Source organism: Gymnoscopelus microlampas (assembly GCF_963454915.1).
Source record: "Gymnoscopelus microlampas genome assembly, chromosome: 10".
Lineage (NCBI taxonomy): Eukaryota > Metazoa > Chordata > Actinopteri > Myctophiformes > Myctophidae > Gymnoscopelus > Gymnoscopelus microlampas.
The window spans coordinates 53,620,811-53,692,899 of record NC_139947.1 but is presented as its reverse complement, the minus strand read 5'-3'; the positions used below and the strand labels follow the sequence as shown (position 1 = coordinate 53,692,899).

Here is a 72,089-nt window from a genome sequence, read left to right as displayed (position 1 = left end):
GTGTGTGTGTGTGTGTGTGTATGTGTGTGTGTGTGTGTGTGTGTGTGTGTGTGTGTGTGTGTGTGTGTGTGTGTGTGTGTGTGTGTGTGTGTGTGTGTGTGTGTGTGTGTGTGTGTGTGTGTGTGTGTGTGTGTGCGCATAAGGACTTATGGTGTTTTATAAACCCATGAGGGTTGGCCACTTTGTGTGCAGGACATGGAAATAAAATGATCTATCTACACACAGGTCCATGATCTTTTTTTCTAATTACTCTGAGAGTGTACAAAAGGGAACTTTTTGTTAAAAAGGTTAAAGTACTATATTGTGATAGTAATCATTGCTACAGAGTGTTTGTTGGGTCACATGGTCTCTCCAGCTCTTTAGTAAACACAATATAGTACATTTTCAGGTAGGTGACAACATTTAAGCCAGTGCATTGATCCATGTGGTTCTATTGATCAGTCAACACATGTATCAGTGCATTGATCCATGTGGTTCTATTGATCAGTCAACACATGTATCAGTGCATTGATCCATGTGGTTCTACTGATCACCAACACATGTATCAGTGCATTGATCCATGTGGTTCTATTGATCAGTCAACACATGTATCAGTGCATTGATCCATGTGGTTCTATTGATCAGTCAACACATGTATCAGTGCATTGATCCATGTGGTTCTATTGATCAGTCAACACATGTATCAGTGCATTGATCCATGTGGTTCTATTGATCAGTCAACACATGTATCAGTGCATTGATCCATGTGGTTCTACTGATCACCAACACATGTATCAGTGCATTGATCCATGTGGTTCTATTGATCAGTCAACACATGTATCAGTGCATTGATCCATGTGGTTCTATTGATCAGTCAACACATGTATCAGTGCATTGATCCATGTGGTTCTATTGATCAGTCAACACATGTATCAGTGCATTGATCCATGTGGTTCTATTGATCAGTCAACACATGTATCAGTGCATTGATCCATGTGGTTCTATTGATCAGTCAACACATGTATCAGTGCATTGATCCATGTGGTTCTACTGATCACCAACACATGTATCAGTGCATTGATCCATGTGGTTCTATTGATCAGTCAACACATGTATCAGTGCATTGATCCATGTGGTTCTATTGATCAGTCAACACATGTATCAGTGCATTGATCCATGTGGTTCTATTGATCAGTCAACACATGTATCAGTGCATTGATCCATGTGGTTCTACTGATCACCAACACATGTATCAGTGCATTGATCCATGTGGTTCTATTGATCAGTCAACACATGTATCAGTGCATTGATCCATGTGGTTCTATTGATCAGTCAACACATGTATCAGTGCATTGATCCATGTGGTTCTATTGATCAGTCAACACATGTATCAGTGCATTGATCCATGTGGTTCTATTGATCAGTCAACACATGTATCAGTGCATTGATCCATGTGGTTCTATTGATCAGTCAACACGTGTATCAGTGCATTGATCCATGTGGTTCTATCGTGTGAATTGACTTGCAGACACAAGGAGGCGTACACATGGACAAACCCAATGTGCTGTGTTCACATCCTGGGGAAAATGTGGATCGAGCAGTATGGCACTGTGGACCTGGTCAACCACAGGTAGGTACTACTTCTACTGTGTTGATTTCGTCGACTAAAACTATGATGACATTTTTTTTCACTGACGAAAACTAAATACAAACTAAGCTACAATGACTAAAACTAAGACTAAATATATTGACAATTTCGTCAACAGATAAAAACTAGACTAAAATGTCAGGGAGGGATGAGTGGAGAAGAGATCCAGTAGAACTAAAAGATAATTATTAATGTTATGCTTGGTTGCGTTCGGGTGTTGTGCTCTGTAAATAGCATATCTACAAGCTCACAACGCGTCGCAGCGCGACGCGTTGTGAGCTTGTAGATCGGCTATTTTCAGCATGCAACCAAGTGTGAAATCAGCCTTTACGACGCCATCAAGGCACCGCCAACATACATTTTAGTCGACTAAATCAACTGTAGATTTAGTCGACTATAATCTTATGATATTTAGTCGACTAAAACTAGACTAACAGTAAAACATTTCAGATGACTAAAATATGACTAAAACTAAATCAAGAGAGGTTTGTGTTGTGTTGTTAACTTGATGATGTAACTCAAAAGGTGGGCAAGGAATACAAAATACTTGACTAAAAGTTGATCATTCAAAGTTATGCTCCTCATTGACGTACAGTACATTGTACAGTGAAGCAAACAAAGATGGTTCTGACCATGTAGTAGAACATCACCAAACCCAGAACCCTTCAATGATGTCATTGTGTTGTTGGCATTGATCGGAACATATCAATAAAAACATATATTTCTGTTGAACCTTTAGGCTTTGTAAAGAAAGATTGCACAAGCTCGACACGTCGTGAGCTTGTAGATCAACTATTTACACCATTTTTCAACAGATTGATTTATACCGATGCATGGAAACGATTCTGACGTTTATGCAAAGGTGTTTACGATCATCTGAAATAATTGCGATCATGCGATGATGTAATAGAGACAGACCTAACCAGGTGTGTGTGAGTGACAGGAGTGCTGCTGTGTTTCAGTACAGGAGAACGGTGTGTGCTGAACTTCAAGTCCTGTGGGATGTTTGGAAAAGAACTGCACAGAGTGGAGGGTTACATCCAAGACAAGAGGTAATGTTACATTATTTACATTTACATTTTCATTTGGGGGGGGGGCTTTGGATTTTATTTATTTTTACCCATTTTTAACAGTAAACAAACAGCTCTCCCAATTTATGAAAATAATTTGAAAGCTGTTCTGCCCTGAATTTATTCCTTAAAGTGCTGTTGAAGGTATAGGGTAAGTGATATTTTTTGGTAAACCTTTTTTGTTTTGTTAAAAAGGTTAAAGTACTATATTGTGATAGTAATCATTGCTACAAAGCGTTTGTTAGGTCACAGGAGTCTCTCCAGCTCTGTAGTAAACACAATATAGTACATTTTCAGGTAGGTGACAACATTTAAGCCAATCAGGAGAGAGCACTGAAAATACATTTTCTGTTTAATAAAGAGCTGGAGAGACATGGAGACTCCTTTTACTGAACAAACACTTTATAGTAATGAGTACTATCACAATATAGAGCTATTTAACACTGTTATTGAACAAACACTCTATAGCAATGATTACTATCACAATATAGAGCTATTTAACACTTATTTTAACCAAAGTAAATCCCTTACCCTACCTTTAAGTGATATTTAAAACAAAACCAAATCATCACAGCACTTTTCACGTTGGAAGTTTGTCCCTCTGTTGTTGCCGTAGCAAGAAGAAGCGCTGTGTGGTGTATGGGAAGTGGACAGAGTGTCTGTACTGTGTGGACCCCAAGACTTATGAAACACATAAGAAGACAGACAAGAAGACCGGGGACTCTAAAAAGCAGAGACAGGTGAGTAATGCTTCATTTAATGTATGATTCATACTCTGTCCTATTACCATGTCGCTCGTTCAAAATAGAAAATGGCCAATCTACAAGCTCACAAAGCGTTGCTTCTCAACGCGTTGTGAACTTGTAGATTCGCTATTTTTGGCGAGCGGCGCGGTCATAAGACCAAATGTAAATCAGCTGTAAGTGATATTCTTGGGTACTTAAAACAAAACAAAAATGGTTAAAAAGTTGAAGCTTCTATATTGTGATATTAATCATTGCTGTAGAGTGTTTATTTAGTAGCAGGGCTCTCTCCAGGTCTTTAATAAACACAAAAATACATTTTCAGTTTCAGTTTCATCCAATCATCACTTCCAATTTGACTTGTTTATCCTGTATGGGTTCTCTCTCCTGACTGGATAAAATTGGTATCCTGACCTGAAAATGTACTTTCTGTTTATTAAAGAGCTGGAGAGACAGGGAGACTCCTGTTACTGAACAAACACTCTATAGAGCACAGAAGTCCTGACGTCACTCGTTCATCCCCTGGATCGTAAAGTAATGTCTCTATGGAGAATAACATTGGGTCATCATAGAATCGTCTCATATAAGAATTGTGGTCCAAAAATAAACAAACTGTCTCAGCGATATTGTCAGGGAGGAGGTTCTGTATCGTTTATGATAGTCAGTCACTTATATTTGATACAGTCTGTTTCTGGCGAAAATGTAACTAATTCGGCGGAAGTAACATTATCGTTTTCTGATGCTTCATATCCATAAGAGTCAAACCACCAGGTCATTTGTTTATTTTTGGAACACAGTTCTTATTTGACGTGATATTAAACACGTCTATGGGGATTCAGAACGGGGTGGAAAACCGCGAACCAGGTAGGATGTGTAAATTACGTCAGACTTCTGTACTCTATAGCAATGATGACTATGAGAGTAGAGCTATTTAACACATATTTGAACCAAAAGGAAAAAAAAGAAATCACGTACAGCACCTTTCTAAGACTCAGATGTGTGTTGTGATACTAACTCACTAACAGTGTTCTTCCCAGGGTTCTGCTCTCCTCTTTCAAAGCTCTGTAAACTGTGTGTTTGTCACTGATGGTTGTGTTTTCTCAAACATGTGTGCACTTATGTTTTTCTTTCACGTTAACATGCATTAACAGGCATTAGATGAAGGTAAGGTCCAGTGTGTTTCATATGGTATGCCTTTATGTAGTGCACTCCTGTTGTTAGGGATGGGAAATGATAGCAATAATGCCATTAGCCATTCTACGTATTGATCCGATTTTTTTTATCGATTCACAGATTGATTTCTTATGGATTTTTCAGTGTGGAAAACGTATAGACCTGCAGAGGTTGTTTCCTATCCTGGGGAGGACATAAAAAATGACGGCAGCTAATTTTTTGCTGCTTTAACCCATTAAGACCTGGAACTGTGTCATTTTTAGATTTGAGCTAAAAAGCATTATTTTACACTTTGGGCTATTCAAAAATAGCAGATCTACAAGCTCATAGCGCGGCACCGAGTGCCGCGCTACGAGCTTGTAGATCTGCTATTTTTGAAAAATCGTGAAAATGTGTGCAAATCTTTGAATATATATTTTTTTAAAGCGAACATTTTTAGCTCAAATTTTTGCTTCTGGGGGTCCCTGGAACAAAATATTTTGATGGGGGTCCGCGGCCAAATACATATCATTTTAGGGGTCCTTGACATGATAAAGTTTGAGCACCACTGATATAGAAACATACGTTTTTCAGAATACTGTTGGGATTTAGGAGACACGTAGAATCGGCTTCAGGTCTCAATGGGTTAAAATGAATCCCAATGCATCTTATCTGTCTCTCCTCAGCAGCGTAGAGACGGCTAGACGCATGACATTGCAAACGTTCTACTGTCAGTATAAAACACGCCAGCGTTGATCAAAGAAATCGATACGTTTGTAAGCTTTGGAATCTTACGATTCCGGTTGTGGATTCCCATCCCTAATGCTGCGTTCACGCTGGCACAGCTACAGAGCTACAGGCTACCATTGGTTTTCAATGGGAGCCAGTGACATGAAGATACAAAGCTACGGGCTACTATTGGTTTTCAATGGGAGCCAGCCACACAAACAAAACTACCTTTTTGAAGCTCCTACCAAATCTACAAAGCTACATACAGTCCAAGTTGAGCTGGCTTCAACTGCAGCTACGAAAGCTGTTGTTCAACCATTTTCTCACCTTCTCTCTTCACACAATTCCTGCCTGTAATGGAAGGAAACGTCATTATTTCATGTCAGCCAGTTCTGTGTTTTTTTTTAATCCCTTAACCCTTTAAGACCGGGAACGCATCTGTGTCATTTTAGATTTTAGCTGCAGTATAACCATTATTTTATACTTTGGCTATTAAAAAAATAGCAGATCTACAAGCTCATAGCGCGGCACAGAGTGCCGCGCTATGAGCTTGTAGATCTGCTATTTTTGAAAAGTCGTGAGAATTTGTGCAAATCAAAATTATCCCCAAAATGATATGTATTTGGCCGCGGACCCCCATCTGAAAATACGTTGTTCCAGGGACCCCCCAGAAGCAAAGATTTGAGTGCAAAATGTTCGCTTAACACATTGAGTGCCAAAAACGGTCCGGACCGTTTTTCATAATCCAAACGAGGTGTGCCAAAAACGGTTATGACCATTTTTGGGCAAAAATATGAAAAAGAAAAAAAAAAATCAATTTTTTTTTTTCCTTCACAGCACCAGGAGATATGATTTTTCGAAGATTTAGACTCCAATCCACTTCCTGGTTAACTTATGACTTCAAAAACATATATCTCGGCTCCTGTGTACTTTTCTTTTTTAGTATGTATTTTCGACTATTTTCAACTGGCTGCAACTATGGAACGGATTACCGAATGTTTTTAATGTTTTTCCCCAGATTGTACGAGACCCCTGTGTGTGTAATGAGGGGATCACCGTGAGGACGGTGATCACTGAAAATATTTTGTGACTACTTGAAAAAGGTCCAAAAATGGTTAAAAATCCAGGCACTGGAGGTACCCTGTTTTGAAAAACCCCTGGCACTCAATGTGTTAAAAAAAATATATATATAATATATATTCAAAGATTTGCACACATTTTCACGATCTTTCTAAAATGCGATGGCACCTAGTGCCGCGCTATAAGCTTGTAGATCTGCTAGTCAAATTAGTCAAATTATAAGATAATGGTTAAAGTGGTCACACAGATGCGTTCCCGGTCTTAATGGGTTCATATTATTGTGGCTCGTCGGACGCCTGCTTGGCATCAAGCGGGCAGCATGGTGATCATCAACACTTCAGCAGCCACTCGCCCAGAGATTTGCTACGTAGCTTTGTATCTTCGTGTAGCTGCCACCGTGAACGCAGCTCCTGTAACTAGTGTCTATAGGTCAGTGGTTCTCAAACTTTTTCATGTCAAGGACCCCCAAATTGACACTTATTACCCCGCGGACCCCCATTTCAAAAGATAAGCCAGGGACCCCCATAAGAGAAGATTTTTTCACGGCTCTAGCAGTGATTCTCAACCATTTTAATTTCAAGGACCCCCAGTTTGACTTGCATTAGGGCTACGGACCCCCATTTAATGGCATTTCTATCACTTGGTCCGCAATTTATATTGTAAAATCTATGCTAATGTAACTCTGAGAGTGTACAAATGGAACCAAATGGACCGTTAGGGTCCATTTGGTTCCATTTGTACACTCTCAGAGTTACAGCAACATAAGGTTCCATTTGGTTCCTAACTATCCAACATTTATCTGGGTACCCCCTGGAACCCACTCAAGGACCCCTGGGGGTCCCCGGACCCCACTTTGAGAACCAATGGTCTATATTTCCAGTGTATGACTGTTCATAATGCATTGTGCCTTCAGAGAGACAGCATCCTTCCCTCCTGTGTGTTGTACCGTATTTAAAGGACCATGATGCATCATAATCACACCATAAACCATGAGGTGGCTTTTTGTCCACTTGTTTGATCATGATGATGCATGTTTGTATGGATGTGTTTGTGTGTATCTGCGTGCGTGCGTGCGTGCGTGCGTGTGCGTGCGTGCGTGCGCGTGCGTGCGTGCGTGCGTGTGTGTGTGTGTGTGTGTGTGTGTGTGTGTGTGTGTGTGCGTGCGTGTGTGTGTGTGTGTGTGTGTGTGCGTGTAGGAACACAGTGCAGAAGGTGAGGACGGGTGTGAGCCTCCAGAGCTACAGGAAACGGTGACGGTGATACCAGGAAGTGCCTTACTGTGGAGGGTAACGCCACGCCCCGCCCACTCAGCAGAGGTACCAAACCTCAATCAAGCCAATCACATTTCTGTCTCTGTCATATGACAGGTCATTTTGACCGTGGCTGTGACCTTGACAGACACACACACACACACACACACACACACACACACACACACACACACACACACACACACACACACACACACACACACGCACACGCACAAAATAGGGCCACCAGGTTGAAAGGGATTAAGACCAAGGGGCCAGCTTGAGATTTTTACATTGACTCCAATAGGGAAGAGACAGTTCATATGAATGGCCTGTAGTTAAACTGTTTTACCCCTGCTGGTGTCAGAAATACTTTATTTTAACGCAAGCTGATGGGTTTTTGACAAACTTTAGACTAGATTTTCTTACCTTAATAAACATTGTCATAAACACTATATGCTTCCAGTCGCTAGTTTAAAGTCTCCTTTCAATCACCATGATATGCGTTTGGTAAATTATGGTCCCATTTATTCTAAAATTGACGATAAAGTAGGCTATTATCCATGAGGGGCGGGATGATTTGATTGACAAGCTACCCAACCAATAGCATTCTTTGGGGGTTGTTTTCCGGTTCCTGTTCCCGACGTGCTTTTGGGCTTATATTAGAGATGGAGGATTTCAAATTCCTGAACAATCGGCTTCATTTTCGCTCTGTAGAAACCAGAGGTCTGGCTTTGTCCATCTCTTTTATACAGTCTCTATGATTAAGACCAATTTCACCCTCTGGAAAAATGTCATTTTGTACTTTGGGATGATGTACAAGCCTAGCCTCATGTGGCCAGGTTGTTCTTTTGCCCCCCTGGTAGATTGGTCTGGTCCCAGGCTAGTACAAGCCTACATCCACTCCCTTGTTTACATTTTTTGGCAACTTAAGTAAAAGTATCAATACTGCAAGGCAGTGGCGTGCACAGACATTTTGAGGAGCAGGTGCTCAAGTAAATTATACTTTTTTTCGTTTACTTGGTCTGCTCTTTTTTCCCTCTACACCTATACCTCTTTGCCAAAAATAGCCGATCTACAAGCTCACAACGCCTCGCAGCGCGAGGCGTTGTGGGCTTGTAGATCTGCTATTTTTGGCTAAAGTTCTCCTCAGAAAAGGGATGCTAGGTTTCGAGTGGTTATGGTAAAAAGAAAAATCATATCACATAAAGATTTGGCGGACCCCCTGTAGTAACTCTGAGGACCCCCTGTTGAAGACCCCTGCTTTAAACTGGGAAAAAGAGGGCACTTCTGGTCAAGAGGGCAAAGGGCAGGTGCTCTAGCACCACCTAGAGTCTATCTGTGCACATCCCTGCTGTAAGGTAGAAATACTCCGTTACAAGTAAAAGTCCGGAATGCTAAATGTACTTTCTTTGTACTTACTTACTAGTTACTTTACACCCACTGGTTGTCAGACACGTAGTGTGCGACACGTGTCGCGTCAAAGCCTAAATTGGCCTTTAACCCGTTGTTGACCTTTGCTCCCGTCTTAGATGTATAACTTCAGCAGCTTTGCCTTGACGCTGAACGAGTTGGAGCCGGGCATGGAGAGACTGCTGCCCCCCACCGACTGCAGGCTGAGGCCTGACATCAGAGCCATGGAGGACGGAGACATAGGTGATGATGACCTCATCCTGACACAGCATGACCTCATCACCAGTGTTGATTTTGACAGCAGATTTAGTTTTAGTTTTAGTCATAGTCTTTTGAATAAAGTTCCATTTAGTTTTTGTCATATTTTAGTCATCTGAAATGTTTTACTGTTAGTCTAGTTTTTTGTTGCCACTGTCGCAAAATTGCTTGCTCCGGGTGGGATTGTGGGGTCTCTGCTCTACAGGTTAAGTGTCTTGAGACAACTTGTTGTGATTTGACACTTTAATAGAATTGAATTGAATTGAATTGAATTACCTTTGACACAGTAATACTCTTATTGTTTTTTTTTGCAGTATTAAAAAGGTCTTAAAAGTCCTTAAATTGTCACTATAAATACCCTGTATACACTTATACTCTATGTTGGTTTGTTTACTGTTGAGTGAGAAAACTTTTTTTGCACATTAAGCTCCATGTGTGATGTCATAGCTTATCATGTGTGATGTCATTACCTTATCATGTGTGATGTCATAGCTTATCATGTGTGATGTCATAGCTTATCATGTGTGATGTCATTGTCTTGTAGACACAGCCAGTGTGGAGAAGGAGAGGTTGGAGGAGAAACAGCGCTTTGCGCGTAAAGAACGCTCCAAGGATGAAGAGGAATGGTCCACCAGGTGGGTTTAATCAACTCCTATAAACCAGTCACTGAGAGTCTTCTATCACTAGAAACCACAGTCACTGAGAGTCTTCTATCACTAGAAACCACAGTCACTGAGAGTCTTCTATCACTAGAAACCACAGTCACTGAGAGTCTTCTATCACTAGAAACCACATCACTGAGAGTCTTCTATCACTAGAAACCACAGTCACTGAGAGTCCTCTATCACTAGAAACCACATCACTGAGAGTCTTCTATCACTAGAAACCACATCACTGAGAGTCTTCTATCACTAGAAACCACAGTCACTGAGAGTCTTCTATCACTAGAAACCACAGTCACTGAGAGTCTTTTATCACTAGAAACCACAGTCACTGAGAGTCTTCTATCACTAGAAACCACATCACTGAGAGTCTTCTATCACTAGAAACCACATCACTGAGAGTCTTCTATCACTAGAAACCACATCATTGAGAGTCTTCTATCACTAGAAACCACAGTCGCATCACAGAGATTTTAAATTGATCAGTGGTGTAAAGTCGCTAAGTACATTTACTCATTAGAACAGTCAGACATTAAGGCTAAAAGGGATAACACAAAAAAGTACTAATAAAGTATTCAATCAATAATATTATGATGATAATAATAACTAGAAAAAGTGCTCCTCGGAGCACAACTCTCCGCCAGAAGACTTGTGTTGGGACTGTTGGGAATGTTCTATCTGTATAAGTGTCCGATCCGTCCTGTCTGTATAAGTGTCCTATCCGTCTTGTCTGTATAAGTGTCCTATCCGTCCTGTCTATGTAAGTGTCCTATCCCTCCGGTCTGTGTAAGTGTCCTATCTGTCCATTTCTCAGCCATGTCAACTCAAAATCATGCTTGCTGGCTTGGGTGCTTAGCTGTTAACTAAGCATTTGTAGGATCGAGGCCTTCCCATCTAGAGAGGCTTTAGCTTAATTAAAGTATCTGCTTTGCATGCAGGATTGTTGGAACTGTCTTACCTCACTTTGAAAGAGGCACAGACTCTTTCAAAGTGACAGATGTATTTTATAGGCCGTTATACGTCACTAGCCAATCGGATCACACTATTTCACCGTATTGTCACGTGTCACGTGAGGCTTGACCAATGTTAGTCCCAGTTTCAGAAAGTGAAAACAAACTCTCCTGGCGGAGAGAAATAACATTAAATCAACATTACATACTCACCAGGAGACCCGTGTTAGATCCTGGATAGTGCATCATAAATGTTACAGATTTCATCTCAATGCTGTTCCTTCTCCTTCAGGTGGTTTCATCAGGGAACAAACCCTCACACAGGGTCTGAGGACTGGCTCTACACTGGAGGCTACTTTGAGAGGAGTAACGCCCAGTCCCACTGTCCCGACATCTATTGATCACCCCCCAGTACCCCCCCCCCCCCCCCACCGGACATACTGTATGTCACCTCACCATTTCTACACAACCTGTGAAAAAGCTTATGATTATATAGTATATATTAGAAATGGTTTATTTTGCAATTTTACAGTGCATTGATGATGACTAGTTTTTTACAGAGTTGAAACAATAATCTCTTTAGTTTTTAGAGTTGACTTTTAATTCAGACGACACACACACACACACACACACGCACACACACACACACACACACACACACACGCACACACACACACACACACATGCGCGCGCGCATAAGTGGCGTATTCTCGCACGTGGTCCGCTGTCCTCCTTCCCATTAGCCCAGGTCAGGGATGTCGTCTCGTTGTCGTCGCTGGGTTTTTGTAGAACGTTAAAGATGGTGGCCTCCAGAAGTCCAGAGTCGTACTGTGACTGTCTGTCACTGCTGTCAAATACTAAGTCGTCTCTCAAGCTATAAGACAACGATTCCACAATATTCTAATGCTGTACGGGGGGGGGGGGGGGGTCTTCAACGTTACAACGTGCGCTTTCTCAGCCACGTTATGACGGAAGCATGTGTACATTGTGAGAGGGAACTTGTCTGGAGAGACTAAATACTAAGCACTGTGGTTTTAGTTCAATATTTGAGCCACACTAGAAACATTAGGGTTTAAGATACTAGATCTACATGTACTGTGCACGTTAGGGCTGAGTGATATGACTTCCATTCAATATCAAGATTTTTTTTGAGATTTGCCTTTTCTTCACAAATGAGTTGTTAACCCATTAAGACCTGAGGCAATTCTTAAAAAATGTTTTCTAAATCCTAACAGTTTTTTGAAAAAAATCGGAGAAATATTTTTTCAAGATTTTTCAAAAATAGCAGATCTACAAGCTCATAGCGCGGCACTCGGTGCCGCGCTATGAGCTTGTAGATCTGCTATTTTTGAATAACCAAAGAAATCTAAAGTGACACAGATGCGTTCCAAGCCAAATTGATCCCTCCCCACACATTTCTGTGTGGTGTATGTATCCTACTGGCTCATCTACCAGTGAGGAGCCCCCACCAGGAGGACATAGAGCCTTCGTCCTACTCCTCCCGCCCAACACTCCCCGCTGACAGACTCCGCCCCCAGCTCCCTAGGGGCACGTGCAGTGCCAATTATCCCCCCCCCCCGAACACGGGCTAATTGTGTTCGTGTAGACGCTCCACAAAGCCGGATGCACCGCGGTGGATTCGAACCCTACACTCTGCGGTTTATGGGCAGGCACTTTACCACTGCGCCACCCGAGCTATAATCTTTTTTTAAATAAGTTGTGAGAATCGCTGATCCACGAGATCACAAGCTTGTGAGCTTGTAGATCTGCTATTTTCACTATTTTTGCTCACCGCCATTGTACAACGAAGTAATGTTTAATACAGGGCTGAAGTGGTTCATCAGACTGATCCATTTATTCGATTATAAAAACAAATCATGTTGATTCGTTCACATAAGAAATTAAAATATTGCTTGTTGATTAATCGATTATTCTACATGAGGTTAGAGGTTCTAAATTTGTGTTTGGATATATTTTCAGTGAATGGCCCGGCCCTAGTGTTTCAGTCCAGCCCAGACCTAGTGTTTCAGTGAATGGCCCAGCCCTAGTGTTTCAGCCCAGCCCAGCCCTAGTGTTTCAGCCCAGCCCAGCCCTAGTGTTTCAGTGAATGGCCCAGCCCTAGTGTTTCAGTGAATGGCCCAGCCCTAGTGCACATACTGTATATCAAGCTACATCAGGGGTTATATTTACAAGTATCTGTTACTTTTCTATAATCTTTTTGAATACTAGATATTTATTTTATTCAGTACTAAACCATCCCTCAGTGGGGTTTATTTTCTGTGACTAGATAAACTAGGAATGAAAAGCTGCTCTTATGACATTGTTTACTCACTTAGTAAACAGAGGAATACTGTCTAAATTATTGTAATTGTAATTATTAACTGTAATATTATACTGTAGATTTGCATAATACAATTGGTGCAAGCATGGTCACCAGAATGTCGTCTTTATACAACCTAAAGCCAGCAAAGCTTTAAGGTTTTTCTGCACAGAATAAGTTACTGTAACTGTATCCATTTCAACAAGTTACTGTAACTGTATCATTTGAACAAGTTACTGTAACTGTATCATTTGAACAAGTTACTGTAACTGTATCATTTGAACAAGTTACTGTAACTGTATCCATTTGAACAACAAGTTACTGTAACTGTATCCATTTGAACAACAAGTTACTGTAACTGTATCCATTTGAACAACAAGTTACTGTAACTGTATCCATTTGAACAACAAGTTACTGTAACTGTATCATTTGAACAAGTTACTGTAACTGTATCATTTGAACAAGTTACTGTAACTGTATCCATTTGAACAACAAGTTACTGTAACTGTATCCATTTAAACAAGTTACTGTAACTGTATCCATTTGAACAACAAGTTACTGTAACTGTATCCATTTAAACAAGTTACTGTAACTGTATCCATTTAAACAAGTTACTGTAACTGTATCCATTTGAACAACAAGTTACTGTAACTGTATCCATTTAAACAAGTTACTGTAACTGTATCATTTGAACAAGTTACTGTAACTGTATCCATTTGAACAACAAGTTACTGTAACTGTATCCATTTAAACAAGTTACTGTAACTGTATCCATTTGAACAACAAGTTACTGTAACTGTATCCATTTAAACAAGTTACTGTAACTGTATCCATTTAAACAACAAGTTACTGTAACTGTATCCATTTGAACAACAAGTTACTGTAACTGTATCCATTTAAACAAGTTACTGTAACTGTATCATTTGAAATGATTGAACAGATGTTGATGTGGAAGCATCGTCGCTGTCAGGTGGTCAAACACCAAAAACTAAAAAAACTGCTACTTTTCAGGAAATGGAGAAAAGAACCTGTGTTCGTCACAAGCTTTTGTTCATACTTTTCATTGGTTCAATATTTATAAAATGTATAATTTAACCACTTTGAAAAGAATTCTAACGTAGTGAAAGCTACCTTTGAGCGTCACTCTGTTATGAAGAAGTAAGACATTCATAAGAAGTTGAAATATGGAGATACAAGGTTTCTACCTGACAGCAAGGTTATTTGTTTGACTCATCAAATTGGATACAAAGTGAAAGAAAGAGTCATAATGCTATATCTAGTGATTTGGTCAATGTGTCTTTGTATCAAATACAGTCTTCATGACCCGTCACCACAGAATCAAGCACAACTAATTGATAAAGAATGTCATAGAATTGATATTTAATTTTAATACCATTTACACATTTTAATTAGAAAGGTGTGATCAGTGAATTATTTAACCACTTAAACCCTCAGGGCTCTATACAAGTTTCTTTTCAGTTTTTGCTCTACATTAAGTATCTTGGCTGAACGTTGCTGATCTCCAAGCTCACAACGCGATGCTTGTAGATCTGCTATTTTCTGCGAGGGGTTTCCTCATAATTCAGATGCTGGGGTTTAAGTGATAAACCTCTATGGTAGTGGATTAAAAAGTACAATATTTTCCTCTGAGATGTAGTGGAGTAAAAGAGTAAAGTATTGAAAAAATGTAAAAACTCAAAAGTAAAAGTAGCTCAAAATTGTACTTAAACAGGCACAATGTAACTTTTTTAACGAATAAAATGTAATTTTGTCCAATCTGTATGGTAGAGTATGTTAATACAATATAACTTATATAATTGGGGTGGTTGTAGGTGTCAAAGGTCATGTCTCACCTAGACACAGGATCTGACACGAATTTTGACCTGATGGTCAAGATTCAGTTTATCCCCTGAGCAAGCAGGCCGGCTCTATTAGCTCAATGGTGAAATTCTGCAAAATTCTGCACTTGCGCAGGAAACCGGGTTCAAATCCGGGGTAGAAGAGGAAAGTTACATAGTGCAGCTTAAAGTACAGTACTTGAGTAAAATGAACTAATGTTACTTTGAACCACTGGACACTTCAACCTATGCAAACAACCTAGTTCCCTCTTGAAATGTGAAAGTAAAGCAGATATCAGATTTATGGATTTACATTTATTTCTAACCAGAATCCTATCGTTCTGTTTTTGAGGAGGACTTGATAAATGTGACATAATAATAACACTTACTGTAGCAATGTGTTGTGTCTCAATGTGTTGTGTGTCAAGAGCTTGCTGACATTGCTAAATGACACATTTCATTTCAGTCAGTTTAGCTGTTGGAGAAGAGCAGACCTCTGCACACACAACACATTATGAACTGATATGTCATGTTTATGTCGCATTAAAAAGGGATAAGTCATGTCTGTCACATTAAAAAGTGATATGTCATGTTTATGTCACATTAAAAAGTGATATGTCTTGTTTATGTCACATTAAAATGATAGGATTCAGGAACCCCTTAAAAGACAGAAATTTTAATAATGTGAAAAAGAGTACCCACTGTATGTAATGATTTGGCATTCTCATAAACAATGAATATGTTTGTGTATTTAATAAATAATATTTTGTGAATCTGTGTTTGAAGAGCTAAATCTGACCTGCTTCAACATTGTGACGCTGTCGGGTGGATACCTTGTATGTCCAAAAAACATTATATCGATATATGAATTCTCCTCAAGCTGCAGTTTATAGTGAATGTGGTTTAGTTGGTTCAGAGCTAAAGCGGTTAGGTGGTGCACTGCACGGCACGCACATCCAAAGATTGCAACGGGTTCTGGACAAGTTTCCAGTTCTGGAGGTATTCATGCTCCAGCTTGGAATGGAACTTGACTTTTTTCAGTGGAATACATCCAGGGAAGAGCTGGCAATATGCTGCACCTGTCCTCAACACACAAATATGTCTTTTAGTCATCAACATATCCCACATTTAAAAAGGATGACTGCATGATAAGGGGTTTCACCAACTAGTCCACTTCTACAACCACACTAGCCCTGTGATTCTCAACCGTTGGAATGTCAAGAACCCCCATTTTGATATGCATTAGATTTAGGCCACAGACCCACATTTGATTAAAAAATAGATTGTTTCTGGGATCCTAGCAAAAACACTTTTTTAAATAATTACAAACACAATCTCTGTTAATATTATGTATAACCTCAACGTGCCCGTGGCAGTGTGCGGGTCTATCTTTTATTGTTGATGTCGTCTACTGTTTGTTGCCTACGCACCGGCTTCTAAACGTCATCTGTGTTCTTTTTCACTAGTGTTTACTATTATTACTAGAACCTAAATGACCATTTCTGTTCATAAACAGAGTTGCCACAGTAGAATGCATCAGCTTCCTGCTTTACGAAACTATTGCCTTTGTTGCGTTAAAACTTCCTCTCTCTGAGTCTTTATTACATTAACAGCTAAAAGAGCTCTAGTGGACAAATCGGCAAATATATGATGAAAAACTAACTGATCCTGCTACTAGTACTGCACATACTGTACACAGCAAAATCCTTCATTAATCCTTAATTCAAACAATAGTGTGCAAATGTAACCAAATGGACTCGGGTAAATTCGTACACTCTTTGGAAAGAGCAAATAGCAGATCTACAAGCTCACAACGCGTCGCCAACACAAGTCACGACGCGTTGTGAGCTTGTAGATTGCAATTTTTTGGCAAAGAGATTTGGTGAAGACAGGGGAAAAAACGGTCCAAGTACAAAGACAACTCAGGTCCAGTTTACTAAGACAAGAGGGTTTAAGAGTTAAGAAGGAAAGTGCAAAGTAGTTAACGGGATCTTAGGATGAGATTAGTGAGATTTGCCCCCCCCCCCCTCTACTCTTCATACTGTTACTGTCACTACAAAATAAACAGCATCTACGTGTATACCACCACACTGTCCCAAATATACATGATAATAAAGAAGTGTGTATGATTGATAGATAGATAGATACTGTAGGTTGGTATAGAGGTAGGTATAGATACAGACAGACAGACAGACAGACAGACAGACAGAAGTAATATTATAAGAAACCACGCTTCATATAATGTGTTCCTCTTGTCTTCCATTGCAATACTATAAACGTCCACGTGGGGCGCTAACGTCTTGGACCGTGAACCTTTTTTCAGTCTCTACACACCCTCTTGTTTAGAGTTGTTGATCGTAAACAATCCACAGTCAGCTTCCCTCAAATCAAACTCAAAGGTTAATAACGTTCCTCTCTGTTCTGAGAACGTCATGGTTCCACAGTTCAGTACTAGTTAGTGAACAGGATCATTAGAGACACACAGTGATGTCTGAGGGTCATGATGGTAGAGAGATGGAAGGTGTTTTTACAAGGTTTGAGTCGTTAGAACTACAAGTGGACAACAATAACGTGTTCCAGAGGTTTGAGTCGTTTGACTTCGAGGGCAGCAGCATGTTTCAGGATGGACTGGTGTCTCTACAGAACCAGAGCTCCAACATTCATGACGATAAGCTGTTGCAGATGAAGATATTCTTCTATAGCAGGTACAGTATGTGTACTCACCAAAACAAAGACGGTTATAATGTGTTGAAAGCCTACTCTCCTTGGTGGGAACACTATGAGCCCCCCACCTTCTGTGGAAAATACACCTTTTGGCCAGAAAAGAAAATATTCCACCCAACGTGGAAATGTTTGTTGCCCCACTGCGCCCCCTACAGGTCTGGTCAATGGAACAATTCCATGGACCAGATCTGTAGGCGGCGCAGTGGAGCAACTAAAACAATTTTGTCTTTGCCCTTTTCTGGGCAAAAGGTATTTTAGAGAGAGTTGGGGGCTCACAGTGTTCCCACTAAGGAGAGGAGGCTTTCAACATTAGTGTGACACTGTGGCGAATGGGATCTATTACATTCCCATTTGTCATCTAGTCCAGTGACTCACTCTTTTTACATTTCTAGGACCCACAGTTTGTAGCCTTATTAGTTTAGTTTATTTTATTTTGGGTTGTGTCCCAGATGATTATCTTAATGTGCAACATTGTTTTCTCACTCAACAGTAAACAAACCAACATACTGTAGGCTATAAGTGTATACCTGCATGTTTCTAAAGTTACAATGTAATGGACTTTTAAGACCTTTTTAATACCAAATTGGCCAAATTGTCAAATATTACATAAGAAAGAGGCAAACATTGTGCTCTGTGAGCTTGTACATCTGTTCATTTTCACTGTATTTATATATGGAACCGAGTCAAACTAAATGTAATGGCTACAATTCCAAGTGCTTGTCAGGGGGGTTCCCAGTTAAAATTTGATTATTTTAGGGGGTCACGGCCTGAAAAGTGTGGGAACCCTTGCATTAGAGATTAGACCGCTGGACCCCGATATTCTTTTATTTTTTTGGGACTCCAATCTACACGGTTTCATCCTCTGTGCTAATTTAATTTAGAGGTTGCTCATTTCTCAGAGTTACAGACCTGTAAGGGTCCATTTGGTTCCATTTATTTGGTAACTGTCAGAGTTACAGACTCATAGACTCAATTCCTTTGATTGACTGAAATCATTATTATTAATCGTTAATTATTCATCATTTAGCTCATTAAGCAGCTTTATCCAATTAATTTGTTTTAATGGTCTTCATCACAGTGAGTGAGTGATCTGGAAATAGGATTACCAAATATGATTTTAAACGTGTTTGGGGTCATTTAAACGTCTAATCAGGCTTTTGTGACAGTTTTTCAAGTTCAAGTTGCTTGATTCAGTATTTAGATATTTGATATTCATTTTAGCAGACACACCCATTTCCTATACAAACCCATTGTAACTTCAAACTCCATTTTAACCATGAATGGAAGATATTTGAAAAAAAAAGAAAAGGCTTCGGGCGTCTGGGTGTTTTGGCTTCCGGTTTTGCGGAGCCGCTTTGTTTTAGTTCCCCCTGTTTGTTTCCCCAATCCCTATTTAAATGGAATAGAATTTCCCCGTGGGATAACAAAGGTAGACAGACGCTAAATAGTACGCTCACATTTATACTTATTTTGTATTTTAAAAATAAGCTAAACTACTCCACATCAAGGATTTTATTAGGTAGGCCCTATTACAATGGCCTTGATCGTGGGGGGAGTTATTTTGGGGTGAGGCTTGCGGGTTTCCGGTCGCCTGATGACATAGGGTTGCTTCAGCTCCCAACCGGATCATAAACCCGTAAAAGGTATTGATCCCAGGCTAAGTTAGACCAGAGAGTATAGACCACCGAAGTCTGACGTAATTTACACATCCTTGGTTTGTCTACCTGGTTCGCGGTTTTCCACCCCCGTTCTGAATCCCATAGACGTCTTTAATATCGCGTCAAATAAGAACTGTGTTCCAAAAATAGACAAGTGACCGCGGCGGTTTGACTCTTATGGATATGAAGCATCAACTGACGGTGAGAAAACGATAATGTTACTTCCGCCGAATTAGTTACATTTTCGCCAGAAACAGACTGTATGAAATATGAGTGACTGACTATCATAAACGATACAGAGCCTCCTCCCTGACAATTATGCCGAGACAGTTTGTTTATTTTTGGACCAATTCTTATATGAGACGATTCTATGATGACCCAATGTTATTCTCCATAGAGACATGACTTTACGAACCTGGGGATGAACGAGTGACGTCAGGACTTCGGTGGTCTATTGTCTAATACTAATGGTTTACCATCATTCTGTTTTCACCCAGGTTCATAGAACCCATAGACCTGACTGGGTACAGACGCTGGTGCTCAGGGGCCTCTGCAACCACCCAGCATTCATTACAGTCCTCTGCAACCACCCAGCATTCATTAGAGTCCTCTGCAACCACCCAGCATTCATTAGAGTCCTCTGCTGTGGACCATACTGGTGGAGCACTGGGGACAACAGACAGCCACCTGTCAGCTTCACAACCACACTGTGCCCAGAGACACGTGGAACAGTGCCCTGCAGACAGCACTGTCACCCAGCATTCATTAGAGTCCTCTACAACCACCCAGCATTCATTAGAGTCCCCTACAACCACCCAGCACTCATTAGAGTCCTCTACAACCACCCAGCATTCATTAGAGTCCTCTACAACCACCCAGCATTCATTAGAGTCCTCTACAACCACCCAGCATTCATTAGAGTCCTCTGCAACCACCCAGCATTCATTAGAGTCCTCTGCAACCACCCAGCATTCATTAGAGTCCTCTGCAACCACCCAGCATTCATTAGAGACCCCTGTCCTGTCCTTTGCAGAGGTGATGCGTCTGGTTCAGGCGGGACAGGACGTCCCTGGGGTCTCCCACATGGACATAGAACCCAGCAACCTGAACCCAACACCTGCTCAACTGACCAGGAGACTGAAACCATGGGAAATGTAGTCTTTCTGAAACCATGGGAAATGTAGTCTTTCTGAAACCATGGGAAACGTAGTCTTTCTGAAACCATGGGAAATGTAGTCTTTCTGAAACCATGGGAAACGTAGTCTTTCTGAAACCATGGGAAATGTAGTCTTTCTGAAACCATGGGAAATGTAGTCTTTCTGAAACCATGGGAAACGTAGTCTTTCTGAAACCATGGGAAACGTAGTCTTTCTGAAACCATGGGAAATGTCTTTCTCCACAATGACAGTCAGTTTATGAATACAATGGCTCCATACTGTACAGTATTGTACATACGTGTATATGTTCTAACGATTCTCTATTTTTCTCTTAAATAAACAATGTGTGAAGATAATTGTGAGCATAACATGGTGACGGCACAGCGTGGATCACATTGTGACTAGCGTTGAGATGCTTTGGGATTTTAAACGATTCCTTAAACGTTCCCTTAACTATTCCTACATTTAAAGATAGGGTAAGTGATTTTCTTTGGTTAAAGTAAGTATTAAATAGCTCTATATTCTGATATATATATGTTTGTTCAGTAACGGGAGGCTCCATGTCTCTCCAGCTCTTTATTAAACAGAAAATGCATTTTCAGGTCAGGATACCAATTTTATCCAATCAGGATAGAGAACTCAGACAGCAGGATACACATTAAACAAGTGAAATTGGAAGTGATGACTCAAAGAAATGATCAAATACAAAATTGTACCTGGAACACTGTCAAAACTAAGCTGATAAATGGGTACTCTCTCCTGATTGGCTGAAATGTCAATGTCACCCACCTGAAGATGTATTTTCTGTTTATTAAAGAGCTGTAGAGACGGGGAGACTCCTGTTACTGAACAAACACTCTATAGCAATAAGTACTCTCAGAATATAGTGCTTTAACCTTTTAACAAAAAGCTTTTTGTTTTAACACTTTTTTTCCCACTTACCCTACCTTTAAAGCTGCACTATATAACACTCCTCTCCTACCCCGGATTTGAACCCGCTTTCCTGCTGTGCTGACATTTTTTTTACCATTTAGCTATTTGTCTATGGGAGCTATACCAGGGTACAGTCAGGAAAGGCAAGACGTGACCACCTACATACTCTAGACACACCAGTGTTGTTTTTGATATCTCATTTGTATTTAGTTTTAGTCATACTCTTTTGAATAAAATTCCATTTAGTTTTAGTCATCGGAAATGTTTTCATTTCAGTCGACTAAATATCATAAGATTATAGTGGACTAAATCTACAGTTGATTTAGTCCACTAAAATGTTTTTTTGAGCATTTTGGCGGTGCCTTGATGGCGTCATAATGGCTGATTTTACACTTGGTTGCATGCTGAAAATAGCAGATCTACAAGCTCACAACACGTCACGCATTGTGAGCTTGTAGATCGGCTATTTTCAGAGCGCAACACCCAAGCGCGACCAAACATAAAATATATTTTTTAAGGGAAAAAAGGTATTCAATAAACATTTTTCGTCATAGTTTTAGTCGAAATCAACACTGAGACACACTGCGGCGCGACAGCTTAGCTAAAGACCCTGATGTTACATAGGAGAGTGTGTGGAGGGCAACGATTCAGGAGTCCCGAGTTGGTGTTGTCTAGATCAGTGGTTCTCAAACCTTTTCATGTCAAGGACCCCCAACTTAACACTTATTGGCCCACGGACCCCCATTTGTAAAGATATGCCAGACAGGGACCCCCATAACAGAATTTTTACGGCTCTAGCAGTGATTCTCAACCATTTTAATTTCAAGGACCCCCAGTTTGACATGCATTAGGCTGCGGACCCCCATTGAATGGCATTTATATCTCTGAGACCCCAATTTATATTGTAAAATCAATGTTGATGAACTCTGAGAGTAAATGGAACCAAACGGTTCCATTTGTACACTCCCAGAGTTACAGACCCATAAGGGTCCATTTGGCTCAAGGACCCCTGGGGATCCCCGGACCCCACTTTGAGAACCAATGGTCCAGAGAGTAGATCACACTCTCGCATCGCATCGGTGACCCCTTGTGGTAGAAGGCTGATACTGCTGTATTTTTCTGTTGTAGATTCTGTGTAAACTTGTCCCATATTGCAGTGGTTTTCAACCTTCTTTTCCATCAAGGACCCCCAAATTGACACATATTAGCCCAGGGACCCCCATTTGAAAAGATACGCCAGGGACTCAACCATTTTGATTTCTTGGGGGTCCCAATCTACACTGTAGTATCATCATCAGTGTTCATTTAACTCAGAGAGTGTACAAATGGAGGGTCCATTTGGTTCCATTTGCACACTCTCTGAGTCACAGACACGCAAGGGTCAATTTGGTTCCTAACTATTAATTTGTCTGGGGACCCCCTGGAACCCCCTCAAGGACCACTGGTGGTCCCCGGACCACTGGTTGAGAACCACTGCCATATTGCACTAGGACTGTAACAAACAAGTGACACTTAAGCCTAGATACTATACTTCATCATCATATGAATAATGAAAATAGCCTGGCCTGGCCCAGTGGCCCCTACAAGCTCACAGCTGGTTGCATCACAGGTTGTTCATCTGCTATCTTCGCTATTTTAGAGTTTTTGACAGATAGTCTATAGTAATGATTAATAATACTTCATCACATCACACATCATCGTCATCATCAGGTGGTGATGGTATTGGGTGTTTTTTGTATATATTGCAGTAATTATTTCCTTCCAGATGGTGAATTTATTTTTATTTTTATTTTTATTTTTATTTTTATTTTTATTTTTATTTTTATTTTTATTTTTATTTGTTTAGTGGAGAGTTTATGCAACAACGCCTCAGCATCATTGCGTGACGTCACGTGACCATAAACACCGGATGGATGACTCGTGATTATTTAATTTAATAATTTAATGCTTCATAAAATCATGTTGTAGCAAAAAAATACAACTCTTTATGAACCGCCATTATTATAAATAAAATAATAAAGTGACATTTATTCAGACGTAATGTGTGTGCAGTCACACAGTGTCTTCTCTACCGAACCTGTGCGGATATGCTTTTGATCGGCGTGTTTTCTGACCAATCACAGTGAAGCAACGGCAACGGTCAGCCAATCATCAAGCTCATGCTCCTAAAAGCTTGTCTGTCACTCACTGACAACGGTCATTCATTCACAACAACAATGTGAGTATGTTTATGGTTATGTTTATGTTTATATGATTACCATGATCATTGTGTGTGTAGGTCATGTGTTTACATATTAATAGTCATTTAGGTCAGGGGTCTTCAACGTTTTCAGGCCAAGGACCCCCTAGCTGAGAGAGAGATGAAGCAGGGACCCCCTACTCTATATTGTATAAAATTGTGTTTCAGATTAAAACATTTTTTTTACTTAGTCGGTTCTTTTTTCCCTCTACACCTATACTCTTAGCCAAAAATAGCAGATCTACAAGCTCTCAACGCCTCGCAGCGCGAGGCGTTGAGAGCTTGTAGATCTGCTATTTTTGGCTAATGTTCCCCTCAGAAAAGCTATTCTAGGGTTCAAGTGGTTAATGTAAAAAACTAAATATAGTAGCCCTGAGGACCCCCTAGGGGTCCCAGACCCCTGATTTAGGTAGATGACTGCTTTTATGAGTCATCACAATGAACAAGGCTCTGATGATGCTCCAATGGTTTATTATAAGAGAATATTATTCATTCTAAGAAGAATATGTTTTATTATCACAATACTTATATTCCTATGTGAACACAGTGGCAGTCAACATGATTTTAACAGAAAATCTACTATATGGATACGTGGAAAACACATTTAAGGGAAGACATTTGGTTCTATATTATAATACAGAACTAACCCATGATAAACAGCAGGCAATTTGTGTACTGTCGCTTTAAACACCAAGGGTCAACATCCACCCAGTAACAAAATAACCACATTAATCTTGGAGTGCCTACTTTAGGCATGTCATTATAGACACACTTTAAATTCAATTAAATGTATTATTATTATTAGAGCATAACTAGAATACTGTAAAATTGAAGCTGGTGAATTGGTTCTCTCTTTTGATTGGATGAAAATGGCAACCCACCTGAAACTTTGTACCTGCGTTTTCTGTTTATAAAAGAGCTGGAGAGACAGAGACTCCTGTTACACAATATAGAGCTATTTAACACTGTTACTGACTATCACAATATAGAGCTGTTTTTAGTTTTAAACAAAAAACTATTTGTTTCAACCCAATAATATTACTTAAAAATAATACTACAACACATTGTAATACAGTGGTTATATAAATAATCAGTGTTGTAGCCTGGGGTCGACGGGTGTTTCGGGTCTCGCAACAACATACACCCTCGCCCAGGTGACCCAGCCGGGGTTGATCAAGCAATAGATCAGGGGTCTTAAACAGGGGGTCCGGGACCCCTAGGGGGTCCTCAGAGTTACTGCAGAGGGCCACCAAATATTTGTGTGATAGGAATTTCTTTTTCTTTTTTTACGTTAACCTCTTCAACCCTAGAACATTAGCCGAAAATAGCAGATCTACAAGCTCACAACGTGAGCTTGTAGATCGGCTATTTTTGGCAAAGAGATTTGGTGTGGAGGGAAAAAAGAGCAGATCAAGTACAGAGAAGTACAAAATTACCAAGTATTGAGGGTTTAAGTGAAATAAACAAAAAACATTAGTTCACACAACACTCTGATGAAATCAAGTGTTTAGTGAGGTTTAATCTGAAACACCATGTTATACAATATGTAGTGGAGGTCCCTGCTTCATCTCTCTCTCAGCTAGGGGGTCCTTGGCCTGAAAAGACCCCTGCTATAGATATTATATACATTATAATAAAGTGGTTATAACTCTTAACTACATTCTCTCCAGCGTTCTTCTTCTCCTTCCTCATGGCGTCTGGAGCGTTGTTCCCCAGCCTGGTGTCAGGTTCTCGCGGTTCCTCCAGTAAGTATCTGGTGGAGTTCCGCGCCGGGAAGATGACCATGAAGGGCAGCACGGTGACCCCGGACAAACGCAAAGGTCAGGTGTACATCCAGCAGACCGACGACTCCCTCATCCACTTCTGCTGGAAGGACCGGACCACCGCCAACGTGGACGATGTACGTTCATTTAAACTACTGTAATTAGTGGTTGAAAAAGTACTCAAATGTTTTACTTAAGTAAAAGTATCAATACTGCAATGTAGCAAATACTCTGTTACATGTAAAAGTCCGGAATTCAAAATGTACTTGAGTAAAAGTATAAAAGCATTGGCATCAAAATGTACTCAAAGTACCAAATGTAAAAGTACTCACTATGCAGAATGTCCCATTACAAGTTTTCAAATGTATAAAAATCTTTTGAAAATGGCAGATCTACAAGTTCACAATGCGTCGCATTGTGAGCTTGTAGGTCTGCTATTTTCACCTACAGAAAAAAAAGAAATTCTATACAATAATTGATTAATTATCCATCACCATTTTGGAAAAAAATAACAGATTTACAAGCTCACGTGTCTGTCTGTCTGTCTGTCTGTCTGTCTGTCTGTCTGTCTCTCTCCTCATTTGCTTTTATGTTAATGATAATAATGAATGAATGAATGCGATTGATTAGGACCTGATCATCTTCCTGTCTGTTAATGATAATAATTGATTGATTAGGACCTGATCATCTTCCTGTCTGTTAATGATAATAATTGATTGATTAGGACCTGATCATCTTCCTGTCTGTTAATGATAATAATTGATTGATTAGGACCTGATCATCTTCCCTGATGACTGTGAGTTCAAGCGGGTCAACCAGTGTACCACCGGCAGGGTTTATGTTCTGAAGTTCAAGGCCGGATCCAAGAGGCTGTTCTTCTGGATGCAGGTGAGTGTCTGATCACTTTCTTTTTCTTTTCTTTTTTTGCCTTGTCTGTTATTTGGAGGAGGCGTTGTTTTCCTTTATCCCTGAACGATGTCTGACCACCGGCTTCTAATGCTATCAATGCATTGAATGGGAGATTATCACGTTTTATCAGACCACTGAATGGGCGAGTAGGCGACAAGTAGGCGATATACGGTACAGGGGCGCCGATTTGTGTCCGCGCTCCCGGGCGCGCGTGAAATTTTGTGGTTATTTTCCGGGTTTGTTACCTTTTTAGTTGGGTTTTGTTACTTTAATGCGGTTAATTTGGTTCATTTGGTACCAAAAATGTACTCCATGAAGTGAAGATGTCAGTGTTTTTTTCTTTTTCTTTTTTTGTGATGAGTTTGTGATGGGTGCTCTTCATTCCCCCTGGGTGCTTTAGCCCCGAAGAACCCGCAGTATCGGCGCCCTTGATACGGACCTACCCACAGACCATTCATTGGGCGTAATCAGGAGCTACTGACCTACTCAGAGGCGGAGCAGTCCCCACAACATGATTTACCATTCTGTGTCTATCGGTACATAACTCCAACGGCGCTGAGTAGGCTCAGGCGAACGTCACAACGTTCGGGACGGCAACTCGCTCGCCTTAGCTCGCTCGGTGGTCCCTCGCGTGGCTCCAGTTCGCCTGAGACTGCACGCCTCCGTCATGGTCCAAAACCAAAACCAAAACCGAAACTGGACTTTTTAAGTCGTCTCTGTCAGTAGGTCAGTATGTCTTGATAACACCCAGATGAATGGTCTGATAAATGGCGGGTAGGTCAGTATGTCGCCTACTTCGCCCATTCAATGGTCTGATAAAAGGTGATAATCTTCCATTCAATGCATTATTGTCTGGCTGCACTCAGTGTTGATATACTTTGTGCTCCTACTGTATGTGGTTATAAATACATATTTAAAATGTGTGTGTGTGTGTGTGTGTGTTTGAATGCGTGTGTGCTTGAGTTCGGGGGGTTGTAAGAAGGGGGGGGGGGGGGACAACTGAATTAGAATGTACTAATGGATAAATGAACTGGGAGGATTGTACCATCTACATGTTATGAGGGATGAGGTCACTGGTTCCACGGAACTGATCTAGAATGTGTGTTTTTTTCATGGACACCAGGAGCCCAAAACGGACAAGGATGAGGAGTTCTGCCGTAAGGTCAACGAGTATCTGAACAACCCCCCCATGCCTGGGGCGCTGGGCAGCGGGGGCAGCGGGGGGCACGACCTCTCTGCCCTGGGAGGTACAGTAAATACATTTTTTTTGTTCCATTTCATGTAAACACAGTGGTTCTCAAACCTTTTCATTTCAAGGACTCCCATAACTCTGAGAGTGTACAAATGGAACTAAATGGACCCTTACGGGTCCATTTAGTTCAGACTTCGGTGCTCTATACATAGATATATAAAGGTAGACGCCTCCTCTGGCTCTGAAGCGTCTGTATGGCGGACGCGCTTCCGCTTCCGGGGGGGCAGCTGGAAATTTACGCGTGCGTCACAGAAGGGGGTGAGGAAAACGATAATGTTACTTCCGCCGAATTAGTTACATTTTCATCAGAAACAGACTGTATCAAATATGAGTGACTGACTATCATAAACGATACAGAGCCTCCTCCCTGACAATATCACAGAGACAGTTTGTTTATTTTTGGAACACGATTATTATATGAGACGATTCTAAGGTGACCCAATGTTATTCTCCATAGAGACATTACTTTACGAACCAGGGGATGAACAAGTGACGTCAGGACTTCTTATAGGGGAATAGTGACAAAGTCCTGAACGCCCTGCCCTGTACGGAATGCACCGGAATCTATGAGCGCTTGTCACTATTCCGAGTTTACATGAACCACCACGTGACCGGCGCTGTTTCTGCCCCCTTGTTGACGTAACTCTCCATTAGAAGGCTCTGGGGTCGTATATAAACTCTCGACAAAGCCGAATGCACCACGGTGGATTCGAACCCCCAGACTCCGCGTAGTGGGCAGCTAACTTTCCTACTGTGCCACGCCGCCACCCGAGTGCCCCCAAAAAGTGTCAGTAATTTCATGGGCCTCTCAGTATTTTCGTGGGCCTGTGATGGCATCTACCATAGGTTTTTGATTGATTGATTGATGTACTTTATTTAGTAAGACATGAGAACATCAGTACATGGAAGTACACATTCACAATACAAGGTCTACTAAACTGGAAGACTCATTAAAGCACTGAGCTTGTTTAAGATGAGTTCCCCACGCACACAAATCATGATGACATATAAGAGACAGACAGATATACACACTACTATACATATAAGAGACAGACAGATACACACTACTATACATATAAGAGACAGATAAATATACACACTACTATACATATAAGAGACAGACACATATACACACTACTATACATATAAGAGACAGACACATATACACACTACTATACATATAAGAGACATACACATATACACACTACTATACATATAAGAGACAGACAGATACACACTACTATACATATAAGAGACAGACACATATACACACTACTATACATATAAGAGACAGACACATATACACACTACTATACATATAAGAGACATACACATATACACACTACTATACATATAAGAGACAGACAGATACACACTACTATACATATAAGAGACAGACAGATACACACTACTATACATATAAGAGACAGACACATATACACACTACTATACATATAAGAGACAGACACATATACACACTACTATACATATAAGAGACAGACAGATACACACTACTATACATATAAGAGACAGACACATATACACACTACTATACATATAAGAGACAGACACATATACACACTACTATACATATAAGAGACAGACAGATATACACACTACTATACATATAAGAGACAGACAGATATACACACTACTATACATATAAGAGACAGACAGATATACACACTACTATACATATAAGAGACAGACAGATATACACACTACTATACATATAAGAGACAGACACATATACACACTACTATACATATAAGAGACAGACAGATATACACACTACTATACATATAAGAGACAGACACATATACACACTACTATACATATAAGAGACATACACATATACACACTACTATACATATAAGAGACATACACATATACACACTACTATACATATAAGAGACAGACAGATATACACACTACTATACATATAAGAGACAGACAGATATACACAATACTATACATATAAGAGACAGACAGATATACACACTACTATACATATAAGAGACAGACACATATACACACTACTATACATATAAGAGACAGACACATATACACACTACTATACATATAAGAGACAGACACATATACACACTACTATACATATAAGAGACAGACACATATACACACTACTATACATATAAGAGACAGACACATATACACACTACTATACATATAAGAGACATACACATATACACACTACTATACATATAAGAGACAGACACATATACACACTACTATACATATAAGAGACAGACACATATACACACTACTATACATATAAGAGACATACACATATACACACTACTATACATATAAGAGACAGACACATATACACACTACTATACATATAAGAGACAGACACATATACACACTACTATACATATAAGAGACATACACATATACACACTACTATACATATAAGAGACAGACACATATACACACTACTATACATATAAGAGACAGACACATATACACACTACTATACATATAAGAGACAGACACATATACACACTACTATACATATAAGAGACAGACACATATACACACTACTATACATATAAGAGACATACACATATACACACTACTATACATATAAGAGACATACACATATACACACTACTATACATATAAGAGACAGACACATATACACACTACTATACATATAAGAGACAGACACATATACACACTACTATACATATAAGAGACACACAGATATACACACTACTATACATATAAGAGACAGACACATATACACACTACTATACATATAAGAGACATACACATATACACACTACTATACATATAAGAGACATACACATATACACACTACTATACATATAAGAGACAGACACATATACACACTACTATACATATAAGAGACAGACACATATACACACTACTATACATATAAGAGACACACAGATATACACACTACTATACATATAAGAGACACACAGATATACACACTACTATACATATAAGAGACAGACACATATACACACTACTATACATAATGTCATACAATCAGTTTACAGGTTACTGGTATGAAGAGTGAAAAATATGTACAAGAGAAGAAAGAGAAGGGGGGGGGGGTAGATTAAGACTTAGACAGGGGCCATTTTCGAATTGCAGCCTCCTGAAGGTGTATCTTTAGGGCAGTTTTGAAAGGTGTTCAGGCTGAAAACAGTAGCAGAGTAATGAGAGTGAAACAGCCTCTACTTTGTAGGGACTCTCTTGCTGATCGATTCGGTTATTTAGCTCACTGTTTCCCACAGTGTTTCCACTGTTCGGGACCCATATGTGGGTCGTGGACCAATTTTGATGGGTCGCGAGTAAATACCCCTTTTAAGTATTGGCATCAAAATATACTCAAAGTAACAAAAGTAAAAGTACTAAAATGTAAAATAGCAGAGTGTATCTCATTATAAACCATAGCATCCCTATTCTGAGCAGGTCATAATAAGTGGAACATTTGGAACATCATCGTTTCATACATCATGATAAATGTTAGTATTGTTGTGGACTTGTTATGGGGATATTATCGTTGTTATGGGGATATTATCCTTGTTATGGGGATATTATCGTTGTTATGGGGATATTATCCTTATCGGGATATTTTCGTTGTTATGGGGATATTATCGTTGTTATGGGGATATTATCGTTGTTATGGAGATATTATCGTTGTTATGGAGATATTATCGTTGTTATGGGGATATTATCGTTGTTATGGGGATATTTTCGTTGTTATGGGGATATTATCGTTGTTATGGGGATATTTTCGTTGTTATGGAGATATTATCGTTGTTATGGGGATATTTTCGTTGTTATGGGGATATTAATATAGTATCGTCAGTTTTTGGTTTTGCTACATCCCTAGAAAATAAGCTTTTGAGCTGAATGCAGTACCACTTGTCAGCCAGTAGATGTCATGTCAGACCACAGGATGATCAAATGTCTCATCTACTACAACCACAGTTATAATAGTTATGTTGTGTAAAGAATACTCTAACATATACATCGGTCAAAACAACCTTTTATTCACTAAAAAGGTCATGGATTGCAGCTTCAAATACCAGTGGTGGACGAAGTACTCTACCCCAGTACTTTAGTTAAAGTACAGATACTAATGGTCAAATTTACTCCACTACAAGTAGAAGTAGCTCAGTGAAAATGTTACTCGAGTAAAAGTACAAAAGTAATTGCTTTTAAATATACTTAAGTATTCAAAAGTACATGCTTTTAAAACATACTTAAGTGTAAGTAAAAGTAAAAGTGGAAGCACATTTATTTTATATATATATCAATGTGTTGCTGTAATGTTTTCTCAATGACTTTATAGAACTGTGTAAGCAGAGATGTACTGTTTGTCTTCAGTAAACACTTTGTACACTCTGAAGAGTTAGTCCCTGTACCTCCTCAAGGACCCCTGGGGGTCCCCGGACCCCACTGCCCTGATTGACAGCTACTGTGTTGTTCTAGTGATAAGTATTGTTGTTGTTTTGATTGACAGGCGAGGGCGGTCTGCAGAGCCTGCTGGGTAATATGAGTCACAACCAGCTCATGCAGCTGATTGGTCCAACCGGACTGGGCGGGCTCGGTAAGACACACTTCATATCATAGAATAATAACATAAAACGTCATTGTTCACACTGTATCATTATGAATACATAGTAATGTAAATATGATTATGGAGGTGGCTCTTTAACACAATGTATTCACACTGATTACACTTCATTCAGAACTTTTTGTATAGTTGTATATGTTACAATAATAATGTGTATGTAATAAAATACAAAGACACACCTGGACTTGTCTCACATCACTGACATAACATTCCTGTCTGTGTGTGTGTGTGTGTGTGTGTGTGTGTGTGTGTGTGTGTGTGTGTGTGTGTGTGTGTGTGTGTGTGTGTGTGTGTGTGTGTGCGTGTGTGCAGGTGGTCTTGGAGCTCTAGCAGGTCCAGGTCTAGCCAGCCTCCTGGGCAGCAGTGCTCCTGCAGCCAGCAACGCCTCCACCAGGTAACAGAGAGTACTGCACCATTTGTACACACATATTTTATTATTATTACATTTTTTTTCTCCACACAGAAGCGTAGATAATGTGATCCAAACATGTACTGCTCCATTCACTTCCTGCTTAACCCATTAAGACCTGGAACTGTGTCATTTTTAGATTTGAGCTAAAAAGCATTATTTTACACTTTGGCTATTTTTGAAAATGTGTGAAAATGTGTGCAAATCTTTGAATATATATATTTTTAAAGCGAACATTTTTAACTCAAATCTTTGCTTCTGGGGGTCCTTGGAACAAAATATTTTGATGGGGGTCCGCGGCCAAATACATATCATTTTGGGGGTCCTTAACATGAAAAAGATTGAGCACCACTGATATAGAAACATACGTTTTTCAGAAAACTGTTGAGATTTAGGAGACATGTAGAATCGGCTTCAGGTCTCAATGGGTTAAAGTATTTGGGAAATATTCTGTATCTCGGCTCCTGTGTTTTACTGTTTTATGTATTTTTGGTGAAACATGCTATTTTCAACTGGCTGCAATTATGGAACGGATTACCGCAATCAGAATGTTTTTTTCCCCGATTCTACGAGACTCCTGTGTGTGTGTAATGAGGGGATCACCATGAGGACGCTGATCACGGAAAATATTTTGTGACGATTTTAACGATTAAAAAGATCGTTAAAAACGCTGGTACGATACGATACGTTTCGATAATACTTTATTGTCAGTTCACACTGAAATTTGTCTTGCGACCCAGCAGCCATGTATGCAACAATAAACAGTTCACACATTTGACATGACACAAGAAAAACAAAACACAATACAAAATACATACATAAAGACATACAAAGACAAGAGCAATGTCCACCTCTCAGCCTACCCTTGGCCTATAAATCCTGATTAAGCCTCAATGTCGTCTGATGGAAAAGGACCTCTTCAGTTTGACCTTATTGTATGTAGGAACACTGTATCTCCTTCCTGAAGGCAGCAACCTATATTCTCCATACAAAGCATGGCTAGTGTTTGAAGTGATATTCCTTGCCAACCTTATCATACTATCATTATACGTAGTTGTATAGAGCCTCTGAAGTGGCTGTCCAACAATCTTTGAACAAATGTTCAGTTGCTGCAGCAGTTGTGACTTTAAAGCTACAGACAGACATCCATACCAGGTGGTACTACAGTACTGAAGAACACTCATTATAACAGAAGTGAAAAACAAAAGAAGAATCTGTCTACTAGCACCAAAAGATCTCAAACGGCGAAGGAAATAGACTCTTTGCTTTGTCTTCTTACCCACTGATTCAATCTGTTCTTTCCATGACAGAAGGTGGTCAATTACTACTCCTAGGTATATATACGAACATACCTGGTTGATCTGTTCACTATGAATAGTTATGGGGGATCTGTGTATCTCTAGTGGGGCACCAAAAACAATCTCCTCTGTCTTTTTTGTGTTAATGATAAGAGCGTTGTTATCGCTCCACTCCACCACCTTATTTACTCTGTGTTGGTGCAGTCCAGGATCACTGGAACTATCCAAAAGGGAAATCAAAACTGCATCGTCAGAGTACTTTAGAATGTATTGGTCTGGTTTGTCAGTGCGACATTCAGACAGACATTCCTCAGTACGACAGCTGTCAGTATAAAGGGTGAAAAGTACAGCTGAGCTTACACAACCCTGGGGAGCACCAACATTAGTGGTTAATGCTGAGGAGAGGGTTTTGTTCACTTTCACCCTCTGTACTCTGTTAGTAAGGAAGGAAGCATACCAGTGAATTAAGTATGGATTCAGTTCCAACTGTACCATCTTTGACACCAGAATATCAGACTGTATTGTATTGAAAGCTGAAGAGAAGTCTAAGAACAGCACCCTTGCATAATTCTTATTAGACTTATCTAGGTGTTTTGTAATGAAGTGGACCAGTGTGACAACCGCATCCTCTGTACCGCAACCTTTCTTATAAGCAAACTGACAGGGGTCAAATTTGTCTTTAGTTATACTTACAAGATGTTGCAACAGTATTCTTTCCAGTGATTTCATGGTCACTGAAGTGAGAGCTATGGGTCTATAATCCTTATGTTCTTTTGGACATTGGATTTTGGGTAGTGGTTTTATGTGTGAGGTTTTCCAACACAGAGGAATTATATGTGTGTCTACAGAGGTTTGAAAAATTGGTTGCCACACAGGAGCCAACTCAGGATGCAAAGTTTTTGAGGAGAAAAGCACTGCACTCGTCCGGCCCATTAGCTTTCCTTGTGTTAGTACACCGAAACACTTTCCTGACATCCTCTTCAGTGATGATAATTCTGTCTGAGGGGGCAGGTGTTACAGCCTTGAGTATTTCAGTGCACTTAGAGGAATCGCCTAATGATTCGAATCTGGCAAAGAAAGTATTTAGGTCATTAGAAAAGCCAAGTTCATTATCTGTCACAATAGGTTTGGTTGGGGATGACATTCCTGTCATGGATTTCATAGTATCCCACGCCTTTTTGTGATTTTTGGCTTTAAACGCATCCTCTAGATGCTGCCTCATTTTTGTTTTTAGCTTTCTTTCCGTCAACTTAAGTGCACCGAACTCTTTGTTTATGAAGGCTATTTTCCTTTCATTTATTACATCTTTTATGTCCTTGGTCACATATGATTTATTGTTCGGAAAGATTTTAATTTCCTTTGTAGGAACAACCAGCTGTACACAAAAATTAATATAATCATTTGTAACATTGGTTATTTTGTCCAATGAACCTTCTCTAAATGTGTCCCAATCTGTACAGTCCAGGCATGCTTTTAGTTGTTCCTTGCTTTCATGTGTCCATGTCCTAACTACTTTCTTCTCCAGTTTTCCCCTCTTCAGTTTTGACTTATAGACTGGAGTCAAGCACACGACATTATGATCAGCGGTCAATATAGGCGGCCCAACCGTGGCAACATATGCTTTTGGAATGTTCACATAAAACTTGTCCAGAATGTTATTTTTCCTAGTCGCATCCTTAACATATTGTTCGAATCCTGGCAACACGGTGTCCAGATAGCACTGATTTAAGTACCGGCTATACCCTGTTTTAAAAACCCTCTGGCACTCATGAAAGACTTTCCACCAGGCAGTGTTCATTCTGACAGCACATTGTGATGTAGCTTTAGTCATAGTCTTTTTAATAGAATTCTATTTAGTCACATTTGAATCATCTGAAATGTTTTAGTTTTAGTCTAGTCTCAGGTTGACTAAATATCACCATAAGATTTTAATCGACTAAATCTATAGTTGATTTAGTCGACTACAGTTTATGTTGGCAGGCCTTGATGCGTCGCAATGCCTGATTTATACTTAACCGTGTGCCCAAAAAAATAGCCGATCTACAAGATCTGTCTGCGGTGCGTTGTGAGCTTGTATATCGGCTATTTTCGGAGCGTGACACCAGCATAAAATGACTTGTTGAGAAGACCCATGCACTTTTTGCTAAGAATTGATAAGAACCGGAATCGATAAGCAAAAAGACTATGACTAAAGCTACATCAAAATGTGCTGTCAGAATGAACACTGCCTGGTGGAAAGTCTTTCATGAGTGCCAGAGGTTTTTTTAACCCATTAAGACCTGGAACTGTGTTATTTTTAGATTTGAGCTAAAAAGCATTATTTACACTTTGGGCTATTCAAAAATAGCAGATCTACAAGCTCATAGCGCGGCACCGAGTGCCGCGCTATGAGCTTGTAGATCTGCTATTTTTGAAAAATCATGAAAATGTGTGCAAATCTTTGAATATATATATTTTTTAAAGCGTCCCCCTCCCCTCCCAGTGACTTGTGGAGTTCCTCAAGGCAGTATACTAGGACATTTACTGCTCCTGATATATGTGAATGACATGTCTTCAGCTTGCGACTGCAATCTGTTCCTGTTCGCTGATGACTCGGCTCTGCTGGTCTCGGACAGGGACAGGCAGCAGGTTGAGAAAACTCTCAGCACTGAACTCAACAAGATCTGTATCTGGCTCTCCGACAACAAACTTTCATTACACCTGGGTAAAACTGAATCCATCCTCTTTGGGTCCAGTTCTAACCTTAGCAAGGCTGAGAGTTTCACGATCAAAGTGGGTGATGATGTTATCACAAGAAAGGAGGAAATTACCTACCTGGGTTCTATCCTGGAGGCAACCCTCTCCGGAAACAAAAACGCCGAAAAAGTGAACAAAAAGGTCATCCAAACAACACGCTATTTGTGGAGGATTGATCGTCTAGTCAGTAAGAATACTCTGAAAATTCTTGCAGGGGCCCTCATACAAGGTCATTATGATTATGCATGCACTTCATGGTATCACAACACCTCCAAGGCCTTAAAAACAAGGCTCCAAACATCCCAAAACAAACTTGTAAGGCTACTTCTTGGTCTCAATCACAAAACCCATCTAACCCCTGCTCATTTTGCTAGGATTGGATGGCTTAGGGTTGAGGACAGAGTACAGCAACTTGCTATGGGCCTGGTCTTCAAGATACACCACAACATTGGGATCCCCCTGTATTTGTCAAAATACTTCCAAAATGTTAATGAAGTCCATGATCATAACACCAGAGGCAGCTCCACAAATCATGTTCAACCCAGATTTGGCTCAACAAAGGGAATGAACTCGTTCTCATGCTATTCATCAAAAATGTGGAATGCCCAAAAGGAGTAAAGGAGTGTAAAACCCTACTCACTTTCAAAACTGCCTTAAAGTGACACCTTCAGGAGGCTGCAATTGAAAAATGGCCCCTGTCCAAGTCCTAACCTACCCCATGTCCTAACCTAACCTACCCCCTACCCCCCCCCCCCCTCTCTCTTTCTTTTTTTGTACATATTTTTCACTCTTCATACCAGTAACCTGTAAACTGATCATATGACATTCTGTATAGTAGTGTGTATATCTGTCTGTCTCTTATATGTCATCATGATGTGTGTGCATGGGGATCTCATCTTAAACAAGCTCAGTGCTTAATGAGCTTTCCAGTTTAGTAGACCTTGTATTGTGAACGTGTACTTCCATGTACTGTTATGTACTGTCATGTACTGTTGTTCTCATGTCTTACTAAACAAAGTACATCAATCAATCAATCAATCAAACAATCAATCAATTTGGGAATTAATAACGGATAATAGTGACTGATGTTCTGGTCTCTCTCTCTCTCTCTCTCTCTCTCTCTCTCTCTCTCTCTCTCTCTCAGTCCATCCACGGCGGTCACGCCCACCTCCACCTCCACCACCACGCCGCGGCTAGGCTCCTCCCAGGTTCCCACCACGCCCATCACGCCCTCGGCGGGGGGCACGGGGGGGGCGGGCTCTCCCGCGGCCACCACACCCTCCACGCCCTCCGCCGCCCCCTCCTCCCTGACGGCGGGCGGCGGCGGCGGCAGCGGCAGCCCCACCCAGCCCATCCAGCTCAGTGACCTGCAGAGCATCCTGGCCACCATGAATGTGCCCCCTGGTGGACAAGGAGGTAAGGAACGCCCTCTGAAAACTACCATTAACACATTCACCGCTAGAGTTTATTCATAAGGTACTCACCCACTGCCAGCGATTTGAGTTTTATAGCCTTTTGAACCGTTCACAAAAATGTTATATCCATTAAAATCCGCGATCGGATGGTGTTTATAAACAGCAGCGACGGACGTACAAGCCCTCATAATGTTTACACTTTTCTTTCTTTTTCTTCTTCTGTGGTATCAGCGGCTAAAACAGGCTGCAAACGTCATATCCGTTTGGCTGTGACGTGATTTCCGGCCTTCCCCACCGGCCATCTTAGATTAGCTTAGCCTCCGATCGGCTATCAGATCGTTTTTAAACACAAAGAGGATAAGCGTTCGTCGATCAAAGAAAAGAAAATACAACCAGAGCTTACCATTCGTTTTTTAAACCGTGTGAAAACCATGATCTTTAGCCAAAACCAGGGAAAAACTGTTTTTAGATAAAAAACGAACCGGAAACGGTTGTCGGAAATTTTCTCATAGGATGGTTCGGAAGCGTCATGGGGAAAAAAAAAAAATCAAGGATGGTACCAAACCACATAAAAAGACGATCCCGAGATATCTCGGTATCCGCAGGTAACAGGTGGATTTAATGTCCCGAGATATCTCGGGATTGGCAGTAAATGTGTTAAAAACATGAACCCTAGCAACCCCAGAAAATAGCCGATCTACAATTCAGTTCAATTCAATTAAAAAATAGTATATAGCTGATCTACAAGCTCACAACGTGTTGTAGATTTGGCTACTTTTGTTTGAGGTTTGGAGTAGATCGAAAAAAGTACAGTGCAACTTAGGTCCGTTTTTATTAACACATTCGTATTCGCCAGAATTTTATAATAACAGATTACGTTCGGTGCCAGAAATCTCACCGCTGAGCTGCACGGCTCAATAACATATCACTATTCTGATATTAACCTGCGGGCCGCATTAAGTGAAGGTGGGGGCTGCATGTGGCCCCCGGGGCCGCCAGTTGCCCATGTATGTTCTCTGAGCAAATACAGAATCTCATAATGTTATCATAGAATCACTTGTATTGAATATGATATTGTAATGAAATAATAGTACACGTGATTACATGTTTCTATGATACAGTCCTCACTTTAGTCTACTGAAACATTATGACCACGGGCCACGGCCTATCAGTAGCAAGCAGCGCTACGCACACAGAATAGTGTCCTTCCTTTATGTGGAATGGTTTTAACACTTCACCTGCCAGAGTTATTTCAGATTTTTTGCTGTTGTCTGCCAGAGATTTTTAATTGAAATTTAAAAAGTACTCAGGAGCCGAGATACAGAATTTTTAAGTTTTGAGTTAACAAGGAAGTGGATGGGAGTCTAAATCTTCGAAAAATCATATCTCCTTGGTCTTTGGGTCAAATTAAAAATACTAAATTTTAACTTTTTTAATTTTCCAATAGAACGCATTTATGCGATCTTCGCGGCCAAGTGCGCTATTTAATAGATCGCATTTATGCGTGATTGGCAGGAATTGAGTTAATGTGTGTGTGTGTGTGTGTGTATGCGCGGATGTGCGTGTGTGCAGTGGACCTGGCCAGCGTGCTGACCCCAGAGGTCATGGCCCCCATCCTGGCCAACGATGAGGTCCAGCAGAGACTGATGCCCTACCTCCCCTCTGGAGAGGCCCTGTCCCAGAGCACTGAGGAGCTCACCAACACCCTGAGCTCCCCACAGTTCCAACAGGTATGAGCACACACACACACACACACACACACACACACACACACACACGCACACACACACACACACACACACACACACGTTTGTATTACTATACTTGTGAGGACCTCAACACTTTAAGACAGCCATGTTATAAATGCCATTTTTTTTAAAATGACATTTTTAACCGTAAGCCTAAAGCCGAAAAACAGCAGATCTGTAAGCCCACAACGCGTCGCGGCTTAGATCTGCTGTTTTTCGGTGCATGACACAACTAAGTATAAATCATGTTTAACTCTAATTCCAATCCCTAAACCTAACCTTTAAATGTCTAATCCTGACCTGAATGTTTTTCTAATTGTAAACGTATCTCTAAAAAATGCTTTTTTAACTATAAAACAACCATGTGTCTTGACCAGGAAAACGGTCCTCACAATGTAGATTTCTTCAAATTCTACTATACTTGGTCCTCGCAAGTATAGTAATACAAACACACACACACACACACACACACACACACACACACACACACACACACACACACACACACACACACACACACTTGAAATATTTATTTATGTCCACATAAACAGAAGTACAAGATGTACAAAGGACATAAACACAGTCAGTCAGATAAAGGGAAAACAGTTAGTTACAAAGTGCATGTAAAGCAGAGCATTGTTACATACAAAACAAAAGATGTCATACTTGTCAAACACAGCAGACAACAATCATGGGTAAAGGAAACAACGCCTCCTCCAAATAGAGCGGCTTCCTATAATAGCTGATATTGAGCGGTACCTTGCTAATTGTTTGGCCCTCCTTTTGGAGAGGCCGGCCATTTGCAGGCCCCTCACAACCAACTTGTGCACGTGTCCTAGACTACCAAAGATAAAAACCAAAAGTTTACATCTGTAGCCTAGCTGAGAGATGGTCTGCTCTAGCTGATGATATTTTAGCACTTTGGTTAGGAAGCCTTCCCCTAAGCTGTATCAAAAGAACACCTCCCTATGGTTTTGATTAACAACAATGGTGTTAGCTGAAATGTTAGAGAACACAGAGTCATCGTTACACAGGCTAAAACATGCTCGGCTTCACAGTAGAATGCTTATACAGCATGATGGAGGACCTGAAAATAGAAGTGATATTTTGATCCACTATTCTGTCATGCCTACTTATGGCACCCATGGTCCATATGGCACCCATTTAGGATGTGGGACATGGTTTCACACATACGTACATACACATACGCACACACACACACACGCACGCACGCACGCACGCACGCACGCACACACGTCAGACACACACGCACGCACGCACTCACGCACGCACGCACGCACGCACGCACGCACACACACACACACACACACACACACACACACACACACACACACACACACACACACACACACACACACACACACACATATCAGGCTATGACTATGTTCATTAATAATGATATTAATCATAATATTGTATGTATTTCAGGCTATGAGTATGTTCAGCAGTGCTCTGGCATCAGGACAGTTGGGTCCTCTAATGAATCAGTTTGGTTTGCCTGCAGAGGCTGTGGATGCGGCCAACAAAGGAGGTACGACTGACTTCAACCTTTATACTGTAGAACCATGTTACATTACATTACATTACATTACATCACATTACATCACATTACATCACAGTGTCCATGTCACAAAGCTTTAGCCTCAAACTAACTAAAAATGAATAGAGAATAACATACAATTCTTTGCTGTCGGGCAGAAACCTCTAAGAAATATTTGTAACGTTTTGTGTTTTTTCATATATTCATACAACACCCTACCTGGTCACACTACAGTGTCACACAAAAGCATCCAATGTAGCAGATCTACAAGCTGGAAGCGCACACACAAGCGTGCTGCTTGTTTGCTTGACAGCAATTGTTTTTAATTTGTTTTTAGTAAAAGTCTTTTGAATAAAATTCCATTTAGTTTTACTAATATTCTAGTTATCTGAAATGTTTTACTTCAGGGGTCTTCAACGTTTTCAGGCCAAGGACCCCCTAGCTGAGAGAGAGATGAAGCAGGGACCCCCCTCTATATTGTATAAAGTTTTGTTTCAGATTCAACTTTTTTTGTTTACTTCGTCTGCTCTTTTTCCCTCTACACCAAACACCTCTTTGCCAAAAATAGCGGATCTACAAGCTCACAACGCCTCGCAGCGCGAGGCGTTGTGAGCTTGTAGATCTGCTGTGTTTGGCTAAAGTCCTCCTCAGGAAAAGGGATGCTAGGGTTCAAGTGGTTAAGGTAAAACATTAAAATCCTATCACACAAAGATTTGGCGGACCCCCTGTAGTAACTCTGAGGACCCCCTAGGGGTCCCGGACCCCCTGTTGAAGACCCCTGTTTTACTTTGATTCATTGATTGATTGAATACTGTATTAACAGTTTGCGGAAAAAACACAGAGGGTACAGTTCTATACAAAAGAATGCTAAAGGATAAACCCAAGAAAGCTCTATAATAGTATAGGGGGAATTAAGTGAAAATTCTTTACGCGGCGAATACAAGCATGATGACATTTGGCATGCATGTCCCTTGGGTGTAACCTGACACAGTCAAATGGAAGAAGCTTGCGATACACTTTCGTTTCACAGCGTACTTCCATCTGAGACTCCGTAGGCAGAATCGATGACAGACGGGTTTTTCTTTTTTTTTCTGGTTTCTGGTGTAAGCTTAGACTTTTTAAAGGGGCCAGTCAGGAATTGCACCTGCTGTAAGTGCTCTTTTAGAGCAGTTTTGAAGGAGAGTAAGGAGTCACACTTTTACTCTAGTTTTTTTACTAAATAACATAAGATTTTGGTCAACTAAATCTACAGTCGATTCAGTCGACTAAAACAGAGGTCTTCAACAGGGGGTCCGGGACCCCTAGGGGGTCCTCAAGAGTTACATTAGTGAAGACCCCTGGACTAAAAAATGTATTTTGGCGGGGCTGTGATGGCGTCATATTCAGTATATTTAGTCATAGTTTTAGCTTTAGTTTGTATTTAGTTTTATTTAAATTTCGTCAGTAAAAGAAAGGTAGTATGATTTTTCGTCATAGTTTTAGATGACAAAATTAACGCTGTTTGAAAGTGAAATATCCCTTTAAAGGAGTAGTTTAAAAATTAAATTTAAAAATATTTATATATATATATATTTTGCATTTTTTCCTCTATCAGCCACTATATAATGATGCTGGGGTGTTTTCCTGCATTGAAACACAGTCCTCTTTCTGAAATCCGTATTTTCCCTACTTTAAAACTTTAAAAAGCTCTCAAACGTATTTTTTGAGGCTCGGAATTTACTTTTAAGATATCGTTTGGATAGAATTTAGTTGTTTAACTTCATATATGTGGTCAATTAATCATGACAGAGCCTATTTAAAAAATACAAATCCAGAGAACCGTCAGGGGCGGGCAGTGACACGTATGTATCCGAATAAAGCAACCTATTTTCGGCATGGCCCCTTCTGAAGTCCCCTTGCGTCACATGGCTGGTGGTTGGGAAAAGGAGCTGCTGATTGGCTGAAGGGGAACGGAACTGCTGATTGGCTGAAGGGGTTGTCAGTCAACGGTACTAACTGTTTGACAACAGTTTTTTTCTTTTTTTGATCTCTGAAGTTGCCTAGAACCCCTTTAAGGCTTATGAATCTAATGATAAAAACTGATCAGTGGAATTTGTTTTTCCACAGATGTGGAAGCATTCGCCAAAGCCATGGAGACGGAGACTAAACCCGACGAAGACGAGGAATCCAAAGACAAGAAAGAGGAGGATGAAGATATGAGTTTGGATTAGGAGCTTTAAATTAACATTAAATTAACAAGAATGCTTTATTTATTTATTTAGCTAACAGCTACTGTGGATTGTTTTGTTTTTGTTTAGTTTTTTACCATTTCATTATTCGGATGATTATGACGAGTATGCAAAACATTATTGCAATTATCTCAAATAATTTGCGATTATGTAATAATTGTGACAGGCCTGTTCATATTGCAATTTAGTGTTAAAGGGAAGCTTCGCCAGTTTTCAACCTGAATCGAGTTCATCTGTTCGGAGGAGAGCAATAATAATGTAGTATGGCCAAAAATATACATTATGTCTAATGGTGGAGAAGAAGCACTCAAACTTTAACCCTTTAAGACCGGGAACGCATCTGTGTCATTTTAAGATGTCTTTGGCTATATAAAAATAGCAGATATACAAACGCTACGAGCTTGTAGATGCTTTTTTTTTTTTATATCGTGAAAATGTGTGCAAATCTTTAGTTTGAACATATATATACTTTTTTAAAGCGAAAGTTTTTAACTCAAATCTTTGCTTCTGGGGATTTTTCAAATGTCTTCTGAATCGTAACATTTTTTTCCCTAAAGTTTATTATTATTATTTTTTACTTATGTTGCTATTTTATCAATGGTTTTCAAACTTTTTTTATGTCAAGGACCCCCAAAATAATATGTATTTGTCCGCGGACCCCCTCCCATCTAAAACTATTTTGTTCCAGGGACCCCCAGAAGCAATGTTGTGAGTTAAAAATGTATATAAAAGATTTGCACACATTTTTATGATTTTTCTAAAAAATAGTAGATCTACAAGCTCGTAGATCTGCTATTTTTTTGAATAGCCAAAGAAATCTTAAAATGACACATGCGTTCCCTTCCTGGCCTTAAAGGGTTAAAACACTTCTGGGGTCATTTTATCGTCTTCTCTGCAGAGTGTTCAGTTGCTTGATTCAATATTTAGATATTCATTTGATCAGAAACATCCCTCTGCTAAAAAAAAAAAAACATTTCAACTTCAAACTCCATATTAGACCGTATTTGAATTCCGGACTTTTACTTGTAAGAAAGTATTTCTATATTGCAGTATTGATACTTTTACTTAAGTAAAACAATGTAGTACTTTTTTCCACCAGTGTGTATGGATTGTACACATTAATGTACATATGCCCGCATTTGAGATTTAGGTTGAAATGTGAGGGTTTCTCTTTAAATGTACGTAACTGCATTTCTTTGTGGCACTTGTTATAGATTGAACTGAATCAACATGTAACTGCATGAGATCTGCTACCCTGGGTACGACAAAGGGAACATTAAAAAGGTCATCGGTAATAATCATAACTTGTTGTAATTATGTCAACGGTGTGTGTGTGTGTGTGTGTGTGTGTGTGTGTGTGTGTGTGTACTGAGCCTCCATATACACACCCCTTCAATATATGTATTTTCTATCATTGTTATTATTGATTAGTCACCTTTACAACAAGGTATAACTTGTAAGGATCGTGCAATCGTATAATGAGCAACATAGCTAAACATGTGGGCTCCCCGGTGTTTCCACACAGTAACAACGAGGGGTTATTATGGCAACACAAATAACACCCACCTGACCTTTTACGTAACCACGGTAACAATGTCAATTAGGTGAAGTCACTTCCTGAACTGCACTCCTCAATCCTATCACTGTTTGGTGTTGTGTTGTGTTAGTTTTTGTGTCAAACTAAACGTGCTTATTCACATGTGTGATTGTATAAACCACTGTTAAATATTGCAATACAGCCAGTGGCGCCGGAGCCTGTTTAATTAAAGGACACTTTGTCCCCCCACTATTCAGTCCAGCCAAAAAAAAATAATGTTTAAAAAAAATAAATAATAATAATAATAAAATCTGTCCAGTCCCCCGCACCTCGCGACCACCGCGAGCGCGAGGCGAACCGAATTAACCGATCCACGCGCGCACACGGTCCACATGTGTCCCGGACGTGTCCCCCCACTTCATTTGGCCATTCATTTGGCCATTCATTTGTCACTAATCTAATAGGTTTGCTTCCTTATGGTGATGTTATTGCATTATTTCATTTGAGTTGTTGGGGACTTGACAGAAAGATGTGTAAAACTGCTCAGTGTAACATGCAGCTTAAATGCTACTGCAGGGGAAATAATTGGCCATTTTATACAATAGACAATATAGCAGATATGTTGATTCTAACCACATTACTTTATTTGAGGTTTTTAATGATGTCTATGTCCCCAAATGACAGTAAAGTGACCAAACTATATATGAGCCATTCTACCGAATTGGTTCAAATTCAGAGTTGGAAATTGTGTGAAATTTTTATTCTATTTTGGAAAAACTTTGACCATATTCACGTTGCACCAGATCTAAGGGACACATATTTAGTAAAAGTACAGTCAATTATCATATTGTATTTTCATAATCTTTTGGAATATCTTTCCTCTCCCAAAATGTGTCACTACCGAAACATGTAGAATGACCTTAGAATAAAGATACTTATATGAATGTATTCATTTATTTTTTCACCCTCCCCTGTACAGACTATTTCTAAAAAAAATAATGTAGGTGGTTTCTACAATTAAATACATTAAAATGAATATTTTAACAGATTTTTTAATATTGAATTCTTAAGATTTATCAAAATTAAATGCTATATTTCTTTGTAAAAAGTATAAAGTTGATTATATTGATTTCAGAATTAATGATAGTTGAAATTACTCATACACCTAACCAATCATTATCATAAAATATTGGTTGATAACTCACTATCTTTGATTTTTGACAAAATAACTGGTGTTTCGGTTGTGACGGCACTATTTCGGTAGTGACTGTATTGTTACGGTAGTGACCATAGTATTTTATTTACAAGGCTGTGCCATAGTCACTTAACTCTTTTTGCTAAACATTCATTGTTGACATAACACATACACCTAGCCAATCATTATCATAAAATATTGGTTGATAACGCACTATCTGATTTTTGACAACATAACTGGTGTTTCGGTAGTGACTGTATTGTTACGGTAGTGACCATAGTATTTTGTTTACAAGGCGGTGCCATAGTCACTTAACTATTTTAGCTAAATATTCACTCATAACAATGTTATGAGTGAATATGTTTGCTTTATGTTAGAAATATAATGAAAGATTATCAATAAAATATAGTAATTCATTATTGAAGCAATAACAATAGGTCTCATCTTCCATATAAATTTATTTGGAAGGACAAACAATATTTGCAATTAATATTGAAATTAAGTATTTTGTAACTGAAACACTTGACTAAAACATTTACAAGTCACTTGAGCATGCATCAATATTTTCACAGATTTGGCTTTTCGAACAATGCTTTAGACACTGCTGGGCTTCTTTGGACATGCCTTCGACTTTCTCAGGTGGATGGATTAAGATGATGACCGTGTCCATGGTGCACAGTACCATATATTGTCCTCCATTCGCAGCTGTAAAAGAAGCGTGGATGGATTGTGGATAGTACAAATAAGTTGATGAATGCTCAGTTTACCTTTGTTAGTGGGCAGCTCTTTTGGAAGGATTGCGCTTATTCTGCATATCTGTTCCTCTTCCACGTAGCTGAGCTTGACTTTAAGAGGTAGGAGTGTGTTATAAAGGGCTTTAGCTGTGGGCATGTCGGACTCGTACCCCTAGCTACTTGTGATTCTGCAGTTAGCTTCATGGTGGCTCCAACTCCATAAGCAGGCCCTTTTCTGTGACCAGCTTCCAGGTACCTAACTCCAATTTACAGCAGTGAATCCCATCTGGAAGGTTCTTGCTCTGGACTTAGTCATTTTTTTTCCGTTTCGGTAGTGACACAATGGTGTCACTACCGAAACGGAAAAAAAAATGTTCCCCCAAAAACCTGTTAGGAGTACGTTTCAGGCAATTTAAAGTTGATTGGTAGTGACTTTTTTTTTGGTCTGTTTTTGGGGGAACATAACCCTAACCCTGAAACGTACTCCTAACAGGTTTTTGGGGGAACAATTTTTTTTTCCGTTTCGGTAGTGTCACTACCGAAACGGGGAAAAAAAATCACAAAAAAGTCACTACCAATCAACTCTAAATTGCCTGAAACGTACTCCTAACAGGTTTTTGGGGAACAATTTTTTTTTTCGTTTCGGTAGTGTCACTACCGAAACGGGAAAAAGAATTCACAAAAAAGTCACTACCAATCAACTTTAAATTGCCTGAAACGTACTCCTAACAGGTTTTTGGGGGAACCATTTTTTTTTTCGTTTCGGTAGTGTCACTACCGAAACGGAAAAAAAAATCACAAAAAAGTCACTACCAATCAACTTTAAATTGCCTGAAACGTACTCCTAACAGGTTTTTGGGGGAAAACATTTTTTTTCGTTTCGGTAGTGTCACTACCGAAACGGAAAAAAAAATCACAAAAAAGTCACTACCAATCAAATCTAAATTGCCTGAAACGTACTCCTAACAGGTTTTTGGGGGAACAAAAAAAATCACAAAAAAGTCACTACCAATCAACTTTAAATTGCCTGAAACGTACTCCTAACAGGTTTTTGGGGGAACATTTTTTTCGTCACCAGCATTTTTTGTCATTTTACGTCACCAGCATTTTTCTTCATTTTTCGTCACCAGCATTTTTCGTCATTTTTCGTCACCAGCATTTTTTCGTCACCAGCATTTTGCGTCATTTTTCGTCACCAGCATTTTTTCGTCACCAGCATTTTTCGTCATTTTTCGTCACCAGCATTTTTTGTCATTTTTCGTCAGCAGCATTTTTCGTCAGCAGCATTTTTCGTCACCAGCATTTTTTCGTCACCAGCATTTTTCGTCATTTTTCGTCACCAGCATTTTTCGTCATTTTTCGTCACCAGCATTTTTTCGTCGTTTTTCGTCACCAGCATTTTTCGTCATTTTTCGTCACCAGCATTTTTTCGTCACCAGCATTTTTCGTCATTTTTCGTCACCAGCATTTTTTTCGTCACCAGCATTTTTCGTCATTTTTCGTCACCAGCATTTTTTCGTCACCAGCATTTTTCGTCATTTTTCGTCACCAGCATTTTTTGTCATTTTTCGTCACCAGCATTTTTTCGTCACCAGCATTTTTTGTCATTTTTCGTCACCAGCATTTTTTCGTCACCAGCATTTTTCGTCATTTTTCGTCACCAGCATTTTTTCGTCACCAGCATTTTTTCGTCACCAGCATTTTTCGTCATTTTTCGTCACCAGCATTTTTTCGTCACCAGCATTTTTTGTCATTTTTCGTCACCAGCAATTTTTCGTCACCAGCATTTTTTCGTCACCAGCATTTTTTCGTCATTTTTCGTCACCAGCATTTTTTCGTCACCAGCATTTTTCGTCATTTTTCGTCACCAGCATTTTTCGTCATTTTTCGTCACCAGCATTTTTTCGTCACCAGCAATTTTTTCGTCACCAGCATTTTTTCGTCACCAGCATTTTTCGTCATTTTTCGTCACCAGCATTTTTTCGTCACCAGCATTTTTTCGTCACCAGCATTTTTTTCGTCACCAGCATTTTTTCGTCACCAGCATTTTTTCGTCACCAGCATTTTTCGTCATTTTTCGTCACCAGCATTTTTTCGTCACCAGCATTTTTCGTCATTTTTCGTCACCAGCATTTTTTCGTCATTTTTCGTCACCAGCATTTTTCGTCATTTTTCGTCACCAGCATTTTTTCGTCACCAGCATTTTTCGTCATTTTTCGTCACCAGCATTTTTTCGTCACCAGCATTTTTTCGTCACCAGCATTTTTCGTCATTTTTCGTCACCAGCATTTTTCGTCATTTTTCGTCACCAGCATTTTTTCGTCACCAGCATTTTTCGTCATTTTTCGTCACCAGCATTTTTTCGTCACCAGCATTTTTCGTCATTTTTCGTCACCAGCATTTTTTCGTCACCAGCATTTTTTGTCATTTTTCGTCACCAGCATTTTTTCGTCACCAGCATTTTTTGTCATTTTTCGTCACCAGCATTTTTCGTCATTTTTCGTCACCAGCATTTTTTTGTCACCAGCATTTTTTTCGTCACCAGCATTTTTTCGTCACCAGCATTTTTTGTCATTTTTCGTCACCAGCATTTTCCGTCATTTTTCGTCAGCAGCATTTTTCGTCACCAGCATTTTTCGTCACCAGCATTTTTTGTCATTTTTCGTCACCAGCATTTTTTTCGTCACCAGCATTTTTCGTCATTTTTCGTCACCAGCATTTTTTCGTCATTTTTCGTCACCAGCATTTTTTCGTCATTTTTCGTCACCAGCATTTTTTCGTCATTTTACGTCACCAGCATTTTTTCATCATTTTTCGTCACCAGCATTTTTTCGTCACCAGCATTTTTTTTGTCACCAGCATTTTTTGTCATTTTTCGTCACCAGCATTTTTTCGTCACCAGCATTTTTCGTCATTTTTCGTCACCAGCATTTTTTCGTCACCAGCATTTTTTCGTCACCAGCATTTTTTTCGTCACCAGCATTTTTTCGTCACCAGCATTTTTCGTCATTTTTCGTCACCAGCATTTTTTCGTCACCAGCATTTTTCGTCATTTTTCGTCACCAGCATTTTTTCGTCACCAGCATTTTTTGTCATTTTTCGTCACCAGCATTTTTCGTCATTTTTCGTCACCAGCATTTTTTCGTCACCAGCATTTTTTCGTCACCAGCAATTTTTTCGTCACCAGCATTTTTTCGTCACCAGCATTTTTCGTCATTTTTCGTCACCAGCATTTTTTCGTCACCAGCATTTTTCGTCATTTTTCGTCACCAGCATTTTTCGTCATTTTTCGTCACCAGCATTTTTTTTGTCACCAGCATTTTTCGTCATTTTTCGTCACCAGCATTTTTTCGTCACCAGCATTTTTCGTCATTTTTCGTCACCAGCATTTTTACGTCACCAGCATTTTTTCGTCACCAGCATTTTTTTCGTCACCAGCATTTTTTCGTCACCAGCATTTTTCGTCATTTTTCGTCACCAGCATTTTTTCGTCACCAGCATTTTTCGTCATTTTTCGTCACCAGCATTTTTTCGTCACCAGCATTTTTTGTCATTTTCCGTCACCAGCATTTTTCGTCATTTTTCGTCACCAGCATTTTTTCGTCACCAGCATTTTTTCGTCACCAGCAATTTTTTCGTCACCAGCATTTTTTCGTCACCAGCATTTTTCGTCATTTTTCGTCACCAGCATTTTTTCGTCACCAGCATTTTTCGTCATTTTTCGTCACCAGCATTTTTTCGTCACCAGCATTTTTCGTCATTTTTCGTCACCAGCATTTTTTCGTCACCAGCATTTTTCGTCATTTTTCGTCACCAGCATTTTTCGTCATTTTTCGTCACCAGCATTTTTCGTCACCAGCATTTCTCGTCATTTTTCGTCACCAGCATTTTTTCGTCACCAGCATTTTTCGTCATTTTTCGTCACCAGCATTTTTTCGTCACCAGCATTTTTCGTCATTTTTCGTCACCAGCATTTTTTCGTCACCAGCGTTTTTTGTCATTTTTCGTCACCAGCATTTTTCGTCATTTTTCGTCACCAGCATTTTTTCGTCACCAGCATTTTTTTCATCACCAGCATTTTTTCGTCACCAGCATTTTTTCGTCACCAGCATTTTTCGTCATTTTTCGTCACCAGCATTTTTTCGTCACCAGCATTTTTCGTCATTTTTCGTCACCAGCATTTTTTCGTCATTTTTCGTCACCAGCATTTTTTCGTCATTTTTCGTCACCAGCATTTTTTCGTCACCAGCATTTTTCGTCATTTTTCGTCACCAGCATTTTTTCGTCACCAGCATTTTCCGTCATTTTTCGTCACCAGCATTTTTTCGTCACCAGCGTTTTTTGTCATTTTTCGTCACCAGCATTTTTCGTCATTTTTCGTCACCAGCATTTTTTCGTCACCAGCATTTTTTCGTCACCAGCATTTTTTTCGTCACCAGCATTTTTTCGTCACCAGCATTTTTTCGTCACCAGCATTTTTCGTCATTTTTCGTCACCAGCATTTTTTCGTCACCAGCATTTTTCGTCATTTTTCGTCACCAGCATTTTTTCGTCATTTTTCGTCACCAGCATTTTTTCGTCACCAGCATTTTTCGTCATTTTTCGTCACCAGCATTTTTCGTCATTTTTCGTCACCAGCATTTTTTCGTCACCAGCATTTTTCGTCATTTTTCGTCACCAGCATTTTTTCGTCACCAGCATTTTTCGTCATTTTTCGTCACCAGCATTTTTTCGTCACCAGCATTTTTCGTCATTTTTCGTCACCAGCATTTTTTCGTCACCAGCATTTTTCGTCATTTTTCGTCACCAGCATTTTTTCGTCACCAGCATTTTTTCGTCACCAGCATTTTTTTCGTCACCAGCATTTTTTCGTCACCAGCATTTTTCGTCACCAGCATTTTTTCGTCACCAGCATTTTTCGTCATTTTTCGTCACCAGCATTTTTTCGTCACCAGCATTTTACGTCATTTTTCGTCACCAGCATTTTTTCGTCACCAGCATTTTTTGTCATTTTTCGTCACCAGAATGTTTTCGTCACCAGCATTTTTCGTCATTTTTCGTCACCAGCATTTTTTCGTCACCAGCATTTTTTGTCATTTTCCGTCACCAGCATTTTTTCGTCACCAGCATTTTTTCGTCACCAGCATTTTTCGTCATTTTTCGTCACCAGCATTTTTTCGTCACCAGCATTTTTTGTCATTTTTCGTCACCAGCATTTTTTGTCATTTTTCGTCACCAGCATTTTTCGTCATTTTTCGTCACCAGCATTTTTTCGTCACCAGCATTTTTTCGTCACCAGCATTTTTCGTCATTTTTCGTCAACAGCATTTTTCGTCATTTTTCGTCACCAGTATTTTTTTCGTCACCAGCATCTTTTGTCATTTTTCGTCAGCAGCATTTTTCGTCACCAGCATTTTTCGTCACCAGCATTTTTTCGTCACCAGCATTTTTCGTCATTTTTCGTCACCAGCATTTTTTCGTCACCAGCATTTTTCGTCATTTTTCGTCACCAGCATTTTTTCGTCACCAGCATTTTTTGTCATTTTTCGTCACCAGCATTTTTCGTCATTTTTCGTCACCAGCATTTTTTTGTCACCAGCATTTTTTTCGTCACCAGCATTTTTCGTCATTTTTCGTCACCAGCATTTTTTGTCATTTTTCGTCAGCAGCATTTTTTCGTCACCAGCATTTTTCGTCACCAGCATTTTTTGTCATTTTTCGTCACCAGCATTTTTTCGTCACCAGCATTTTTCGTCATTTTTCGTCACCAGCATTTTTTCGTCACCAGCATTTTTCGTCATTTTTCGTCACCAGCATTTTTCGTCATTTTTCGTCACCAGCATTTTTCGTCACCAGCATTTCTCGTCATTTTTCGTCACCAGCATTTTTTCGTCACCAGCATTTTTCGTCATTTTTCGTCACCAGCATTTTTTCGTCACCAGCATTTTTCGTCATTTTTCGTCACCAGCATTTTTTCGTCACCAGCGTTTCTTTTCATTTTTCGTCACCAGCATTTTTCGTCATTTTTCGTCACCAGCATTTTTTCGTCACCAGCATTTTTTCGTCACCAGCATTTTTTTCATCACCAGCATTTTTTCGTCACCAGCATTTTTTCGTCACCAGCATTTTTCGTCATTTTTTGTCACCAGCATTTTTTCGTCACCAGCATTTTTCGTCATTTTTCGTCACCAGCATTTTTTCGTCATTTTTCGTCACCAGCATTTTTTCGTCATTTTTCGTCACCAGCATTTTTTCGTCACCAGCATTTTTCGTCATTTTTTGTCACCAGCATTTTTTCGTCACCAGCATTTTTCGTCATTTTTCGTCACCAGCATTTTTTCGTCACCAGCGTTTTTTGGCATTTTTCGTCACCAGCATTTTTCGTCATTTTTCGTCACCAGCATTTTTTCGTCACCAGCATTTTTTCGTCACCAGCATTTTTTTCGTCACCAGCATTTTTTCGTCACCAGCATTTTTTCGTCACCAGCATTTTTCGTCACCAGCATTTTTTTCGTCACCAGCATTTTTTCGTCACCAGCATTTTTCGTCACCAGCATTTTTTCGTCACCAGCATTTTTCGTCATTTTTCGTCACCAGCATTTTTTCGTCACCAGCATTTTACGTCATTTTTCGTCACCAGCATTTTTTCGTCACCAGCATTTTTTGTCATTTTTCGTCACCAGAATGTTTTCGTCACCAGCATTTTTCGTCATTTTTCGTCACCAGCATTTTTTCGTCACCAGCATTTTTTGTCATTTTCCGTCACCAGCATTTTTTCGTCACCAGCATTTTTTCGTCACCAGCATTTTTCGTCATTTTTCGTCACCAGCATTTTTTCGTCACCAGCATTTTTTGTCATTTTTCGTCACCAGCATTTTTTGTCATTTTTCGTCACCAGCATTTTTCGTCATTTTTCGTCACCGCATTTTTTCGTCACCAGCATTTTTTCGTCACCAGCATTTTTCGTCATTTTTCGTCACCAGCATTTTTTCGTCATTTTTCGTCACCAGTATTTTTTTCGTCACCAGCATCTTTTGTCATTTTTCGTCAGCAGCATTTTTCGTCACCAGCATTTTTCGTCACCAGCATTTTATCGTCACCAGCATTTTTCGTCATTTTTCGTCACCAGCATTTTTTCGTCACCAGCATTTTTCGTCATTTTTCGTCACCAGCATTTTTTCGTCACCAGCATTTTTTGTCATTTTTCGTCACCAGCATTTTTCGTCATTTTTCGTCACCAGCATTTTTTTGTCACCAGCATTTTTTTCGTCACCAGCATTTTTCGTCATTTTTCGTCACCAGCATTTTTTGTCATTTTTCGTCAGCAGCATTTTTCGTCACCAGCATTTTTCGTCACCAGCATTTTTTGTCATTTTTCGTCACCAGCATTTTTTTCGTCACCAGCATTTTTCGTCATTTTTCGTCACCAGCATTTTTTCGTCATTTTTCGTCACCAGCATTTTTTCGTCATTTTTCGTCACCAGCATTTTTTCGTCATTTTACGTCACCAGCATTTTTTCGTCATTTTTCGTCACCAGCATTTTTTCGTCACCAGCATTTTTTTCGTCACCAGCATTTTTTGTCATTTTTCGTCACCAGCATTTTTTCGTCACCAGCATTTTTCGTCATTTTTCGTCACCAGCATTTTTCGTCACCAGCATTTTTTCGTCACCAGCATTTTTCGTCATTTTTCGTCACCAGCATTTTTTCGTCATTTTTCGTCACCAGCATTTTTTCGTCACCAGCATTTTACGTCATTTTTCGTCACCAGCATTTTTTCGTCACCAGCATTTTTTGTCATTTTTCGTCACCAGAATGTTTTCGTCACCAGCATTTTTCGTCATTTTTCGTCACCAGCATTTTTTCGTCACCAGCATTTTTCGTCATTTTTCGTCACCAGCATTTTTTCGTCACCAGCATTTTTTGTCATTTTCCGTCACCAGCATTTTTCGTCATTTTTCGTCATTTTTCGTCACCAGCATTTTAAAAAAAAAGTATCAATACTACGATGTAGAAGTACTCTGTTACAAGTAAAAGTCCGGAATTCAAAATGTACTTGAGTAAAAGTACAAAAGTATTGGCATCAAAATGGACTTAAAGTACTAAAATGTTTTACTGAAGTAAAAGTATCAATACTGCAATGTAGAAGCACTCTGTTACAAGTAAAAGTCTGGTGTACAAAAGTATAGTGTCACTACCGAAACGGAAAAAAAATGACTAAGTCCAGAGCTTGATGAATGTTAGGGACCAAAAAAAAAGTCACTACCAAATCAACTTTAAATTGCCTGAAACGTACTCCTAACAGGTTTTTGGGGGATTTTTTTTTTTTTCGTTTCGGTAGTGTCACTACCGAAACGGAAAAAAAATTACTAAGTCCAGAGCTCGATGAATGTTAGGGACCAAAAAAAAAGTCACTACCAATCAACTTTAAATTGCCTGAAACGTACTCCTAACAGGTTTTGGGTTTTTTTTTTTTTTTTCGTTTCGGTAGTGTCACTACCGAAACGGAAAAAAAATTACTAAGTCCAGAGCTCGATGAATGTTAGGGACCAAAAAAAAAGTCACTACCAATCAACTTTAAATTGCCTGAAACGTACTCCTAACAGGTTTTTGGGGGATTTTTTTTTTCTTTTCGTTTCGGTAGTGTCACTACCGAAACGGAAAAAAATGTACTAAGTCCAGAGCTCGATGAATGTTAGGGACCAAAAAAAAAGTCACTACCAATCAACTTTAAATTGCCTGAAACGTACTCTTAACAGGTTTTTGGGGGAACATTTTTTTTTTCGTTTCGGTAGTGTCACTACCGAAACGGAAAAAAATGTACTAAGTCCAGAGCTCGATGAATGTTAGGGACCAAAAAAAAAGTCACTACCAATCAACTTTAAATTGCCTGAAACGTACTCCTAACAGGTTTTTGGGGGAACACATTTTTTTTCGTTTCGGTAGTGTCACTACCGAAACGGGAAAAAAAAGATAATTCTAGTAATTGTTTGGCATCTGCATTCATGAAAGCCAGGTAGTTTGCAACAGGTAAGGAAAAAGTCACATTAACAGACAGTTGTAAATGATGAACTGTCTTCACTTTACTATAGGGCACATAATAACATGTACTAAGGATTTATAGATATTTTACTCTACTCAGAGTCATAAGTTTACAAAATGTACTAAAGTACAGTGAACGTCTGTGCGGTTTGTCTTCATCACTGAAAATAACATACATGTAAACTGATGTCATGTGCAGTTGGGGTGAAGAAACACAACCATTTCACTCCTAATAATACCTATTTGATTTGACATCCTGACTTGCTGCTGCAGCTGAGGCTTGAACCTGTTACCTGCGGCTCACTAGTCAGTGACTCTATCCATTCACCTACAGCTGTTTCCTTGGAATCTGTGGTTCTGAAACGTTTTGTTGTCAACCCCCCAAATTGACATGTATTTGGGCAGTGGTGTGAAAAGATGTAGTGTCAGGCCCCCCCATGAAAAAGATTTATATTTATGTTGTAACACATTTTTTTTTAAAGTTATTTGTCTTGTTTGTTGTTCAAGTCAAAGCACCAGGAAGGCTGTACTTGTCAGCCATCTGTTAGCTCAATGGGTTGAGACGCAGTATTCATGATCCAGAGGCCATGAGTTCAAATCCCATAGATGTCTTTCCTATGATTCTTTCCTTTGCAGACTGGCTTCCAGAAGATCAAGTGAAAACTACCAGGAAGGCTATATTTGTCATCCAACTGTTAGCTCAATGGGTTGAGACGCAGTATACATGATCCAGAGGCCATGAGTTCAAATCCCATTGATGTGTTTCCTATGATTCTTTCCTTTGCAGACTGGCTTCCAGAAGATCAAGTGAAAACTACCAGGAAGGCTGTACTTGTCAGCCATCTGTTAGCTCAATGGGTTGAGACGCAGTATACATGATCCAGAGGCCATGAGTTCAAATCCCACTGGTGTCTTTACTGTGATGCTTTCCTTTGCAGACTAACTTCTAGAAAAACAAGTTAAAACCACCAGGAAACCTGTAACTCTCAGCCAACAGCTTAGCTCAACTGGTAGAGCGTCTATCCAATAACATGACTTGACCTGACTTGAGTGGGTTCGATTCCCACTCCGAGTCATGTGTCCCCGGTAACTTGGGCCAACGGATAAATTGACTGATATCCTTCGTGATGCTTCCCTTTGCAGAATAACTTCTAGAAAAACAATTTAAAATCACCAGGAAACCTGTAACTCTCAGCCAACAGCATAGCTCAACTGGTAGAGCGTCTGTCCAATAACATGACTTGACTTGACTTGAGTGGGTTCGATTCCCACTCGAGTCAAGTGTCCTCGGTAACTTGGGGCAACGGATAAATTGACTGATATCCTTAGTGATGCTTCCCTTTGCAGACTAACTTCTAGAAAAACAAGTTAAAACCACCAGAAAACCTGTAACTCTCAGCCAACAGCATAGCTGGACTGGTAGAGCGTCTGTCCAATAACATGACTTGACTTGACTTGACTTGAGTGGGTTCGATTCCCACTCGAGTCAAGTGTCCCAGGTAACTTGGGGCAACGGATAAATTGACTGATATCCGTAGAATAACTTGTAGGAGTGTCCTGGTTCAAATCCAGTCACCACCTTAGTAACTGAAACCGAATCTATAAATTTATCAGTCAATTTATCCGTTACCTCAAGTTACCGGGGACACTTGGCTTGAGTGGGAATCGAACCCACTCAAGTCAAGTCAAGTCAAGTCATGTTATTGGACAGACGCTCTACCAGTTGAGCTAAGCTGTTGGCTGAGAGTTACAGGTTTCCTGGTGGTTTTAACTTGTTTTTCTAGAAGTTAGTCTGCAAAGGAAAGCATCACAGTAAAGACACCAGTGGGATTTGAACTCATGGCCTCTGGATCATGTATACTGCGTCTCAACCCATTGAGCTAACAGATGGCTGACAAGTACAGCCTTCCTGGTAGTTTTCAGTTGATCTTCTGGAAGCCAGTCTGCAAAGGAAAGAATCATAGGAAAGACATCAATGGGATTTGAACTCATGGCCTCTGGATCATGAATACTGCGTCTCAACCCATTGAGCTAACAGATGGCTGACAAGTACAGCCTTCCTGGTACTTTTCAGTTGATCTTCTGGAAGCCAGTCTGCAAAGGAAAGAATCATAGGAAAGACATCAATAGGATTTGAACTCATGGCCTCTGGATCATGTATACTGCGTCTCAACCCATTGAGCTAACAGTTGGATGGCAAATATAGCCTTCCTGGTAGTTTTCAGTTGATCTTCTGGAAGCCAGTCTGCAAAGGAAAGAATCATAGGAAAGACATCAATGGGATTTGAACTCATGGCCTCTGGATCATGAATACTGCGTCTCAACCCATTGAGCTAACAGATGGCTGACAAGTACAGCCTTCCTGGTGCTTTGACTTGAACAACAAACAAGACAAATAACTTTAAAAAAATATGTTACAGCATAAATATAAATCTTTTTCATGGGGGGCCCTGACACTACATCTTTTCACATTGGGGTCCACTGCCCAAATACATGTCAATTTGGGGGGTTGACAAGAAAACGTTTCAGAACCACGGATTCCAAGGAAACAGCTGTAGGTGAATGGATAGAGTCACTGACTAGTGAGCCGCAGGTAACAGGTTCAAGCCTCAGCTACAGCAGCAAGTCAGGATGTCAAATCAAATAGGTATTATTAGGAGTGAAATGGTTGTGTTTCTTCACCCCAACTGCACATGACATCAGTTTACATGTATGTTATTTTCAGTGATGAAGACAAACCGCACAGACGTTCACTGTACTTTAGTACATTTTGTAAACTTATGACTCTGAGTAGAGTATAGCCTGACTTAAACAAACAAATAACAACTTAGTATAGTTAGATTATTTTTTACACAACTTACATTTTGTAATCAAACTACCGAAAAGGAAAGTTGGTCACCACCGAAACGAAAGTTAAATCCGAAATAATCACTAAGTGTGGAGGCCAAAATCTACGAAAAAATTTACGAATGTCAATAAACAGGTTGTTAATGATTTGTTAATAGTCTACAAACTGCTTATAAACGTTTATAAATGCTTTAGAATGGGTCGTTACAAATGATTTAATAATCTTTTACAGATGTATATAAATGGCTTATTCATGAATAGTTCCCTACATACTAATACTTTACAAATGATTTGTAACTGTAGTTATAAAGGTTTTAGTAATCATTTACGAATGTCAACAAACAGGTTGTTAATGATTTGTTAATAGCCTACAAACTACTTATAAACGTTTATAAATGCTTTATAACGGGTCATTATTGTAAAGTGCTACCCATACTCAGATATATTTCACTTAAGTATAGATTTGCAAAGATCAGTGCTGGTGATGCCTCGTCACAAGGGCGTAGAGCAGTTTTAAACAAAAATGAAGCAGACCCCCCCTATCTGTCTGTCAATTATTAACTAACTTACTACCTTAATCCTACGGTTGGCTTCTTGAGCACGAGGATAAATCCCCCCCCCCCCCCCCCCCCAGACACAGATTGTGACCCTCAAGGTCTGCCAAAACTATACTAATTACTTAGGTCTGCATCAGAAAATTGCTCTTTCCACCCCCTTAACTCACATCAACCAACACTTACCTTGAGACTGCACAATGTGACCGAATGCTCTCGCTTTCCCTGACTCCTAGCAGAAACAAACAAACAATAATGTGGTAATTTCAAGACAGACACAGACATCTCCTATTAGATGCTTGGGTATTGTAAATGTTTCTGTTCCCTCAGACAAACGAATTTCAGCCTATTTAGTTAGCCCCAGTGGTGAGCCACTGAATTAGGTATTTAGCCCACTATCGAAGCTCTATATATTACTCGATTCATGGTATGTAAAAGGAAAATGACTCAGACTGGGAACTGTTAACAAGCTGTCACTCAATTAAGGCAAAGTTTACAGTTATTTGAGCACAACCGGAGAAAGGCCTGCGTCACTTGAAAGAAAAAGTGTAATACCTTCTCTTGGCCATCAAAGGGCCACAATGGTTCTGTCCTAAGATCTCCTAAAAATAAACTAAAATCCAATTCACTTTAGCAAAAATAGAATCACAAAAATCTCCCTGTTGCACATGGCCCATATTCTTTTTGGAATAAGCCTCTGAACCCTTGCATCCAGAAAGCCTGTGAAACTTCTACTTATAGTTCCTCCTTTTTAACCTCCAATTATATTCAAAAGTTTTAAAATCAGCTCCATCTGTGCATCATTCATGGCTCAGTTCAACTAAATAATGTGTCTATCAATCAAAGCACGTATGTGTCGCGAGCACATCCATTCCTCAATTTCTAGGCACCTTTTAACCGATCCAAATATGACCGTGGCATGCTATTCCAGCCGTGCTCAACCTCAGTCCCTTCCAAAAAGAATACAACATCCTGTTTCTGGCCAGAGTAACAGGAATATCCAGGCGTGCACTCCCAGATTGTAATCTCTCCGAAAAAGGCCTCGATTTTACACAACAAGGACAACATATCACAAACATACATTAGAGATCAGCCAAATAATTAAACCGCCATGAATAAAGCACAAATCAAATTTAACCTTTGCACATAACATTCCAATTATTTATCCTAAATTCACTTTTTACTGTCCTCTTTGTAGATTACTTTCACTATTATTTTGAATAGTTGTGTTTCTGTTCAACAATTAAATATCTAATCAATCATTTGATTTCACATCTCTCCCCTCTTCGACTTTCCACAAAAAAAATTGTAAAAAGTGAAATCCCACCAATAACACCTAAAAATCAACACTGAAGCCAAGCTATTTCAATCACACAGAGGCACCGAAAAACTCCCAACACTCAGCCAAAAAATAGAAATAAAACTACATCCACAAGACACAGAATGAACAACAAATCACACACTGTACTCCCCACCAGGGGAAAATCGCGCGTCCCAACAAACAACACACACACACACACACACACACACAGAAGACCAACACCAACGTACAGCACCTTTCCACACAACAAAGATCCATCCCATACACACTCACAACTTACACATATACCGCGTCAACACCTCCAGTATAAAAAACAAGAAAAGACAAGCTACATAACGTCAAGAACGCTCAAGCCCAAGACAATAAAAACACAAACACAAAATCAAACTAGCATCACCACTGCCAAGTTGAAGAAGAAAGTTCAACATGGCATTACCACGAAAGTGATAATTAAGATAGTAGTACACAGCCGAAAAGCCATGACACCACAAAGTCGTCTCCTCCAAGCAGACCGAAAAGCCCACAAAAGTCCACTCACCAAGACACATCGACAATGAAAATGTGTCGAAATTGTCCTCCAACCCGGCCAACCCATCAGTCAGCGTGTCGCTCCATTAACGCATATCGGACACACACAATTAGTCACTAAACACCGTTCAAAGATACAGAAAGGGTACGGAGCAAGGCCCGACTCCTGATCCCTCTCACTCAATGTGCCACTCAAGGTACGTTTAAGCCATATAACACAGGGGCCCGCCTCCTCCTGTGCGCATAACAAGCACACCCTGTTGTCACATAATGCTATTGTGAGCCGTACCAATGTAAAACAAATATCTCAAGAACTTTTTTATCGCCTTATTATAGTTCGTCAGAGATACTACAAAATCCTATTTAACATTACATTAAGCCTCCAAAAACAAGTAAAATAAGCCCTTTTTGGCTCCAAAGCTACTGGAATGTGGAATGTGAAGTTGTATCAATATTATGTAGGACACCACACTGTTAACCAATAGTTACGCTTCACAGGTGGAAAGGGTCCTCTCTATGCAATTTTCCTAAAAATACATGTCTTTAATAGTAAATAAATCTCTATACATTTCTTATAATGCTCTGAAATCCAACTCATCTTTAACCTCCCTTGTTATTAAACAGTCCTGGGAGAAAGATTTAGGCATCTGTGAAATTTGGGCCGTGCGGTCTGTAACCGAACAAAATCTATTCAGTTCATAACAATAATAATAAATGTTATTTGTAACGCACTTTATGTTTGAAACAAATCTCATTCCAGCCGTGCTCAACCTCTGTCCCTTCCAAAAAGAATACAACATCCTGTTTCTGGCCAGAGTAACAGGAATATCCAGGCGTGCACTCCCAGATTGTAATCTCTCCGAAAAAGGCCTCGATTTTACACAACAAGGACAACATATCACAAACATACATTAGAGATCAGCCAAATAATTAAACCGCCATGAATAAAGCACAAATCAAATTTAACCTTTGCGCATAACATTCCAATTATTTATCCTAAATTCACTTTTTACTGTCCTCTTTGTAGATTACTTTAACAGTTCAAAAGGATTACTTTCACTATTATTTAGACTATTATTTTGAATAGTTGTGTTTCTGTTCAACAATTAAATATGTAATCAATCATTTCACATCTCTCCCCTCTTCGACTTTGCACAAAAAATGTATTGTAAAAAGTGAAATCCCACCAATAACACCTAAAAGTCAACACTGAAGCCAAGCTATTTCAAGCACACACAGGCACCGAAAAACTCCCAACATTCAAGCCGCGGTCCTATGCCAGGGCCGTGGATGGGAACAACCCCGAACCCACACAGGAAGACATAGAATCACTTGAGCAACAAGTGATTTCCTACATGCGTGGAAAAGGAATACAAATAAACAGTGAAGATATCGAGGCATGCCACCCACTGCCACAAAGGGACAAGAAAGCCGCTCCCGCCATTATACTACGCTTCATTAACAGAAAGCACAAGATCGCAGTTCTGAAACAGGGACGAAAACTAAAGGGATCGAACGTCTACATAAACGAGCACCTGACGAAGAGAAACGCGGACATCGCCAGACAAGCGCCAATCCTGAGACGGGAGGAGAAGGTACAGGCAACATGGACTGCGAACTGTAAGATCTACATCAAGCTCAACGGAACACCAGAGGAGGCCAAAACGCTGCTCATCAGAGACCTCTCTGAGATGGAACAGTACCAATGAGGACATACACAGGACATTATAACCATAAAACAACAAATAAGGTACCACTCTATCTCACCATGAAGAATCATAAGACTCTTATTATCCCATACATTACAGTGCTATTCATATATATATATATGCTATATTATGTATGAGGCATTATTTTATGAACCTATGACTAATATCTATCTCCAAACATATATGCTTGTATTTTGTCTGCTATTAGTGTTACCAGTCCTATCATTATTATCATTGCTATTACTAATGACTACACTATATAATAATGGAATCAAATGAGGATGATGATGAGGTAAGCAACCTGAGCCAAGACAATGACCTCAGATGTCCCCAGAACCCAGTTGGCTGGAATCTGGAGACATTTAAATACACTGAATATAATAGATATAACTTTGAACAATACATTGATCCAGACAATAATATTTTCAATGACATAGAAAATAATTGCAATTATCATACTGAGGAACAACTAAATATAAAACCACCTGGAAAAGATATATCAATAATACACTTCAATAGTAGGAGTATGTATACAAATTATGGGAACATCAGGGATTATCTAGATAAACATAAAAAACCCTTCAATATTGTTGCTGTCTCTGAAACATGGTTTGACCCTGACAGGGGCATCAACTTTCCTCTTAAAGGGTATGAGCTTAACTATAGGAACAGAGAAAAGAAAATAGGGGTGGAGTTGCCCTGTATGTGGACATCAACCTAAAACATAAGGTGATAGAAAATATGCCTATTGTTATTGATAATGTGCTAGAATGTATCACTATTGAGATATGTAGAGAAAAACATAAAAATATTATTGTCAGCTGCATCTACAGAGCTCCTGGGACTGACATCGACATATTTACAAAAACTATGGAAAATGTGTTCTCCAAATCCCACCAGAAAGTCATGTTTATCTGTGGTGACTATAATTTGAATTTATTAAATCCACATAAGCATAAATATATAGATACATTCATTGATAATATGTATAGCATTAATCTATATCTATTAATAGCAAGACCTACTAGAATAACTACAAACTCAGCAACACTAATTGATAACATATATACAAATGAATTTGGAAATAACATAGAGGGGGGTATTAGTGACAGACATTACAGATCACCTGCCAATATTTGCTATATATAAGTGTGATTATGAAAATAAAGATATAGCAGCTATAACTAGATATAAACGACTAATAACAGAAGAGACCATTGCAGCCCTGAGGCAGGATCTGCTGGCTCAGAACTGGAACAACATATATAATGAAGATGATGCTAATATAGCATATAATATATTCATTAGTATATTTGGTGAACTGTTTGACACAAACTGCCCTACTCAGAGATGTAAAGAAAAGAAAATAGAGACAAAGAAACCGTGGATTACGCATAAATTAAAAAATGCCTGTAACAAAAAAAGAGTACATTATACAGGAATACATAAGACATAGAACTGTAGATAATGAAAATAAATATAAAAGATACAAAAACAAATTGACTCATTTTATAAAAGCAAGTAAAAAAGATTATTATAATAACTTATTAGAAAACCATAAAAATAATATAAAGGCATTATGGAGTATTCTGAACAGAATCATAAAAAAAGGATCACTGTCGACAAACCTTCATTGACAATGGTAAAACAATAACCAATCTAAACAAAATAGCAAATGGCTTCAATCACTTCTTTGTTAATATAGGACCCACACTTGCAAATGAAATACAAACCGCAAGACCAGAGGAAAATGTGCCTGCCGATGAATGGGGTTTCTGCAACCCTAACTCTACATTTTTGAGAGCTGTGGAGGAACAGGAAGTTCTGGAAACTGTTGGAAACTGCAAAAATAAGACTTCCACTGACTGTAATGACCTAAGCATGTCATTTGTCAAAAAAACAATGGACACCGTAGTAAAACCATTTACCTTCATATGCAACTTATCTTTCAGAAATGGCGTATTCCCAAATAAAATGAAGGGCAAAAGTTATCCCAGTTTATAAAGCAGGCCATAAACAACATTTCACCAACTACAGACCAATTTCCTTGCTCTCACAGTTCTCAAAAGTATTGGAGAAATTATTTGTGGACAGGTTAGATCACTTTGTAGAAAAAAATGACTTACTAACAGAGAGCCAATACGGTTTTAGAGCCAACAGATCTCCCGCAATGGCATTGATTGAACTAACTGAAGAAATAATAAAAAAACATAGATTCAAAGATGTACACGGTTGGAGTCTTTGTAGACTGAAAAAAAAGCATTTGACACAATAGACCACACTATCCTTATAAGGAAAATGGTAACGTATGGTTTCAGAGGGGTGGTGTCAAATTGGCTTGAAAGCTACATACAAAACAGAGAACAAATTGTACAACTTGGAGAATGCAAATCAAGAAGCCTTAAAATTATGTGTGGAGTCCCCCAAGGGTCGGTTTTGGGTCCCAAACTGTTTAATTTATACATCAATGATTTGTGCTCAGTGTCAAGTGTATTGAAGTGTGTACTATTTGCTGATGATACTAACATGTTCTGTACTGGGGAGGACATCCAGCAGCTTATGACGGTCCTAACAATAGAGATGAGAAAATACAAACTCTGGTTTGACAGAAATAAATTATCTCTAAACCTAAATAAAACAAAATGTATGGTCTTTGGAAACCGGCAGATAAAAATAGATAACCCTAACCCCTAATAAAAGCATGAATAACCAATCCATAAGCTTAAAAAACACATCGCACTGCAATGCTTTGTGTGGAGACACAAAGGAGACTCTTTGCGTCTCCTACCGGAGGATGAACTATCCCTTCAAAAGCAACATTTTGAGGTATTTTATTTTTACTTTTACTCCACTGCAATTGCTAGACAACTTTAGTTACTTTGTAGATTTGGATTATTATTACAAAACATACATGAACCATTTCAGGCCATTTGAAGAGCCGATCTACAAGCTCACAATGCGTCACATCGCTTGTAGATCTGCATATTTTTAAATACATTTTATACATTTGAAAACTTGTGAAATGGGACATTCTGCATGATGAATACTTTCTACTTTTGGTACTTAAAGTACATTTTAATACCAATACTACCAAAACTTTTACTAAAGTCAATTTAGAATTTCTGGACTTTCACTTGTAACAGAGTGTTTCTACATACTTTAACTTAAGTAAAAAAATGTGAGCACTTTTTCCCCACCGCTGTCTCAGGTGCAGAGCGAGTTGGACATGGACGGATGTGGGCTGACGGACGACCGGAGCGTTTACCACGGAGCGCACGCCGTCCTGTTCCACCACAGAGACATCCACACCGTCCTGTTCCACCACAGAGACATCCACACCGTCCTGTTCCACCACAGAGACATCCACACCGTCCTGTTCCACCACAGAGACATCCACACCGTCCTGTTCCACCACAGAGACATCCACACCGTCCTGTTCCACCACAGAGACATCCACACCGTCCTGTTCCACCACAGAGACATCCACACCGTCCTGTTCCACCACAGAGACATCCACACCGTCCTGTTCCATCACAGAGACATCCACACCGTCCTGTTCCACCACAGAGACATCCACACCGTCCTGTTCCATCACAGAGACATCCACACCGTCCTGTTCCATCACAGAGACATCAGAATCAGAATCAGGTTTATTGTCACATCACAGGTTTACAAGGTAAAAAAGTGGGTGAAATTCGTTTTTGTACATCACTCCCATCGCAACGTTAGATTCCGTAGAAAGAAGAGTGGGGAGAGAGAGATGAAGAGGGGTACGGGGCAAGTGGGAAGGAGATCAACAAGAGAACAATAGAAGGCCAAAAACAAGTTATCTACATATTTACAAAGTACCTGAGATAAGAGACAAACTAAGGTGCCTGAGCGTAGCAGCAATGTATGTATACTGTGCATGATATACTTATAGACGCTAAGGTGCTTAGAGAGAAAAAAGAGCGCAATAATATAAAATAAAAAAAACAAAAAAAGTTTGTGCGTTATACAGATGTGCCACTTCAAAACTTCACACGTTACTGTTCTTTCCCTGAAAGTGCCCTGAAAATGCATTTTCCCCTCCCTGCTCTGCCCTTAAAAACGCACTGTTTTGCCCCTGAAAAGAAGTTGTCACTACACACCCCCGTTTTTCACTTCAACAGACATCCATATACATGAGAACAAAAGAATGTGTGTTGAAGAAGGTGTCAGACTCATTATGAGGCGAAAGGTGATTTGAAGAGGTCCTTGACCAGTTGCTCAAATTAATTAGCATCATAAAAGCAGTGATCATCAAAATAATTCAGCATTTTAAATGCCCTTCTTTGTCCCTCTTATTGCCCTGGGAATCCCCTGAAAATTTACTGTCTTGGCGATGGCAGGACATTTGAAGTTTTGAAATGGCACATCTGTACATGGGGATTAAGGTGCAGAGGGTCAGTGCGTGTTCACCTAAGGGTGGACTGACCCTGGTATAATCCGCAAGTAGCTCCATGAGGGAGAGCAACAAAAAGTAATCTTTAGCATTTTGACCACACCGTCCTGTTCCATCACAGAGACATCCACACCGTCCTGTTCCATCACAGAGACATCCACACCGTCCTGTTCCATCACAGAGACATCCACACCGTCCTGTTCCAACACAGAGACATCCACACCGTCCTGTTCCATCACAGAGACATCCACACCGTCCTGTTCCATCACAGAGACATCAGAATCAGGTTTATTGTCACATCACAGGTTTACAAGGTAAAAAAGTGGGTGAAATTCGTTTTTGTACATCACTCCCATCGCAACGTTAGATTCCGTAGAAAGAAGAGTGGGGAGAGAGAGAAGAAGAGGGGTAGGGGCAAGTGGGAAGGAGATCAACAAGAGAACAATAGAAGGCCAAAAACAAGTTATCTACATATTTACAAAGTACCTGAGATAAGAGACAAACTAAGGTGCCTGAGCGTAGCAGCAATGTATGTATACTGTGCATGATATACTTATAGACGCTAAGGTGCTTAGAGAGAAAAAAGCACGAGCAAGTGACGCCTGTAAATGCAATCAACAGGACACCGCAGGGACTTGAACCCCGTCCTAGTGAGCCAGGAGTGCCATACCAGTGTATTATACCTCTTTGACTCATTTACAGGTTCAAGAAATCACACATTAGCCCTGTAAGACCTGGAACGGTCATTTTTAGATGTGAGCTAAACAAAACAACAACAGTATTTTACACTTTGGCTATTCAAAAACAAGCTTGTAGATCTTCTATTTTTGAACAGTTTGAAAATGTGTGCAAATGTGTTAATATACTGTAATTCTTTTAAAGCAAACATTTTTAACTCAAACTCCTTCTGGGGGTTCCTGGAACTAAATGTTTTGAGATGGGGGCCAACTACATATTATTTTGGGGGCTCTTGACATGAAAAAGCTTACGTTTTTTTCAAAAAAATCAGAATCAGAATCAGGTTTATTGTCACATCACAGGTTTACAAGGTAAAAAAGTGGGTGAAATTCGTTTTTGTACATCACTCCCATCGCAACGTTAGATTCCGTAGAAAGAAGAGTGGGGAGAGAGAGAAGAAGAGGGGTAGGGGGCAAGTGGGAAGGAGATCAACAAGAGAACAATAGAAGGCCAAAAACAAGTTATCTACATATTTACAAAGTACCGAGATAAGAGACAAACTAAGGTGCCTGAGCGTAGCAGCAATGTATGTATACTGTGCATGATATACTTATAGACGCTAAGGTGCTTAGAGAGAAAAAAGAGCGCAATAATATAAAATAAAAAAAACAAAAAAAGTTTGTGCGTTATACATGGGGATTAAGGTGCAGAGGGTCAGTACGTGTTCACCTAAGGGTGGACTGACCCTGGTATAATCCGCAAGTAGCTCCATGAGGGAGAGCAACAAAAAATAATCTTTAGCATTTTGACTACACCGTCCTGTTCCATCACAGAGACATCCACACCGTCCTGTTCCATCACAGAGACATCCACACCGTCCTGTTCCATCACAGAGACATCCACACCGTCCTGTTCCATCACAGAGACATCCACACCGTCCTGTTCCATCACAGAGACATCCACACCGTCCTGTTCCATCACAGAGACATCCACACCGTCCTGTTCCATCACAGAGACATCCACGGCGGGCTGGACAACATGCCTCCAGAACCACGTCTCTGGTTCCAGAAGTGGATTTGGTTTAACTGGGAGTCGCCGCTGAAAAACGCATTTTACAAATGTTCGCTTTAGAAAATATATAAACACACATTTTCATGATTTTTCAAAAATAGCAGATCTTCAAGCTCATAGCGCGGCACTCGGTGCCGCGCTATGAGCTTGTAGATCTGCTATTTTTGAATAGCCCAAAGAAATCTAACGTGACAGAGATGCGCTCACGGATTGAATGGGTTATAACCGGGAAAGAATCTAGTCATTTTTTTTATTTCACAGTTGGCTATTCAAAAGTAGCAGATGTACAAGCTCACAGCGCGGCACGAGCAAGTGACGCCTGTAAATGCAATCAACAGGACACCGCAGGGACTTGAACCCCGTCCTAGTGAGCCAGGAGTGCCATACCAGTGTATTATACCTCTTTGACTCATTTACAGGTTCAAGAAATCACACATTAGCCCTTTAAGACCTGGAACGGTCATTTTTAGATTTGAGCTAAAAAAAACAACAACAGTATTTTAGACTTTGGCTATTCAAAAACAAGCTTGTAGATCTTCTATTTTTGAACAGTTTGAAAATGTGTGCAAATGTGTTAATATACTGTATAGCCTATATTCTTAAAGCAAACATTTTTAACTCAAACTCCTTCTGGGGGTTCCTGGAACTAAATGTTTTGAGATGGGGGCCAACTACATATTATTTTGGGGGCTCTTGACATGAAAAGGTTTACGTTTTTTTCAAAAAAAACTTGGACATTAGCAGAATCCCCCAGAAGCAAATATTTGAGTTACAAATATTCGCTTTAAAAATATATACATTAAAAGATTTGCACACATTTGCACGTTTTTTTCCTTCAAAAATAGCAGATCTACAAGCTCATAGCGCGGCATCGAGTGTCTTAAAGGGTTAACATTCATTCTCATTTATATTTCAACTTTTACCTAGAGACGCTCCCGATGCGGCGTGTTGTGAGCTTGCAGATCGGCTATTTTCACCATTTTACAATGTTCTGGAAACAAGGACCCCCAAATGTATATACATTTTCCTGTGGACCAGCATCTGCACATGTTTTCTGCCGGGGACCCCCAGAAGAGAAGAATTATGTAAAAAAACTCAAAACTCAAAATGATTCAACATTTTCCAAGCATTTGATATTTTTCAATGATTTTCAAAAATAGCAGATCTACAAGCTTGCAGCGCGTCACTTTGTGCCGCGAGCTTGTAGATCTGCTATTTTTTTGTATTATTATATACTATATTTAATAAATACCCCTTTGAGGTTTTCAATTATTTTTTGATCAAGACCAAACCTTAGGCTACTTTTTTTTCCAAAATCTTAAAAAATAACAGATGTGTGCGAGCTTGTATATCTGCTATTTTTTAGAACCAATATTCTAAACCCTACGAGTTTTCTGAAACACTTAAAACACTTTATACATACCAGACAGACAGACAGACGCTGTCCCGGTTTTAAATTGGTTAAATGGCCTGTCTTGGTTTAAAGCCCACTCACCACGACAAGGTGCAGGCCGAGAGTGGGGACCCCGCCCCCCCACCAATCATGGTGGGGGGGGGGGGGGGGGTCCAAGTGAAAACACATCGTTCACAAAACAAATCACAAAAAGTGCCACAAAAATGCCACAATAAATTCACAAAAGATCCACAAAATGTCACAACAAATTCCCCCCAAAAATGACAATGGCCACAAAATAACCGATCGGATGGCTTGGTGAGGTCCTCGGACGGGCACCGCCGGAGTCGGTCACGGCCCCGGTGGAGCGCTCGGAAGTCTGAGTACCCGTGAGTTGGACAAGGCCTTTGGGCCCGGGCCGGAGGAGCGGCGGCTGAGCGACGCGGGCGCGACCGAGCCCCGAGGAGCCCGGCGGCACGCGCCACTGCCGTCACCGCACCCGGCCGCGGACCGCGGCAAGGTTTTTCTTGGCCTTTGGGCCCTGCCGGGAGCGGCAGCTGAGCGACGCCGGCAAGAACGGGCCCCGTGGAGCCCGGCGCCACACGCCACTCACCGCCCCCGGCCGTGGACCGCGGCGGACCCCCGGGCGCCGCAGGTCACCGCCCCGCCGAGTGGCTTTGCCCAGTTGAGGCGGGGATAGGGGCTGCGGACATTGAACCCCCCGACGACCCTCCGGAGAAGAGCCTCGAGTTCTGAGTACCCGTGAGTTTGACAAGGCCTTTGGGCCCGGGCCGGAGGAGCGGCAGCTGAGCGACGCGGGCGCGACCGGGCCCCAAGGAGCCCGGCGGCACGCGCCACTGCCGACACCCGGCTGCGGACCGCGGCGAGTTTTTTTCTTGGCGACGGACCCCCGGGCGCCGCAGGTCACCGCCCCGCCTAGGCGGGGATCGGGGCTGCGGACTTTGAACCCCCCGACGACCCCCCCGGAGGAGAGACTCGAGTTCTGGGTACCCGTGAGTTTGACAAGGCCTTTGGGCCCTGCCGGGGGACGGCAGCTGAGCGACGCAGGCGAGAACGGGCCCCGTGGAGCCCGGTGCCACGCGCCGCTCACCGCCCCCGGCCGTGGACCGCGGCGGCGAGGCTGTTTTTCTCCGGAAAACAGCCTCGAGTTCTGGGTACCCGTCAAGTTAGGGCGACTTCCGAGCGCTCCCCGGGGCCGTGACCGACTCCGGCGGCGCCCGTCCGAGGACCGCACTAAGCCATCCGATCGGTAGTAGCGACGGGCGGTGTGTAGCA

At 40.1% G+C, this 72,089-nt stretch overlaps 3 protein-coding genes across 3 annotated transcripts in view; all 3 read left to right on the top strand.

The window, feature by feature from the left end:
- LOC311053803 (oxysterol-binding protein-related protein 2-like) overlaps nt 1-12,176 on the top strand; it is a 25,051-nt gene extending 12,875 nt beyond the window's left edge. Inside the window, exons 8-14 of the mRNA XM_084069489.1 lie at nt 1,508-1,609; nt 2,590-2,679; nt 3,314-3,437; nt 7,598-7,717; nt 9,184-9,307; nt 9,867-9,957; nt 11,227-12,176. Coding sequence (XP_083925615.1) covers nt 1,508-1,609; nt 2,590-2,679; nt 3,314-3,437; nt 7,598-7,717; nt 9,184-9,307; nt 9,867-9,957; nt 11,227-11,335 — 760 coding nt within the window. The 3' untranslated portion in view covers nt 11,336-12,176. The remainder of the gene's footprint in view (nt 1-1,507; nt 1,610-2,589; nt 2,680-3,313; nt 3,438-7,597; nt 7,718-9,183; nt 9,308-9,866; nt 9,958-11,226) is intronic.
- A 5,330-nt stretch (nt 12,177-17,506) lies between these two features.
- Nucleotides 17,507-20,934, top strand: LOC311053813 (uncharacterized protein). The gene is made up of 2 exons (XM_084069501.1): nt 17,507-17,797; nt 19,972-20,934. Exons 1-2 carry the CDS (start codon nt 17,580-17,582, stop codon nt 20,630-20,632), a joined length of 879 nt encoding a protein of 292 aa, XP_083925627.1. The 5' UTR covers nt 17,507-17,579; the 3' UTR covers nt 20,633-20,934.
- Nucleotides 20,935-25,485: 4,551 nt separating this feature from the next.
- On the top strand, nt 25,486-44,847 carry LOC311053811 (proteasomal ubiquitin receptor ADRM1-like). The gene is made up of 9 exons (XM_084069499.1): nt 25,486-25,703; nt 26,338-26,454; nt 27,599-27,722; nt 32,253-32,339; nt 32,679-32,760; nt 37,954-38,225; nt 39,797-39,954; nt 41,422-41,524; nt 43,640-44,847. Exons 1-9 carry the CDS (start codon nt 25,494-25,496, stop codon nt 43,741-43,743), a joined length of 1,257 nt encoding a protein of 418 aa, XP_083925625.1. The 5' UTR covers nt 25,486-25,493; the 3' UTR covers nt 43,744-44,847.
- Nucleotides 44,848-72,089: the final 27,242 nt, after the last annotated feature.

Excerpts from the sequence above, each read along its gene's own strand:
- LOC311053813 (XM_084069501.1), top strand. The coding sequence starts at position 17,580 with ATGTCTGAGGGTCATGATGGTAGAGAGATGGAAGGTGTTTTTACAAGG. Across the intron at positions 17,798-19,971 it reads AAGATATTCTTCTATAGCAG|GTTCATAGAACCCATAGACC; the intron begins GTACAGTATGTG and ends GTTTTCACCCAG.
- LOC311053811 (XM_084069499.1), top strand. The coding sequence starts at position 25,494 with ATGGCGTCTGGAGCGTTGTTCCCCAGCCTGGTGTCAGGTTCTCGCGGT. Across the intron at positions 32,761-37,953 it reads GCCAGCAACGCCTCCACCAG|TCCATCCACGGCGGTCACGC; the intron begins GTAACAGAGAGT and ends TCTCTCTCTCAG. Across the intron at positions 38,226-39,796 it reads GCCCCCTGGTGGACAAGGAG|TGGACCTGGCCAGCGTGCTG; the intron begins GTAAGGAACGCC and ends GCGTGTGTGCAG.